Here is a 72089-nt window from a genome sequence, read left to right as displayed (position 1 = left end):
TGTGTCACGATCGCAGATTGTAGAGAAACAACAAATGTCGGTACATATATGTGTTTCATATCGGCTGAAAGCTTAAATTCTTGTTAATATAACTGCACTGTCCAATTTACAGTCGCCTATGGGCACAAACCCACCATCGCTGGACCAGACAGGACTGGCAAAAAGTGCTCTTCACTGATGAGTCGCGGTTTTGTCTCACCAGGGGTGATGGTCAGATTTGCGTTTATCGTCGAAGGTATGAGCATTACACCGAGGACTGTACTCTGGAGCGGGATCGATTTGGAGGTGGAGGGTCCGTCATTGTCTGGGGCGGTGTGTCACAGCATCATCGGACTGAGCATGTTGTCATTGCAGGCAATCTCAACGCTGTGCGTTACAGGGAAGACATCCTCCTCCCTCATGTGGTAGCCTTCCTGCAGGCTCATCCTGACATGACCCTCCAGCATGACAATGCCACCAGCCATACTGTTTGGTTTGTGTGTGATTTCCTGCAAGACAGGAATGTCAGTGTTCTGCCATGTCCAGCGAAGAGCCCGGATCTCAATCCTATTGAGCACGTCTGAGACCTGTTGGATCGGAGGGTTTGGGCTAGGGCCATTCCCCCCAGAAATGTCCGGGAACTTGCAGGTGCCTTGGTGGAAGATTGGGGTAACATCTCACAACAAGAACTGGAAAATGTGGTGCAGTCCATGTGGAGGAGATGCACTGCTGTACTTAATGCAGCTGGTGGCCACACCAGATATTGACTGTTACTTTTGATTTTGTCCCCCCTTTGTTCAGGGACACATTATTCCATTTCTGTTAGTCACATGTCTGTGGAACTTGTTCTGTTTATGTCTCAGTTGTTGAATCTAATGTTCATACAAATATTTACACATGTAAAGTTTGCTGAAAATAAACGCAGTTGACAGTGAGTGGACGTTTCTTTTTAGTTAACATTGGCTTGCGAAACTATCTCTAACTTCCTTCATATTGGACACAGAAACATAACAGTGGTATCGACAAGTTCATCTGACTGAGGAAGTAGAAAAAGGGCCTCATTGGCTGCTCGTTCAAGCTGCTTGTTCACGCTGATTGTTCCATTGGCAAGCAAATGATCCTACCATCTTTGGCCTGTGTTTTGGCTTACTGCTCCCGAGTGGCACAGTTGTCTAAGGCACTGCATCTCAGTGCAAGAGGAGTGACTACAGTCCCTGGTTCGATTCTATGCTATATCACATCTGGCCGTGATTGGGAGTCCCATAGGGCAGCGCACAGTTGGCCCAGCGTCGTCTGGGTTTGGCCATTTTTGACAGACTCAACACTAGTGAGACTCATTTCGCCTATAGTAGGCCTACAGAATATCAAAAAAATATATTTTTCAATGATGTGACTCTCCGCCAATAATTAGAGGATTTGAGGACTCTAAATTAATATCTAAGGGGCATTTTCCGTTAGATATTCTCAGATATTCTTACAGATCCTAAGGGTTTTTTATATAATTCTACATTAATTAATAATAATAATAATCGCTTTGTTTATAAGGTAACAATATTTTGGAGATTTCGTTTTCATTTAACCTAGAGTGAGCGAGAAAAAGGCAATTCTTGGACATGGGGTGAGACATTCTCACTAATTTGTAAATAAAGGCAGTTTGTTATTTAAAATGATTTATTTCTGGAGAAACCTAACTTGATTATTTAGCAGACATCACTTGCTTATATTCAGTCAACACATATCTTAAGAATATCATTGTCACGTCCTAACCAGTATAAGGGTTATTTGTTATTGTAGTTTGGTCAGGACGTGGCAGAGGGTATTTATTTTATGTGGTTTAGGGTGGTGGTTTATTTAGTAGGGCGTTTGATTGATTATTTCCGGGTTTTGGTTTATGTTCTATGTTTTGTACTTCTATGTTCTTTCTGGGTTGGTGTATTTCTATGTGTAGGTTAATGGGAGGTTGGACTCTCAATTGGAGGCAGGTGCTTTCTCGTTGCCTCTGATTGAGAGTCCTATATATGGGTAATTGTTTGGTGTAGTGTTATGGGAGATTGTTTCTTGTTTTGCATGTGTGAGCATGACAAGACTGTTTTGTTGTTCGTGAGTGCTTCGTTTTTGTTATTTTGGTGTTCACTTTATTTAAAATAAATATCAAGATGAGCATCCACATACCTGCTGCGTTTTGGTCCTCCATTCCCGACGACAACCGTTACAGAATCTCCCACCACAAAAGGACCAAGCAGCGGAGAAAGGAGCCAAGGGAATTCGGTCTGGACTATAGGAAGCAGCACGCTTGGGAGGAGATGGCATCCTGGTCGCTGGAGGTATTGGAGTCTAGGATTGACTGGACATGGGAACAATTACTGGACTGTGACAAACTGCCTGGGAGGAAGGTAGAGCACAAGAGGCACCCCCAATCATTTTTGGGGGGGGGCACACGGGTAGTTTGGCTGGGCCAAGGGTGAGCCCTAAGCCAGCTCCCTATGTTTATATGGAGAAGCGTATGGAGTGGAGGGCGCCGTGTTTTGCTGAAGTGCGCACAATCTCGCCCATACGCACGCACAGTCCGGTGCGAGTTATTCCAGCCCCTCGCAGATGCTGTGCTAGAGTGGGCATCCAGCCTGGTAGGAGGATGCCTGCGCAGCACGTCTGGTCGCCGGTACGTCTCCTAGGACCAGGCTACCCTACTGCCGCTCTACGCACGGCAACCATCAGGCCCCTGCACAGCCCAGTTCGCCCTGTACCAGCACTCCGCTCATACAGGGCTACTAGTTCCATCCAGCCAGGATGGGTTGTGCAGGAGGTGAGATCAAGACCGCCTGTGCGCCTCCATGGCCCGGTGTTTCCAGTTCCTGTCTCTCGTGCTGACCCGGAGGTGCGTGTTCCCAGGCTGATACCTCCAGTACCAGCACCACGCATCAGGCTTCGAGTGCGTCAACCCAGTCCTACTCGGCCTGTTCCCGCTCCCCGCACTAGCCCTGAGGTGCGTGTCCCCAGGTTGATACCTCCAGCACCACGCATCAGGCTTCCAGTGCGTCAACCCAGTCCGACTCGGGCCTGTTCCTGCTCCCCGCACTAGCCCTGAGGTGCGTGTCCCCAGACTGGCACATCCAGTACCAGTACCACGCATCAGGCTTCCAGTGCGTCAGCCCAGCCTCGAGTTCGGCAATAGTGTGCAGCCCAGAGTATCCGGCAATAGTGTGCAGCCCAGAGTATCCGGCAATAGTGTGCAGCCCAGAGTATCCGGCAATAGTGTGCAGCCCAGAGTATCCGGCAATAGTGTGCAGCCCAGAGTATCCGGCAATAGTGTGCAGCCCAGAGTATCCGGCAACAGTGTGCAGCCCAGAGTATCCGGCAACAGTGTGCAGCCCAGAGTATCCGGCAACGATGTGCAGCCCAGAGTATCCGGCAACGATGTGCAGCCCAGAGTATCCGGCAACGATGTGCAGCCCAGAGTATCCGGCAACGATGTGCAGCCCAGAGTATCCGGCAACGATGTGCAGCCCAGAGTATCCGGCAACGATGTGCAGCCCAGAGTATCCGGCAACGATGTGCAGCCCAGAGTATCCAGCAACGATGTGCAGTCCATCAGCGACCCGGAACCGGGTGAGTCCATCAGCGACCCGGAACTAAGTCAGTTGATGATCCGGAACTAAAATTGATTAACTATGTATTTAATGAGTCTGCCTACAGTGTGGAAAGGAAGAAGTCTGCCTACGATCCGGGACAAGGGGAGTCTGCCTACGGCCCGAAACTAATCAAGTCTGTATGGATTCTGGAGGACAGTAGGCCGGAGCCAGAACCACCTCCTGTATAGGTGGGTTGGGGAGGGGGGGTGTAGCACAAGTGGTGACGGCAGCCACCCTCCCTTCCCTCTCTTTAGTTTAGGGGGATTTTTTTTATTTTTTATTTTTTATTTATGAGGTGCATCCAGGGTCTGCACCTTTGGGGGGGGGGAGGTACTGTCACATCCTGACCAGTATAAGGGTTATTTGTTATTGTAGTTTGGTCAGGACGTGGCAGAGGGTATTTGTTTTGTGGTTCGGGGTGGTGGTTTATTTAGTAGGGCATTTGATTTATTATTTCCGGGTTTTGGTTTATGTTCTATGTTTTGTACTTCTATGTTCTTTCTGGGTTGGTGTATTTCTATGTGTAGGTTAATGGGAGGTTGGACTCTCAATTGGAGGCAGGTGCTTTCTCGTTGCCTCTGAGAGTCCTATATATGGGTAATTATTTGGTGTAGTGTTGTGGGAGATTGTTTCTTGTTTTGCATGTGTGAGCCTGACAAGACTGTTTTGTTGTTCGTGAGTTCTTAGTTTTTGTTATTTTGGTGTTCACTTTATTTAAAATAAATATCAAGATGAGCCTCCACATTCCTGCTGCTTTTTGGTCCTCCATTCCCGATGACAACCGTTACAATCATGGAATATTTGAACAAGTAATTCATTATGGATCCATAACTAAATAAACATCAGCATTTTGAAAAATACTTTATCATTATTTTATTAACGAAAGCAGAAAGATGCTGATGAAGAAATAATGTACTGTACAGTATATGCTTTTACACTGCATAATAAAGAATGTAAAGCATTTTGAAGATTTAAGCCAACTGCATTGGTTTTTAGGCTACTGTGCAGTCTGACAAGTAAATCAAATGTATTTATATAGCCCTTCTTACATCAGCTGATGTATCAAAGTCCTGTACAGAAACCCAGCCTAAAACCCCAAACAGCAAGCAATGCAGGTGTAGAAGCACGGTGGCTAGGAAAAACTCCCTAGAAAGGCAGAAACCTAGAGGAACCAGGCTGAGGGGTGGCCAGTCCTCTTCTGGCTGTGCCGGGTGGAGATTATAACAGAGCATGGTCAAATAATAGTAATCAAAGTGAACAGGTCAGGGTTCCATAGCCGCAGGCAGAACAGTTGAAACTGGAGCAGCAGCACGGCCAGGTGGACTGGGGACAACACTGGAGTCATCCTGCCAGGTAGTCCTGAGGCATGGTCCTAGGGCTCAGGTCCTCAGAGAGAGAGAAAGAGAATTAGAGGGCATACTTAAATTCACACAGGACACCGGATAAGACAGGAGAAATACTCCAGATATAACAGACTGACCCTAGCCCCCCGACACATAAACTACTGCGGCATAAATACTGGAGGCTGAGACAGGAGGGGTCAGGAGACACTGTGGCCCCATACGTGTAGGTATGCACGGCAGGACCAAATTGGAAAGATAGGTAGGAGCAAACCCATGTAATGCTTTGTAGGTTAGCAGTAAAACCTTGAAATCAGCCCTTGCCTTAACAGGAAGCCAGTGTAGGGAGGCTAGCACTAGAGTAATATGATCAAATCTTTTGGTTCTAGTCAGGATTCTAGCAGCCGTATTTAGCACTAACTGAAGTTTATTTAGTGCTTTATCCGGGTAGCCGGAAAGTAGAGCATTGCAGTAGTCTAACCTAGAGGTAACAAAAGCATGGGTCATTTTTCTGCATCAATTTTGGACAGAAAATGTCTGATTTTTGCAATGTTACATAGATGGAATAAAGCTGTCCTTGAAACAATCTTGATATGTTCGTCAAAAGAGAGATCAGGGTCCAGAGTAACGCTGAGGTCCTTCACAGTTTTATTTGAGACGACTGTACAACCATCAAGATTAATTGTCAGATTCAACAGAAGATCTCTTTGTTTCTTGGGACCTAGGACAAGCATCTCTGTTTTGTCCGAGTTTAAAAGAGATCCACAACATTTATTCCATGGGACAAAACTAGGTCCAGAGTATGACTGTGGCAGTGAGTAGGTCCGGAGACATGTTGAACAAAACCCATTGAGTCGATGATGGCTCCGAAAGCCTTTTGGAGTGGGTCTGTGGACTTTTCCATGTGAATATTAAAGTCACCAAAAATTTGAATATTATCTGCTATGACTACAAGGTCCAATAGGAATTCAGGGAACTCAGTAAGGAACGCTGTATATGGCCCAGGAGGCCTGTAAACAGTAGCTATAAAAAGTGATTGAGTAGGCTGCATAGATTTCATGACTACAAGCTCAAAAGACGAAAATGTCTGGGTTTTTTTTGTAAATTGAAATTTGCTATCATAAATGTTAGCAACACCTCCGCCTTTGCGGGATGCGCGGGGGATATGGTCACTAGTGTAACCAGGAGGTGAGGCCTCATTTAACACAGTAAATTCATCAGGCTTAAGCCATGTTTCAGTCAGGCCAATCACATCAAGATTATGATCACTGATTAGTTAATTGACTATAACTGCCTTGGAAGTGAGGGGTCTAACATTAAGTAGCCCTATTTTGAGATGTGAGGTATCACGATCTCTTTCAATAATGGCAGGAATGGAGGAGGTCTTTATACTAGTGAGATTGCTAAGGCGAACACCGCCATGTTTAGTTTTGCCCAACCTAGGTCGAGGCACAGACACGGTCTCAATGGGGATAGCTGAGCTGACTACACTGACTGTATTAGTGGCAGACTCCACTAAGCTGGCAGGCTGGCTAACAGCCTGCTGCCTGGCCTGCACCCTATTTCATTGTGGAGCTAAGGGAGTTAGAGCCCTGTCTATGTTCGTAGATAAGATGAGAGCACTACTCCTGCTAGGATGGAGTCCATCACTCTTCAGCAGGCCAGGCTTGGTCCGGTTTGTGGGTGAGTCCCAAAAAGAGGGCCAATTATCTACAAATTCAATCTTTTGGGAGGGGCAGAAAACAGTTTTCAACCAGCGATTGAGTTGTGAGACTCTGCTGTAGAGCTCATCACTCCCCCTAACTGGGAGGGGGCCAGAGACAATTACTCGATGCCGACACATCTTTCTAGCTGATTTACACGCTGAAGCTATGTTGCGCTTGGTGACCTCTGACTGTTTCATCCTAACATCGTTGGTACCGACGTGGATAACAATATCCCTATACTCTCTACACTCACCAGTTTTAGCTTTAGCCAGCACCATCTTCAGATTAGCCTTAACGTCGGTAGCCCTGCCCCATGGTAAACAGTGTATGATCGCTGGATGATTCTTTTTAAGTCTAATACTGCGGGTAATGGAGTGGCCAATGACTAGGGTTTTCAATTTGTCAGAGCTAATGGTGGGAGCCTTCAGCGTCTCAGACCCCATACCGGGAGGAGTAGAGACCAGAGAAGGCTTGGCCTCAGACTCCGACTCGCTGCTTAAAAACCTCTTACATCTAGATGTTCCGCTAGCGGAACATCGCTCCAATATCCAATGATAGGGCGTGGCGCGAATTACAAACACCTCAGAAATCCAAAAACGTCCATTTTTCAAACATATGACTATTTTACACCATTTTAAAGACAAGACTCTCCTTTATCTAACCACATTGTCCGATTTCAAAAAGGCTTTACAACAAAAGCAAAACATTAGATTATGTCAGGAGAGTACCCAGCAAGAAATAATCACACACCCATTTTTCAAGCTAACATATAATGTCACAAAAACCAAAACCACAGCTAAATGCAGCACTAACCTTTGATGATCTTTATCAGATGACACTCCTAGGACATTATGTTATACAATACATGCATGTTTTGTTCAATCAAGTTCATATTTATATCAAAAACCAGCTTTTTACATTAGCATGTGACGTTCAGAACTAGCATTCCTGTTACTCAGGCCCAGAAGCTAGGTTAAGAATATATTTGGTAGAAGTTGATAGAAAACACTCTGAAGTTTCTAAAACTGGTAAAATAATGTCTGTAAGTATAACAGAATGGATATAGCAGGCGAAAAAACCCGTGGAAAATTGATCCAGAATGTTTTTTTTAGCTCAGAATGAGTTCCAATGCAATGCTATTGAAAGATCTAATTTCCACCTCCCAGATTGCAGTTCCTATGGCTTCCACTAGATGTCAACAGTCTTTATACAAGGTTTAAGGCTTGTTTTTTTGAAAAATGAAGAAGTATTTGTAGTCGTTCGAAGTTGAGCACCAGGACAAAAGTAGTCTTTTTGCGCACGTGAACATGGGCGCGCTCTTCGTTCTTTTCCGTTGCTATTAAATATAGTAATCGATTGTCTGAAATATTATTATTTATTTAGATATTAGACAAACTGAGGATTAATAAAAAAACATTGTTTGACTCATTTGGACGAACTTTGCTGGTAACTTTTTGGAATCCTTTGTATGCATGTTGAAGGACTGGATTATTGAATTCAATGGCGTCAACTAAACAGCGTTTTTGGGACATAAAGCAGGACTTTATCGAACAAAACAACCATTCATTGTGTAGCTGGGACCCTTGGGATTGCAAACGGAGGAAGATCTTCAGAAGTAAGTGATTTATTTAATCGCTATTTTGTGATTTTGTGTCGCCTGTGCTGGTTTGAAAAGGATGTTGTTGTGGGGCGCTGTCCTCAGACAATCGAATGCTATGCTTTCGCCATAAAGCCTTTTGAAATCTGACAACGCAGTTCGATTACCATGATTCTAAGCTAAAGAATCATGTATGACACTTGTATTTTCATGAATGTTTAATATTACAATTTTGTATTTTGAATTTGGCGCACTCCGATTTCACAGGATGTTGTCGAATTTGATCCCGCTAGCTGGATCTCCTCTCTAAGAGGTTTTAAGGGTGGAGTTTTGGGCGGGGTGAACAAAGGTGTGACTTTCAGGTTACAATAGGCTATAAGTATAAGTATTGCCGATTGTCCTCACTATGATTAGTATAATCATAGCACCATGACCAGGATCTCTATTCATTTAAGTGAGCAGATTAGGGCATTCAGGAGGAACGGAAAAGCTACTGGAGACATTTAAAAAATACTGGTAGACTTGGGGATTTTGGTCACGGACAGTGCTATTCGCAAACACTATCATCAGATACCTGTTTTACGCCAAACTCGAAAGCCAAGGAAAATGAACAAGTACAGTAGGCGACAATACTTAAATGTAGGCCTAATAATGCTAAAAATAATGCTTAAATAAATTGACTGCTGGTCTTTACTGTATGCTGCACATTTTCACATTGTATTTCATTTCCAGCGAGACCATTCAAGCCATCGACTCACTGATGAATGAAGATGACGAGCGATCGGCAAAGGCAATCTGTAATCTGCTGGCATCACGGCACAACATCAACATCGCTCTAATTACAGTCAGAAGACAGTGGAAGAAACTTGCGCGGACTTATGGAAAGGCTCGGTAAGAAATGTTTTATATATATACATATTACTTAAAAAAAAATTGCAGAACATTAACCATGTGTTCGCTTGTTTTGTAGTGTTCTGTGGTTTCGACCCAATGATTTGTCTGACAAACAAAGAACTTTGCGTCCTGCAGGCCCAGATATGGGTCAAAGCTGGCTAGACATTCAATAATGTCATCTTCACAGACAAATCAACCGTGGCCCTTGATCAATTTGTTCAAAATTGCTACAGAAAAAAGGAAGAAGATCAAACAAACCAAGTCCCAAGCATCTGCTCAAACTCAATGTGTGGGGAGGGAAATTTCTTGCCATGGGCCAGGCCCATATTTGATTTTTCGATGGTACATTTTTACAAAGCAAAAGGTATATACAATTTTGTAGCCTACACCTCACAGACTGTTATGTGTTCCACAATAATTCACTCTTGCCTCCTTTTTCAGGTATCATGGCTCGAGATTACTTTGAGGAAGAAATCATCAAGAGATATGCTGGACCCTATGTCAGAGAGTTGTTTCCGGGTACACATTGTTTCTTTCAAGGTAGGATTATAGCAATATTTTATTATATATTTGGCCTATTCACATGTATATTTCTATTATTGTTCCTAATTTTGGCTGTTTGGCTAAATATCTTCTTTCTTCTCCAATTGCAGACAATGACCCAAAACACACCGGGTTTGCATTGCAAATGAGGGCATAAACTGGGTCAAGACGCCAGCAGAGCAAGTAGACCTTAATGTAGTAAAATAAAGGTTAAATAAAAATAATTAAATAAAAGACCTACAACACCTTCGGTAGGCCTACAGTATATCTAAAATTATTTTTTAAATCTCTACATGTAGGTTTCCTGATTTAAACCCGATCAAACTTGCTTGGCATCAACTGAAAACATTAATCCGTAACTCTGCCAAGCCAACAAGCAAAGATGAATTGATCAAGGCCATCAAGATGTTTTGACTAGAGAAATTAACGATACAACAATGCAACAAATACATTGATCATCTCAACAAGGTTTTACCTGTGGTCGTGGAGCTGGGTGGAAGTGTGACTAAAATGTAGTTTATATAAACATCTGCATTTGAATGTCTTTATTCTCATTATTTTATTACCTAAGCATAAAGATGTTGATGAAGAAGTACTGTACTGTTGTTTTGAGTTAGAAATGAAACACTTTAGAGGACTTAAGCATCAATGACATTGCAAGTTGAGGGATTTTCACAAAGGTAGCTGGGTTATAAAGAGTCTATTGTCCTGCAAATAGGAAACATTTGCATGATGGGCTACACCTGCTATAGTTGTGAAAAACAAGTGTTTTCAAATCTGTTTTCAAAAGGCCTCCAGTTGTCCATCACTACTGTAAATAAATACACAGCATCTTGTTTACATCTTGTTTACATTCTTTATCGTGTTAAAGATCGTTTGTATCTACCTTGCCAATTACATTTAGAGTTTGGGATTTACAAATGTGCGTTTTAATTACGAGTTACGTTGTTTAAGTTTAAACGTGCAGATATTTTTCTTTATATGATTGTTTTATGTAGGATGCTACATTTTTGACCAGCTGCAATTGTAAGTAGACATAATAAAAAGAATCCTACTTCTATTAGGCTGTTAAACCTCATAGCCTACCTCAGCCAGTTAAGTTATTTTATATAGGTCTAGGCTCAGAAGAAATCGACTCCAATTAAGCCCTTGTGTTGTTTGTAAAGTCAAATTAAAATGAAGATTGTTGAAATGAATTGCTTGACTGGTGTAGGTTCTCTCCATTTGTTGGTGTGCAACACTTGCATAACAAGTTAGCTATATTTTCAGCACCAGCCACTGTTCACCTCCTATTGATTGCGCTGTGGTTGCCGCCAGTTGTTGTTTTTTAAATGTAACCTTTATTTAACTAGGCAAATTAGGTAAGAACAAATTCTTACTTATAATGAAGGCCTACCTGGATGACGCAGAGGCAGTTGTGTGCCGACCTATGGCACTCCCAATCACGGTCGGATGTGATACAGCCTGAATTCGAACCAGGGACTGTAGTAAATGCTCTTGCACTGAGATGCAGTGCCTTAGACCGCTGCGCCACGACCAATGTATATATATATATATACACACACACTATATAGACAGTTGAAGTTGGAAGTTTACATACATTTAAACTCAGTTTTTCACAATTCCTGACATATAATCCTAGTAAAAATTCCCTGTCTTAGGTCAGTTTGGATCACCACTTTATTTTAAGAATGTGAATGTCAGAATAATAGTAGAGAATGATTTATTTCAGCTTTTATTTCATCACATTCCCAGTGTGTCAGAAGTTTACATACACTCAATTAGTATTTGGTAGCATTGCCTTTAAGTTGTTTAACTTGGGTCAAACATTTTGGGTAGCCTTCCACAAGCTTCCCACAATACATTGGGTGGAATTATAGCCCATTACTCCTAACAGAGCTGGTGTAACTGAGTCAGGTTTGTAGGCCTCCATGCTTGCACACGCTTTTTCAGTTCTGCCCGCAAATTTTCTATAGGGTTGTGGTCAGGGCTTTGTGATGGCCACTCCAATACCTTGACTTTGTTGTCCTTAAGCCATTTTGCCACAACTTTGGAAGTATTTTATTTAACCAGGTAGGCAAGTTGAGAACAAGTTCTCATTTACAATTGCGACCTGGCCAAGATAAAGCAAGCAGTTTGACACATACAACAGAGTTACACATGGAGTAAAACAAACGTACAGTCAATAATATAGTATAAAAATAAGTCTATATACAAAGTGAGCAAATGTGTAACGGCTGTCGTAGAGAGGGTACCAAGGCGCAGCGTGTTGAGTGCTCATAGTGAATATTTATTTTAACTCAGAATACTAAAGACAAAATAACAACCAAACAGCCAACAGTTCTGTCAGGTAACAGATAACTAAACAGAAAATAACTACCCACAAACGCAGGTGGAAAAAAAACCTACATAAGTATGATCTCAAATTAGAGACAACGAGAACCAGCTCTAATCTCTAATTGGAGATCATCCCAAAAAACAACAACATAGAAATAGAAAACTAAAACTAAACATAGATATAGAAAACAGAAAAACAAAACACCCTCTGTCACGCCCTGACCTACTCTACCATAGAAAATAACATCTTCCTAGGGTCAGGACGTGACAGTACCCCCCCCCCCCCCAAAGGTGCAGACTCCGAATGCTCCTAAAAAACACAAACAAAAATGGCGGCCCAAGTGCAGTCCACATAACCTTATCCTCCAGCAGAGGAGGTGGCTCCGGTTCGGGGCGTAACCCCCCCTCCACCTGCTGATCCCTCTGCTTTAGTACCACCGGACCGTGGATTGTCGTCGAAGGAACCGGACTGTAGAGCATCACTGGAGGTTCTGGGCTGCAGGCCGCCGCTGGAGGCTCCGGACTGGGGAGCGCCGCTGGAGGCTCCGGACTGGGGAACGCCGCTGGAGGCTCCGGACTGGGGAGTGCCGCTGGAGGCTCTGTGCCATGGATCATCACTACAGGTTCAGCGCCATGGATCATCACTGGAGGCTCCGGGCCATGGATCATCCCTACAGGCTCCGGGCCATGGATCATCTCTACAGGCTCCGGGCCATGGATCATCCCTACAGGCTCCGGGCCATGGAACATCCCTACAGGCTCCGGGCCATGGATCATCTCTGGAGGCTTCGTGCCATGGATCATCCCTACAGGCTCCGGGCCATGGATCATCACTGGAGGCTTCTTTTGTGGAGCTGGAACAGGTCTCACCGGACTGGGGAGCGCCACTGGAGGCTCCGGGCCATGGATCATCACTACAGGTTCAGCGCCATGGATCATCACTGGAGGCTCCGGGCCATGGATCATCCCTACAGGCTCCGGGCTATGGATAATCCCTACAGGCTCCGGGCTATGGATCATCCCTACAGGCTCCGGGCCATGGATCATCCCTACAGGCTCCGGGCCATGGATCATCCCTACAGGCTCCGGGTCATGGATCATCCCTACAGACTCCGGGCCATGGATCATCTCTGGAGGCTTCGTGCCATGGATCATCCCTACAGGCTCCGGGCCATTGATCATCACTGGAGGCTTCTTTCGTGGAGCTGGAACAGGTCTCACCAGACTGGGGAGACGCACTGGAGACCGGGTGCGCAGAGCTGGCACAAGGTATACTGGGCCGTGGAGGCGCACTGAAGGGAGAGTGCGAGGAGCAAGCACAGGACATACTGGGCTATGGAGGCGCACTGGAGGGTGAGTGCGAGGAGCAGGCACATGCTCACCACGATAAGCACGGGGAGTTGGCTCAGGTCTCACCCCTGACTCTGCCAATCTACCTGGGGGCTGCCTCTCGTGCTTCCCTGGCAGGCTTCTATAGCTGTCCAATACTTGCCCCCAAGTCCAGTCCATCCTCTCTCGCCACTCCTCCAGAGACCAGGTATCCATCTCCTCCCAGGCACGCTGCTTGATCCAGTTGTGGTGGGTAGTTCTGTAACGGCTGTCGTAGAGAGGGGACCAAGGCGCAGCGTGTTGAGTGCTCATAGTGAATATTTATTTTAACTCAGAATACTAAAGACAAAATAACAAACAAAGAGGCAACAGTTCTGTCAGGTAACAAATAACTACCCACAAACGCAGATGGAAAAAAACCCTACTTAAGTATGATCTCCAATTAGAGACAACGAGAACCAGCTGCCTCTAATTGGAGATCATCCCAAAAAACAACAATATAGAAATAGAAAACTAGAACTAAACATAGATATAGAAAACATAGAAAAACCCAAAACACCCCCTGTCACACCCTGACCTACTCTACCATAGAAAATAACATCTTCCTAGGGTCAGGACATGACAAAATGAGGTGGGATAAGGGACGTAAAGGCAAAAAAGGCCATGGTGGCGAAGTAAATACAATATTGCAAGTAAAACACTGGAATGGTAGATTTGCAGTGGAAGAAAGTGCAAAGTAGAAATATAAATAATGGGGTAGTTGTTTGGGCTAAATTATAGATGGGCTATGTACAAGTGCAGTAATCTGTGAGCTGCTCTGACAGCTAGTGCTTAAAGTTACTGAGGGAGATAAGTGTTTCCAGTTTTTGAGATTTTTGTAGTTCGTTCCAGTCATTGGCAGCAGAGAACTGGAAGGAGAGGCGGCCGAAAGAGGAATTGGCTTTGGTGGTGACCAGAGAGATGTACCTGCTGGAGAACGTGCTACAGGTGGGTGCTGCTATGGTGACCAGTGAGCTGAGATAAGGGGGAACTTTACCTAGCAGGGTCTTGTAGATGACCTGGATCCAGTGGGATTGGCGACAAGTATGAAGCGAGGGCCAGCCAACGAGAGCGTACAGGTCGCAGTAGTGGGTAGTATATGGGGCTTTGGTGATAAAACGGATGGCACTGTGATAGACTGCATCCAATTTATTGAGTAGGGTATTGGAGGCTATTTTATAAATGACATCGCCGAAGTCGAGGATCGGTAGGATGGTCAGTTTTACGAGGGTATGTTTGGCAGCATGAGTGAAAGATGCTTTGTTGCGAAATAGGAAGCCAATTCTAGATTTAACTTTGGATTGGAGATGTTTGATGTGAGTCTGGAAGGAGAGTTTACAGTCTACCCAGATACCTAGGTATTTGTAGTTGTCCACATATTCTAAGTCAGAACCGTCCAGAGTAGTGAGGCTGGACGGGCGGGCAGGTGCAGGCAGCGATCGGTTGAAGAGCATGCATTTAGTTTTACTTGTATTTAAGAGCAGTTGGAGGCCACGGAAGGAGAGTTGTATGGCATTGAAGCTCGTCTGGAGGGTTGTTAACACAGTGTCCAAAGAAGGGCCAGAAGTATAAAGAATGGTATCGTCTGCGTAGAGGTGGATCAGAGACTCACCAGCAGCAAGAGCGACATCATTGATGTATACAGAGAAAAGAGTCGGCCCAATAATTGAACCCTGTGGCACCCCCATAGAGACTGCCAGAGGCCCGGACAACAGGCCCTCCGATTTGACACACTGAACTCTATCAGAGAAGTAGTTGGTGAAGCAGGCGAGGCAATCATTTGAGAAACCAAGGCTGTTGAGTCTGCAGATGAGGATGTGGTGATTGACAGAGTCGAAAGCCTTGGCCAGGTCAAGGAATACGGCTGCACAGTATAATTTCTTATCAATGGCGGTTAAGATATCGTTTAGGACCTTGAGCGTGGCTGAGGTGCACCCATGACCAGCTCTGAAAGCAGATTGCATAGCGGAGAAGGTGCGGTGGGATTCGAAATGGTCGGTAATCTGTTTGTTGACTTGGCTTTCGAAGACTTTAGAGAGGCAGGGTAGAATAGATATAGGGCTGTAGCAGTTTGGGTCAAGAGTGTCCCCCCCTTTGAAGAGTGTGATGACCACAGCTGCTTTCCAATCTTTGGGAATCTCAGACGACACGAAAGAGAGCTTGAACAGGCTAGTAATAGGGGTTGCAACAATTTCGGCAGATAATTTTAGAAAGAAAGGGTCCAGATTGTCTAGCCCGTCTGATTTGTAGGGGTCCAGATTTTGCAGCTCTTTCAGAACATCAGCTGACTGGATTTGGGAGAAGGAGAAATGGGGAAGGCTTGGGCGAGTTGCTGTGGGGGGTGCAGTGCTGTTGACCGGAGTAGGGGTAGCCAGGTGGAAGCTTATTGAAATTCTCAATTATAGTGGATTTATCGGTGGTGACAGAGTTTCCTATCCTCAGTGCAGTTGGCAGCTGGGAGGAGGTGCTCTTATTCTCCAAGGACTTTACAGTGTCCCAGAACTTTTTTGAGTTTGTGTTGCAGGAAGCAAATTTCTGCTTGAAAAATCTAGCCTTGGCATTTCTAAACTGCCTGTGTATATTGGTTTCTAACTTCCCTCAAAAGTTGCATATCACGGGGGCTGTTCGATGCTAATGCAGAACGCCACAGGATGTTCTTGTGTTGGTTAAGGGCAGTCAGGTCTGGAGAGAATCAAGGGCTATATCTGTTCCTGGTTCAACATTTCTTGAATGGGGCATGCTTATTTAAGATGGAGAGGAAGGCATTTAAAAAAAATAACCAGGCATCCTCTACTGAAGGGATGAGGTCAATATCCTTCCAGGATACCCGGGCCAGGTTGATTAGAAAGGCCTGCTAAGGAAAGCTAAGGTAACTGAGCTAAATGACTACCGCCCTGTAGCACTCACTTCCGTCATCATGAAGTGCTTTGAGAGACTAGTCAAAGACCATATCACCTCCACCCTACCTGACACCCTAGTCCCACTCCAATTTGCTTACCGCCACAATAGGTCCACAGACGACGCAATCGCCATCACACTGTACACTGCCCTAACCCATCTGGACAAGAGGAATACCTATGTAAGAATGCTGTTCATCGATTACAGCTCAGCATTTAACACCATAGTACCCTGGGTCTCAACCCCGCACTGTGCAACTGGGTCCTGGACTTCCTGACGGGCCGCCCCAGGTGGTGAGGGTAGGTAACAACATCTCCACCCCGCTGATCCTCAACACTGGGTCCCCACAAGGGTGCGTTTTCAGCCCTCTACTGTACTCCCTGTTCACCATGACTGCGTGGCCATGCACTTCCTCCAACTCAATCATCAAGTTTGCAGATGACACTACAGTGGTAGCCTTGATTACCAACAACGACGAGACGGCCTACAGGGAGGAGGTGAGGGCCCTCGGAGTGTGGTGTCAGGAAAATAACCTCACACTCAATGTCAACAAAACAAAGGAGATGATCGTGGACTTCAGGAAACAGCAGAGGGAGCAGCCCCCTATCTACATCGACGGGACAGTAGTGGAGAGGGTGGAGAGTTTTAAGTTCCTCGGCGTACACATCACGGACAAACTGAAATGGTCCACCCACACAGATAGCGTGGTGAAGAAGGTGCAGCAGCGCCTCTTCAATCTTAGGAGGCTGAAGAAATTCGGCTTGTCACCAAAAACACTCACAAACTTTTACAGATGCACAATCGAGAGCATTTTGTCGGGCTGTATCACCGCCTGGTACGGCAGCTGCTCCGCCCATAACCGGAAGGCTCTCCAGAGCGTAGTGAGGTCTGCACAACGCATCACCAGGTGCAAACTACCTGCCCTCCAGGACACCTACACCACCCGATGTCACAGAAAGGCCAAAAAGATCATCAAGGACAACACCACCCGAGCCACTGCCTGTTCACCCTGCTATCATCCAGAAGGCGAGGTCAGTACAGGTGCATCAAAGCGGGGACCGAGATACTGAAAACAGCTTTTATCTCAAGGCCATCAGACTGTTGAACAGCCATCACAAACATTGAGTGGCTGCTGCCAACATACTGACTCAACTCCACCTACTTTAATAATGGAAAAATTGATGTAATCAATTTATCACTAGCCACTTTATATTATATAATGTTTACTTACCCTACATTACTCATCTCTTATGTATATACTGTACGCTATACTGCATCTTGCCATCTGATGTAATTAAATGTATCACTAGCCACTTTAAACGATGCCACTTTATATAATGTTCTCATACCCTACATTACTCATCTCATATGTATATACTGTACGCTATACCATCTACTGCATCTTGCCAGCTTGATGTAATGTATCACTAGCCACTTTAAACAATGTCACTTCATATAATGTTTTCATTCCCTGCATTACTCATCTCATATGTATATACTGTACTCTATACCATCTACTGCATCTTGCCTATGCCGTTCGGCCATCACTCATTTATATATTTTTATGTACATATTCGTATTCATTCCTTTACACTTGTGTGTATAAGGTAGTTGTTGTGAAATTGTTAGGTTATATTACTTGTTAGATATTACTGCATGGTCGGAACTAGACGCACAAGTATTTCACTACACTTGCATTAACACCTGCTAACCATGTGTATGTGACAAATACATTTGATTTGATTTTGAAGTGTTTCAGGGAGCGTTTGACAGTGATGAGTGAAGGTCGTTTGACCGCTGACCCATTACGGATGCAGGCTATGAGGCAGTGATCGCTGAGATCTTGGTTGAAAACAGCAGAGGTGTATTTGTTGGTTGTTGGTTAGGATAATATCTATGAGGGTGCCCATGTTTACGGCTTTGGGGTGGTACCTGGTAGGTTCATTGATAATTTGTGTGAGATTGAGGGCATCAAGCTTAAAATGTAGGATGGCTGGGGTGTTAAGCATGTCCCAGTTTAGGTCACCTAGCAGCACGAGCTCTGAAGATAGATGGGGGGCAATCAGTTCACATATGGTGTCCAGAGCACAGCTGTGGGCAGAGGGTGGTCTATAGCAGGCGGCAACGGTGAGAGACTTGTTTTTAGAGAGGTGGATTTTTAAAAGAAGAAGTTTAAATTGTTTGGGTACAGACCTATGCAATGGGGTCATTTTCCATTTGGAAGACCCATTTGCAACCAAGCTTTAACTTCCTGACTGGACTGTCTTGAGATGTTGCTTCAATATATCCACATAATTTTCCTGCCTCATGATGCCATCTATTTTGTGAAGTGCACCAGTCCCTCCTGTAGCAAAGCACACCCACAACATGATGCTGCCACCCCCGTGCTTCACGGTTGGGATGGTGTTCTTCGGCTTGCAAGCCTTCCCCCTTTTTCCTCCAAACATAACGATGGTCATTATGGCCAAACAGTTCAATTTTTGTTTCATCAGACCAGAGGACATTTCTCAAAAAGTACAATATTTGTCCCCATGTGCAGTTGCAAACTTTAGTCTGTTTTTTTTATGGCGGTTTTGGAGCAGTGGCTTCCTCCTTGCTGAGCGGCCTTTAAGTTTATGTCGATATAGGACTCGTTTTACTGTGGATATAGATACTTTTGTACATGTTTCCTCCAGCATCTTCACAAAGTACTTTGGCTGTTGTTCTGGGATTGATTTGCGCTTTTCGCACCAAGTACGTTCATCTCTAGGAGACAGAACATGTCTCCTTCCAGAGCGGTATGACGGCTGCGTGGTCCCATGGTGTTTATACTTGCGTACTTTTGTTTGTACAGATGAACGTGGTACCTTCAGGAATTTGGAAATTGCTCTCAAGGATGAACCAGACTTGTGGAGGTCTACAATTTTTTTTCTGAGATCTTGTCTGATTTCTTTTGATTTTGCCATGATGTCAAGCAAAGAGGCACTGACTTTGAAGGTAGGCCTTGAAATACATCCACAGGTAAACCTCCAATTGTCTAGAATGATGTCAATTAGCCTATCAGAAGTTTTTAAAGCCATGACAACATTTTCTGGAATTTTCCAAGCTGTCACAGTCAACTTAGTTTATGTAAACCTCTGACCCACTGGAATTGTGATACAGTAAATTATAAGTGAAATAATCTGTCTGTAAACAATTGTTGGAAAAATTACTTGTGTCATGCACAAAGTAGATGTCCTAACCGACTTGCCAAAACTATAGTTTGTTAACAAGAAATTTGTGGAGTGGTTGAAAAACGAGTTTTAATGACTGTATGTAAACTTCCGACTTCAACTGTAGGTCTAGAATGGGACGTAAATTCCCATTCCTTTTCATAACCAGGAATACCGTCTGTACCAGCAGTCCTGGATCTTCAACATAGGAACCACTTGGACTGCCTGCTTCTGGAGATGGGAGTATTTATTCAACTGTATATATTGTCCAACTTCAACTGTATATTGTTTTTTCAGAACATTAACTGTGTGTAGGTTGATACGTGTGTAGCTAGATGTGGAAAGATAGATACAAATTATTTTTTGCAAGTTTGGGGGGGATCAAACCTATCTCAAGTTGGGGCTTGGGGTCAAGTTGGGGCTTCACACCTAGCTCGGCTATTAGACAATTCTTTAGTCAAGGTTGAATAGTCTACTGTTCAGCTAATAGCCCATCCTGCTATGCTTGTGAAAAACCAATACTAATACTTTTTCCCCTTTCCACATGTTAAAGATTCCAAATGATAAAGTGTTTTTAGCCACAATCAGCCCCAACCCCAATTAATACATTTGGGCACAGTCGATAATGTGCTGGACTTTGGGCTAAAATGTTGAGGGTTCAAAACCTGCTCCTTTCATTACATTATTTTGCCAGTCTCAGAGCAAATAATCCTGGATTGTTACTCCCATCTCGTTCCTCGCTCTCATCCACGCGTCATTCTCCGCCTGAGTTGCTCGCTTGTGGGCGTGCTGGCAGGATGTAATGTTTTTTATTCTGTAATCAAGTTAGGTTTCTCCAGAAATAAATAATTCTAAATAACAAACCGGATTTATTTACAAATTAGTTAGAATGTCTCCCCCATGTTCAAGAATTGCCTTTTTCTCACTCACTCTAAGTTAAATGGAAACAAAATCTCCAAAATATCGTTACTTTCAGTGAAACTGGAGGTTGCGCAATTCAAATAAATAATCATAAAAATGATGGCTGTTAAACATTTAGGTACATACATAAGTGTCTTATATCCGTTGAAGCTTAAATTCTTGTTAATCTAACTGCACTGTCTGATTTACAGTAGCTACGGCGCCCAACATCCAAATATTTTTCCACCGGCACAGGTTTCATAAATTCACAAGTAGCGATTAAATATTCACTTACTTTTTGAAAATGTTCCTCTGATTTGTCATACAAAGGGTCCCAGCTATAACATGTAGTGCCGTTTTTTATTTAAAATCCTTCTTTATATCCCAAATAGTCTGTTTAGTTGGCGCCATCAATTTGAGTAATCCACTCGTTCAACTGGCAAGAAAGGAATCTGAAAATCTACCGCTAATCTTTGTTTCAACAAGTCAAAATACATTTATATTTACTCCTCAGATACCCTAAAATGTAATAAACTATACTTTTTGTTATGGGAAGAAGTATGCTCAATAGGAAACCGATTTTAGCAGGTGTGTCTTGTCTTCATTGCCTCGCCCAAACACAAATTTCCAAGACTGTGTCCCTGTACTAAAACTAATATTTCTTATTTGTTTTGGAGTTACAAGCCTGAACCCTTGAACATAGACTGCTGACACCCTGTGGAAGCCATAGGAATTGCATCCTGGCAGCTACAATTCAGTATGCCCCTTTCCATTGTAAAAGCATGGTCTCTCTCAAAATAAATTCTGGTTGGTTTTTCTTTGGATTTTCTCCTACCATATCTATTGTTTTATAGTCTCCTACATTATTTTAACATTTCTACAAACTTCAAAGTGTTTTCTTTCCAATTGTACCAAGTATATGCATATCCTGGCTTCAGGGCCTGAGCAACAGGCAGTTTACTTTGGGCACGTCAGTCAGGCGGAAATTGAGTAAAAAGGGACTAGCCCTAAGAAGTTTTAAACAAAGCAATATTAATAATAATTATTAATGAATTTAGAATTATATAAAAGCCCCTTAGATATTGTCAGATATTCTCACTGATCCTAACAGAGAATGCCCCTTAGATATTAATTTAGAGTTCTCCAATCCTCTAAATGTAATTATTGGCGAAGAGTCACTTCATTGAAAACAATATTTGTAGATATACTGTAGATCCTACCGTAGGCAAAATGAGTCTCACTAGTGTTGAGTAATGTGCTGTTAAAAAATAATGTAGGTTTTATTCATTTAAAGAGCATATTGAAGTTAGTGGCAAAAGCCTACAACTATTTTACCACCGTTTCGCACTGCTCTGAGGCAAGCATGGGGACTAGTCTTGATAAATTAATTCGATTTTTATTTTCACTTAGTCTCCGTTTGGGTATTGGTTAGACAAGAATTAGAAAATTAGGGTGCAGAAATGTTATGCTCTTAGTGTAACCTTTATTTAACTAGGCAAGTCAATTAACAAATTCTTATTTACAAGGACAGCCTACTCCTTCCTCCTGAAGTACAGCGCCATATTTTCCATTCCCATCCTAACGGAAACCCTGATGGTTTTGTTTTTCTCTGAATAGAAACACCATAATATTAATCAAATGTATTATGCCAAATTTCTTAAAATCAATCCCATATACTATGGTATTTTAAATTATCTGGTAATGCCAATACGGAAAACTATCAAATGCTACTCAAAGATGCCCTCTGGTGGTGAAATTAGCAATAATCTGCATTAACAGAAAAAATAGCTGACAAATAGATAACGTGCCACAGAATGCTGCAGCAGCCAGGAAGGTCTGCCGCCATATGACGCAACTTTTAAAGGAGGAACCACTGTATGTCTGTATTATTTTTGTATCACTTGCTATGGTCACGCCACCAATAAAATCTATGCCTTGGAGTATGTGTCAATTAGAGGAGGGGAAACTAAGTAAAGATGGGTGAAGACAAACTAGTTCTAAGACTAGGAAACAATAGTGGCAGAATGCCAAAAGGTGTTGGTTATTTACATAAAGAGAAGTGACTATGTATGATGTGTCAAATTTAAACTGTATATAGATCTCAGAGTCTGGGACCAGCAGTTGCTCCATGGACCAACTCGGCTTGTTACTTTGTAATAAAGTCTATTTTGAATTCACAAGCTCCTGCGCCTAAGAGATATTTTTAAGAAGTATTTCCACTCAAGTTGCACCGCATTATTTCTGCCTCATACACAAATTCATGTTGTTACTCCTATGAACAGAGAAAGTGAAATATTCTTTGATATTAAAAAATAAAAGAAAATAATAACAACAACGCAAGCCTTTACATTTACATTTACATTTAAGTCATTTAGCAGACGCTCTTATCCAGAGCGACTTACAAATTGGTGCATTCACCTTATGATATCCAGTGGAACAACCACTTTACAATAGTGCTTCTAAATCTTTTAGGGGGGGGGTTAGAAGGATTACTTTATCCTATCCTAGGTATTCCTTAAAGAGGTGGGGTTTCAGGTGTCTCCAGAAGGTGGTGATTGACTCCGCTGTCCTGGCGTCGTGAGGGAGCTTGTTCCACCATTCGGGTGCCAGAGCAGCGAACAGTTTTGACTAGGCTGAGCGGGAACTGTGCTTCCTCAGAGGTAGGGGGGCCAGCAGGCCAGAGGTGGATGAACGCAGTGCCCTTGTTTGGGTGTAGGGCCTGATCAGAGCCTGAAGGTATGGAGGTGCTGTTCCCTTCACAGCTCCGTAGGCAATCACCATGGTCTTGTAGCGGATGCGAGCTTCAACTGGAAGCCAGTGGAGAGAGCGGAGGAGCGGGGTGACGTGAGAGAACTTGGGAAGGTTGAACACCAGACGGGCTGCGGCGTTCTGGATGAGTTGTAGGGGTTTAATGGCACAGGCAGGGAGCCCAGCCAACAGCGAGTTGCAGTAATCCAGACGGGAGATGACAAGTGCCTGGATTAGGACCTGCGCTGCTTCCTGTGTGAGGCAGGGTTGTACTCTGCGAATGTTGTAGAGCATGAACCTACAGGATCGGGTCACCGCCTTGATGTTAGTGGAGAACGACAGGGTGTTGTCCAGGATCACGCCAAGGTTCTTAGCACTCTGGGAGGAGGACACAAGGGAGTTGTCAACCGTGATGGCGAGATCATGGAACGGGCAGTCCTTCCCCGGGAGGAAGAGCAGCTCCGTCTTGCCGAGGTTCAGCTTGAGCTGGTGATCCGTCATCCACACTGATATGTCTGCCAGACATGCAGAGATGCGATTCGCCGCCTGGTTATCAGAAGGGGGAAAGGAGAAGATTAATTGTGTGTCGTCTGCATAGCAATGATAGGAGAGACCATGTGAGGATATGACAGAGCCAAGTGACTTGGTGTATAGCGAGAATAGGAGAGGGCCTAGAACAGAGCCCTGGGGGACACCAGTGGTGAGAGCGCATGGTGCGGAGACAGATTCTTGCCACGCCACCTGGTAGGAGCGACCTGTCAGGTAGGACGCAATCCAAGCGTGGGCCGCGCCGGAGATGCCCAACTCGGAGAGGGTGGAGAGGAGGATCTGATGGTTCACAGTATCAAAGGCAGCAGATAGATCTAGAAGGATGAGAGCAGAGGAGAGAGAGTTAGCTTTAGCAGTGCGGAGAGCCTCTGTGACACAGAGAAGAGCAGTCTCAGTTGAATGCCCAGTCTTGAAACCTGACTGATTAGGATCAAGAAGGTCATTCTGAGAGAGATAGCAGGAGAGCTGGCCAAGGACGGCACGTTCAAGAGTTTTGGAGAGAAAAGAAAGAAGGGATACTGGTCTGTAGTTGTTGACATCGGAGGGATCGAGTGTAGGTTTTTTTCAGAAGGGGTGCAACTCTCGCTCTCTTGAAGACGGAAGGGACGTAGCCAGCGGTCAAGGATGAGTTGATGAGCGAGGTGAGGAAGGGGAGAAGGTCTCCGGAAATGGTCTGGAGAAGAGAGGAGGGGATAGGGTCAAGTGGGCAGGTTGTTGGACGGCCGGCCGTCACAAGACGCGAGATTTCATCTGGAGAGAGAGGGGAGAAAGAGGTCAAAGCACAGGGTAGGGCAGTGTGAGCAGGACCAGCGGTGTCGTTTGACTTAGCAAACGAGGATCGGATATCGTCAACCTTCTTTTCAAAATGGTTGACGAAGTCATCCGCAGAGAGGGAGGAGGGGGGGGAGGGGGAGGAGGATTCAGGAGGGAGGAGAAGGTAGCAAAGAGCTTCCTAGGGTTAGAGGCAGATGCTTGGAATTTAGAGTGGTAGAAAGTGGCTTTAGCAGCAGAGACAGAAGAGGAGAATGTAGAGAGGAGGGAGTGAAAGGATGCCAGGTCCGCAGGGAGGCGAGTTTTCCTCCATTTCCGCTCGGCTGCCCGGAGCCCTGTTCTGTGAGCTCGTATCTCTTTAGACACACTTTCCTACTTATTCATTACAGCTGCAGTGCTTGCTGTAGCGCTGAGTAGAAATAGGAAAAACAAGCATTTTATGGGTTATAAAAGTGTTGAATACAGTGTTGACAGCGCTGAGTAAGAACTTAAACATTAACTCATTAATAAAAACAGCATCTCTTTACTGTATTCATTGACAGTCTCTCTCTAGTCATGGTTTTAAACGTTTTGAAATGTCATATCAACTTTCCCGTAGCTTTCTTTTATGCCCGTTACTTAACTGCAGACACGGTCATCTAAGCCATCCGATTAGTGGAAGGCAGGGGAAGGCAGAGTTTGTACCCTCTGACACATGAAATGGTTCAAAATGTCAACAGTTTGCCTACCCAGCGCGCAGGGCTGCTGAACCTACTGCCAACAGCCCGAGACGAATAAAATAAAATAGGAAAAGAAGGCTTTATCATTGTTTTCTTTTACAGAAATGTTTGGAGATCAACTAGGACTGCCTTGGATATCGACCAGTTGGTCGCGATCGACCGGTTTGTATTTATTATGGATCCCCATTAGCTGCTGCATTTGTGTAAGGGCTGTGTTTGTTGAATGGCCTTCCCTATAAGCATGCTAAAAGTCTGTTGTCAATTTGTTTGATGTAAAATAGCATTGTATCTGGTCAAACACAATTTTCCCCAAAGTTTACTAAGGGTTGGTACCAGGCTGATTGGTCGGCTATTTGAGCCAGTAAAGGGGGCTTTACCATTCTTATGGAGCGGAATGACTTTGGCTTCCCTCCATGCCGGAGGGCACACACTTTCTTGTAGGCTTAAATTAAAGATATGGCAAATAGGAGTGGCAACATCGTCCGCAATTATCCTCAGTAATTTTCCATCCAAGTTGTCAGACCCCACACTTACTTTACATAATTCAAAATTACAATTCTTGTCTTTCGTAATTTGGTCAGATATACTTGGATGTGTAGTGTCAGCATTTGTTGCTGGCATGTCATGCCTAAGTGTGCTAGACTTAAAGTAGTTGGCAATATCAGTGGGTTTTGGGATGAATGAGCCATCTGATTCAATGAATGATGGGGTTGAAAATGTCATTTTAAGGTGCTCCAAAGCTTTTTACTATAATTCTTTAAATAATTAATTTTTGTTTCATAGTATAGTTTATTATTTTTATTCTGTTTAGTCACATGACTTCTCAATTTGTAGTACTTTTGCCAATCAGTTTGCCAGACCTATTTACCATACCTTTTGCCTCATCCCTCTCAACCATACACTTTTTCAATTCCTCATCAATCCAAGGGGATGTATCAGTTTTTACAGTCATTTTCTTAATAGATGCATGCTTATTAGTAACTGGAATAAGCAATTTCATAAATCTGTCAAGTGCAGCGTCTGGTTGCTACTCATTACACACCAATATTCTTTACATCATCAACATAAGAATCACTACAAAACTTCTTCCATGACCTCTTATACACTATATTTGGCACAGCCTTAGGAACTTTGGTTTTCCTATTGATGGCTACTATATCGTGATCAATACATCCAATGGATTTGGAGAAAGCTTTAAAGGAAATTTCTGCAGCATTATTAAAGATGTGATCAATACATGTGGATGATTTCATTCCTGTGCTGTTTGTATCTACCAACGTAGGTTGACTGATAACCTGAACCAGGTTGCAGGCACTGGTTACAGTTTGAAGTTTTTTCTTGGGTGGGCAGCCTGATGAAAGCCAGTCAATGATGAAATCACCCGGTTGGTGACCACTGCTTGAGAAAGTTAAGTGAAGTTCACTCAACCGCCGCCTGTGTCTGCCTCTGTCAAGCACCGTTTGCCTCTCTTCCCAGACTTATTGATGAAGGGTCCAGTCCCAACTCGGTTATCCGGTCCTAAGTCGATTTTCGAGAACGAGCGCTGCATAGCTTGCTAGCCATTTCAGCTAACTTGCCGAGGCAAGCTAGCCATTACTAGCTATTCCTGCCTCTCCACATTGGAGTTGCTGGGGTAGCTCTCTTGTTTAGTATACGTAGCATTAAGTCACTTGGTTATTTTAAACGGACCGTACTGCAGTCAAAGAGGCTAGCTAGTTTAGCTTATGCAATAACGCCTCCAGGCCAACATCGGCTAGCATGCGTAACTTCCGGTGAGTGAAGCTTACTACCTTTCCCATGACGTTATGGCAGCCCCATTCCTATTTTAGGTTCTTGAAATTGGAGGGAGTAAAGGAAACACGGTTTGCTTGCACCTCTGATGAAGAAGCAGCCCCCCGAGCACTTGGCTGGAGCGAGGGGCCTTGGCACGGATCTGAGTGACCACTGCGCCCCTCTGCAAAAATATTACTGTGACAACATTTCCCCCACGTTTGGCAAACGGAGTACTACATCAGCCATTGCCAGAGCCCCCGCTTGTAAAGGGGCCGGGCTTCAGGCAGATTATACAGTCTCACGGAAGCACAACATATGTTGGAAGCTAGTCCATGTTTAATGCTGTCCCCTCTGTTACCACAGGGTTCACAGGGTATACCCCATAGGTGACTCATTACTGGGATCTATTGCTGAATCCTGCCTGTAGCTCACTAGTCCCTATGAGGTGTTTAGGTTATGGGCTCTATAGGCAATTAGTTGTTGGTAGCGGAGTTGGGGGAACAGGCAGGGTTGGACACGGCCATGCTATTATCCCACACACAGTCTCTGTGGTTCATATTCCCGGCTAAGTTACAAGGCAATTTGTCACCGACCTATGACTGGTCAGTAGAGTAATCTACATGATAACGTTTTATTTCCCTTGGTCTATTTTTAATGTGTGTGGCCCAGCCAGTGCTGGGTGCCAGCCGTTTACCGGAACGCATCTTACCACCTAAACCGAGTGAGGCTTGTTATGACAACAGTACCCTCATGTGGCACGGCCAATCGGGGTATGTCACTGATCGCCCTAGCCCATGTACCCAGAGTGGGCTGGGCTTTAGGAAAACCTTGGCACATAAACACAGTTTTTCACATATGCGAGTTAGATGAAAAGTGTTCCTTCTCCATGTTCAGACACACGGTTGTCAAGAATGTCCCGCCCCTTCAGATAGCACTTCACCGGAGTCTTACTGTCAGCGGCAGGTAGCCTAGCGGTGAAGAGCGTTGGGCCAGTAACCGAAAGGTCGCTGGTTTGTATCCCTGAGCTGACTAGGTGAAAAATGTGGTCGATGTGCCTTTGAGCAAGGCACTTAAACCTAATTGCTCTTGTAAGCCGCTCTGGATAAGAGCATCTTCTAAATGGCTAAGGTCCATGACTAAGGTCTGCTCCAACCAATGCTGCGGATCCGCAGTGTTGCCCTGGATCATGCGAACACTGACGTCAGGGTACAAGCTACAAATTGTTGAGCGCCCCCCCATGCTTCTACAGCGTCATCATGTTGACGGTTCCTGAGGCCTCAGTGCCCGTTTTGAGGGTGGAAAAATCCTCCCATCTCCAGAAGCAGGCAGTCCAAGTGTTGAAGATCCAGGACTGCTGGTACAGACGGTATTCCTGGTTATGAAAAGGAATGGAAATTTACGTCCCATTTACGTCCCAGTCCCAGACCTACAGTTGAAGTCGGAAGTTTACATACACTTAGGTTGGAGTCATTAAAACTCATTTTTCAACCACTCCACAAATTTCTTGTGAACAAACATAGTATTGTTTAGTTTTGGCAAGTTGGTTAGGAGATCTACTTTGTGCATGACACAAGTCATTTTTCCAACAATTGTTTACAGACAGATTATTTCACTTATAATTCATTATATCACAATTCCAGTGGGTCAGAGGTTTACATACACTAAGATGACTGTGCCTTTAAACAGCTTGGAAAATCCCCCCAAAATGATGTCATGGCTTTAGAAGCTTCTGATAGGTTAATTGACATAATTTGAGTCAATTGGAGGGGTACCTGCGGATGTATTTCAAGGCCCACCTCCAAACTCAGTGCCTCTTTGCTTGACATCATGGGAAAATCAAAAGAAATCAGCCAAGACCCCAGAAAAAAAATTGTAGACCTCCACAAGTCTGGTTCATCCTTGAGAGCAATTTCCAAACGGCTGAAGGTACCACGTTCATCTGTACAAACAATAGGACGTAAGTATAAACACCATGGTACCACGCAGCCGTCATACCACTCAGGAAGGAGACGCAAACTGAAATATTTTTGGGGTTCCGTTCCAGTACTGTTCCAACCAGCAAAATAAAGTTCTGAACCAGTTTGAACCAAAACAAGTAACAGTTTATATCGTTTCTTTCTGTTACTTTTTGAACCGCTGAAATCGTTATATATATATATTTTTAACATTTAACGCCACATTAAATTACTTCACCAATCAATGTGGATAGAGCAGCTTGCTATGGAGCGGGCCAGATATAGTTGTTTACATGCATTGGACAGAGATGTGTAGGGCGCGAAATGTGACTGAAATTTTGCAGCTGGGGAGAGAGCGAGAGAGGGTGGAGGAGGAGGCTTGGCTTGAAGCGCTGGACATCTTGCATTATCTGAATTAAAAAGGAACATATGAATAAATATGTAGTGGGGGATTGCACAAGACTTCTGGAAGATCTGATGAGGGAGAAGATGGCGGTCAAGAAAAAGGGGAATATGTTTTTTGTGAACATGGAATGGAGGATAACACAGTGCGTTTGGAAGAGCTAAAGAGGGAAATGGAACGTGACGAGAGTGAGGATGAATTAAATGTGGTGGCAGGTGCAATGATGACCGCCGAGAAGGAGCTGAGTGTAGAGGGAAGTGGTGTGGTGAGGAAGGTTGGTGTCAAATGCAAAAAGAGGGATAAGTGCTCCAGTAGTTCAGAGATTGAACGTGACAAGAGTGAGGATGAAGTACCTGCGGTGAGGATTGCCGAGTTTGAGCCTCGTCCCAATGATGACAAGGATGATACTGGCCCAGCGGGAGTTATATTTGTGGAGAGAATGGATCCTTGTATTCTGTCTAACCCATATGTGGTGTCAGGTTGGGTGGAGATGAGGTTGGGGACTGTTGAGTAGGTGAAAGTAACTCAAAGTGGACTCGTGATGATTTATTGTGTTCCTTCCGTCCAGAGGAAGTGTGCGCTTTGGACCACGCGACTATGGACAAGAACTGTGACTTGCTTTGTTCTGCGAAGCAGGGCGCCGTTGAAAGGATTTATAACGGGGGTGGCATTAAGTGTTGAGGAGGATTAGCTGAAAGTGAAGATTCCTGGTGTCTGTTATGCCCTCTGTTTGGTGCGACGCAGACCCAGTGGAGAACATGGTGAAACGGAGAAGACATTGTCCTGATGAGTTTTGCCCGACAAGGTCAAGTTAGGATGTGGCAGTTATCCCATGAGAGATTTTGTTCCAAAAATACTATGGTGTTTTAGGTGCCAAGCTTATGGTCATGTTGCAGCAGTGTGTATTATGGAGATTCCTATATGTGAGAAGTGTGCAGGAGGACATTAGAGGAAGGAATATAAAGTATGGGTGGAGAAAGTTGTGTGTGTTACCTGTGGGGGTGCCATGGGACTGAAGATCGGAGGTGTCCAGTGAGAGAAAGGCAGGCTGAGGTTGTTAGAGTAGTACAGAAAGTGTTGTATGCTGAAGCAGTGAAGAGAGTGGTAGAGGAAGATGGGTACAGGGTTAGGGATCCTATGAGGATTTCTGCAAGTAGGCAGAGGCCAATAGAGAGGGATGGGAATAATATGTACTTCAGTAAGGTGGGTTTCTTAGCATTCATAGCCATGGTTGTCAACTGCAGAAATGGAACGTAAGTCACAGAAAATAGCTGTTGTGGTGGCAGCTGCAGTACTTGGGATTGGTAGTACTTGGGATTGGTGGTAGTTTTCTGTCTTCTCAGACCGTTGGCCTGTAGTAGGATTAGATAGTGGAATGGGGTGGTGTTTTTTTACTTTGTAAGGGCTAATAGTTGGCATGGTATGAAGGAACTTTCAATGTCTGAACTTCTGAGAGCTGGCCTAACGTTGGACCAGAGCTACAAGCTTGTGTGTGCCAGTAGCGGTTAGGGTGACCACATGTCCCAGATTGTGCGGGATAGTCATGCATTTTGACTCTTTGTCCTGCAACAAAACAATCATGTCACATTTGATCAACAAATTCAAGCAACACTAATTTAGAAAAAAGGTTAATTTGTCTCTTATTTTAGTCACACATTACAATTTGTCTCTTGCAGTCACATTGCAGTCACAAAATCATAAGGATGTGGTAGCCTAAGCCTACTGGTAATGTTAAACACTTCTCCAATCATTGTTGAGATTTGATATTCTGCGCAAGACGAGAAGTAGGCCAATGTCATAGATAGGCCTATTGTCAACCAATCATATTTCTTAAATCCTTTCGGCTTAAATTCCAGTTAAACTTGAAGAGGACAGTAGGCCTAACTGCCAAATGTTTTTATTAATGTAGGCTAAAATGTCCAGGGAATGTCCCGCAACATCATCCGGTTGTCCTGCATTTGGGTATTTTAAATGTGGTCACCCTAGTAGTGGTGCGTGAGTAAAATCACTGGGGAAGCCAAGCCCCCCCAAAAATGTATTGCGTTGTTTGCTCTATAACCTGTTAGTTCATATACGCATTGACACCGTGATATATAGGCCTAAGGCCAAGACAATAAGATGACACAGTGGCAAAATAAATTCAACCACACAATTGTTTCATTACAAAACCAGAGAGCAACATCTGTCCGGTGAAGTCCACAAAACATATTGCATGTAACAAACAGTTACATGACCTACAGCAAGGTCAAGCAAGGTAATGTTTCCGACATTTTGGGACTACAAAACAACTGTAAATTTAGAACCACAGAGAGTTACCGCAAGTCATAAAGAAAACAGGAGCTTCCTCCACTATTCCAGCACCATTTCAACTTCAACATCATCTAATCACCTATGCTTAGTCTAATACAGTGACAACTAAAAGATACCAAAAACGATTTAGTCCAATCAACTTAAACTAAATATGGTGTGGCTGTCCATGGTTCTGATTTCTGTGTGTGTGAGTATGTGTGTGTTTGCAAGCAGAAAAAACATGTTGACTCACCCTACTCGTAGAAACACCAATGACGTCCTTTTCTTTCATGTTGCCTAAACAGTCTATGACTCTCTCATACAGTACACAGTTTTAGTTTTTGTTGTCCTAAGCTACCAGGCTAAAATGCTTGCTCGCTAGCCTAACTTCATTTCAGGAGCAACAATGCGCCAGGCCAGCTAGTCAACATTAGCATACTACATCTAGCTACATGTTGAACTTCCATCCTCTCAGGTCAGGGGCACAATGTATGAATTTATGGTTGGATCAGAATCGCCGTTATAATCATTGGGCAGTACGGAGAATTAAGTAAAACCAAGTCCAAATCCCTATCTCCATGACGTTTGGTTTCTGATGTGATTGCTCTGAAGCCAAATCCAAACTGGCTTCCTTTGACACTTTTTTTTGGCGCACTATGACCATTCACAGCTGAGATCACTCAGTTTAGCTCAACGCTGGTTGGCTATTATTTAATAAAGGGAGGCCAAATGCTTGCAACAATGTAATACTCTATTTTGACCAGACAGCATCAAATAGATAACTGTTTCGTTCACTCAGATGCTTTCTCCGGTGAGATAGATTCAGCTTGTTGAATAACACTTATGAAACACAGAGAGACAAAAGATAATGGATTATTATTTTACTTTTTACAAATTATTTTTTGTTGTAAATTCTTTGGGGAATCCTGGCTTCCCTTGGCATCCATGAATACACACCACTGGTGTGTGCGCAGAGTGCCACCAGAATTTAAATGAAAACACTAATTAGCTTTTTGTAGTTAATGAATCCAATGTAAAATGTGATAACTATAGTATCCTTAACTAGCATTGAAAAAGGGAATTAATTCTTCTCTAATTAAAAAATCGGCGCAGATTCGAGTCCCTTGTGAGAATTTGTCTGCCAGTGGGTAACCCGCCTCTACCATTTGTTCTATTAATCAACGTGCAATCACTGGAGAATAAACTAGATGAGCTCAGTTCGAGACTATCTTACCAACAGAACATCTTATAAACTGTAATATATTGTTTCACCAAGTCGTGGCTGAACGACGACACTGGGTTTTCCGTGCATCGGCAAGACAGAACAGCTACCTCTGGTAAGACGAGGGGTGGTGGTGTGTATCTATTTGTCAATAACAGCTGGTGTGCAATGTCTAATATTAAGGAAGTCTCGAGATATTGCTCCTTTGAGGTACAGTACCTCATGATCAGTGGTGAAAAAAGTACCCAATTATCATACTTGAGTAAAACTAGAAATACATTAAAAGAAAATGACTCAAGTAAAAGTCTAAAAGTATTTAGTTTTAAATATACTTAAGTATCAAAAGTAAATTTCATTGCTAAAATATACTTAAGAATCAGAAGTATAAATTATTTCAAATTCCTTATATTAAGCAAACCAGACAGCATAATTTTTATTTACGGATAGCCAGGGGCACGCTCCAACACTCAGACATCATTTACAAATGAAGCATGTGTTTAGTGAGTCAGCCAGATCAAAGGCAGTAGGGATGACCAGGGATGTTCTCTTGATAAGGTTGTGAATTAGACCATTTTCCTGTCCTGCTAAGTTTTACGAGGGTATGTTTGGCAGCATGAGTGAAAGATGCTTTGTTGCGAAATAGGAAGCCAATTCTACATTTAACTTTGGATTGGAGATGTTTGATGTGAGTCTGGAAGGAGAGTTTACAGTCTAACCAGACACCTAGGTACTGTTCAGAACGAAACAATTGAATAATGATTTGGATTCCAACCCTTGGTGTAAACGGAAGAAGGACGCAAAACATTTCTTAAATGGAAGCAAACGGAACGAATTGGGGAGGGACCTATCTGAATTTGTCCAATACAAACTCTAGTTTTAGTAGCAACTGTTTGGCTATGATTACACCTTTTGTTGTCACTGAAATATACTGTCTTCTGCAACTATACTGCTCAAAAAAATAAAGGGAACACTTAAACACAATGTAACTCCAAGTCATTCACACTTCTGTGAAATCAAACTGTCCACTTAGGAAGCAACACTGATTGACAATACATTTCACATGCTGTTGTGCAAATGGAATAGACAACAGGTGGAAATTATAGGCAATTAGCAAGACACCCCCAATAAAGGAGTGGTTCTGCAGGTGGTGACCACAGACCACTTCTCAGTTCCTATGCTTCCTGGCTGATGTTTTGGTCACTTTTGAATGCTGGCGGTGCTTTCACTCTAGTGGTAGCATGAGACGGAGTCTACAACCCACACAAGTGGCTCAGATAGTGCAGCTCATCCAGGATGGCACATCAATGCGAGCTGTGGCAAGAAGGTTTGCTGTGTCTGTCAGCGTAGTGTCCAGAGCATGGAGGCGCTACCAGGAGACAGGCCAGTACATCAGGAGACGTGGAGGAGGCCGTAGGAGGGCAACAACCCAGCAGCAGGACCGCTACCTCCGCCTTTGTGCAAGGAGGAATAGAGAGGAGCACTGACAGAGCCCAGCAAAATGAGCTCCAGCAGGCCACAAAGGTGCATGTGTCTGCTCAAACGGTCAGAAACAGACTCCAGGAGGGTGGTATGAGGGCCCGACGTCCACAGGTGGGGGTTGTGCTTACAGCCCAACACCGTGCAGGACGCTTGGCATTTGCCAGAGAACACCAAGATTGGCAAATTCGCCACTGGCGCCCTGTGCTCTTCACAGATGAAAGCAGGTTCACACTGAGCACATGTGACAGACGTGACAGAGTCTGGAGACGCCGTGGAGAACGTTCTGCTGCCTGCAACATCCTCCAGCATGACCGGTTTGGCGGTGGGTCAGTCATGGTGTGGGGTGGCAATTCTTTGGGGGGCCGCACAGCCCTCCATGTGCCCCCCAGAGGTAGCCTGACTGCCATTAGGTACCGAGATGAGATCCTCAGACCCCTTGTGAGACCATATGCTGGTGCGGTTGGCCCTAGGTTCCTCATAATGCAAGACAATGCTAGACCTCATGTGGCTGGAGTGTGTCAGCAGTTCCTGCAAGAGGAAGGCATTGATGCTATGGACTGGCCCGCCCGTTCCCCAGACCTGAATCCAATTGAGCACATCTGGGACATTACATTTACATTACATTTAAGTCATTTAGCAGACGCTCTTATCCAGAGCAAATTGGTGGATTCAACTTATGATATCCAGTGGAACAACCACTTTACAATAGTGCATCTAAATCTTTTAAGGGGGGGGTTAGAAGGATTACTTTATCCTATCCTAGGTATTCCTTAAAGAGGTGGGGTTTCAGGTGTCTCCGGGAAGGTGGTGATTGACTCCGCTGTCCTGGCGTCGTGAGGGAGCTTGTTCCACCATTGGGGTGCCAGAGCAGCGAACAGTTTTGACTGGGCTGAGCGGGAACTGTGCTTCCTCAGAGGTAGGGAGGCGAGCAGGCCAGAGGTGGATGAACGCAGTGCCCTAGTTTGGGTGTAGGGCCTGATCAGAGCCTGAAGGTACGGAGGTGCCGTTCCCCTCACAGCTCCGTAGGCAAGCACCATGGTCTTGTAGCGGATGCAAGCTTCAACAGGAAGCCAGTGGAGAGAGAGGAGGAGCGGAGTGACATGAGAGAACTTGGGAAGGTTGAACACCAGACGGGCTGCGGCGTTCTCGATGAGTTGTAGGGGTTTAATGACACAGGCAGGGAGCCCAGCCAACAGCGAGTTGCAGTATTCCAGACGGGAGATGACAAGTGCCTGGATTAGGACCTGCGCCGCTTCCTGTGTGAGGCAGGGTCGTACTCTGCGAATGTTGTAGAGCATGAACCTACAGGATCGGGTCACCGCCTTGATGTTAGTAGAGAACGACAGGGTGTTGTCCAGGGTCACGCCAAGGTTCTTAGCACTCTGGGAGGAGGACACAATGGAGTTGTCAACCGTGATGGCGAGATCATGGAACGGGCAGTCCTTCCCCGGGAGGAAGAGCAGCTCCGTCTTGCCGAGGTTCAGCTTGAGGTGGTGATCCGTCATCCACACTGATATGTCTGCCAGACATGCAGAGATGCCATTCGCCACCTGGTTATCAGAAGGGGGAAAGGAGAAGATTAATTGTGTGTCGTCTGCATAGCAATGATAGGAGAGACCATGTGAGGATATGACAGAGCCAAGTGACTTGGTGTATAGCGAGAATAGGAGAGGGCCTAGAACAGAGCCCTGGGGGACACCAGTGGTGAGAGCACGTGGCGAGACATCATGTCTCGCTCCATCCACCAAAGCCACGTTGCACCACAGACTGTCCAGGAGTTGGCGGATGCTTTAGTCCAGGTCTGGGAGGAGATCCCTCAGGAGACCATCCGCCACCTCATCAGGAGCATGCCCAGGCATTGTAGGGAGGTCATACAGGCACGTGGAGGCCACACACACTACTGAGCCTCATTTTGACTTGGTTTAAGGACATTACATCAAAGTTCGATCAGCCTGTAGTGTGGTTTTCCACTTAAATTTTGACCGTGACTCCAAATCCAGACCTCCATGGGTTGATAAATTGGATTTCCATTGATTATTTTTGTGTGATTTTGTTGTCAGCACATTCAACTATGTAAACAAAAAAGTATTTAATAAGATTATTTCATTCATTCAGATCTAGGATGTGTTATTTTAGTGTTCCCTTTATTTTTTTGAGCAGTGTATATATATTGCGGCCACTTGGGCCCCCCACGGGCCTGGGCACAGGGGCTTCAGGCCCGGTAAGGCCCTGCATTAATCCGGCTCTGGACACTGGGAGACAAATTCACCAAGAGTTTCTTATCAAAACGACATTGAATGTTCCTGAGTGGCCTAGTTACAGTTTTTACTTAAATCGGCTTGAAAATGACTGTCTAACAATGATCAGCAACCAATTTGACAGAGCTTGAAAAATTGAAAAGAATAATGTGCAACTATTGTACAATCCAGGTTTGCAAAGCTCTTAGACTTACCCAGAAAGAATCACAGCTGTAATCAAGTGCCAAACACTGGCAGCGGATTCTGCATGATTGATTGTCTAAAGCCCAAACTATGCAAAACATTCTTCAAGCTCTGTCAAGTTGATTGTTGATCATTGCTAGACAGACGTTTGTCAAATCTTGCCATAGATTTTCTTGCTGATTTAAGTCACAACTGTAACTAGGCCACTCAGGAACATTCAATGTTGTCTTGGTAAGCAACTCCAGTGTATATTTGGCCTTGTTTTAGGTTATTGTCCTGCTGAAAGGTGAATTTGTCTCCCAGTTTCTGTTGGAAAGCAGACTGAGCCAGGTTTTCCTCTAGGATTTTGCCTGTGCTTTGCTCTATTCCATTTCTTTCTATCCTAAAAAAATTCCCTAGTCCTTGCAGATGACAAGTATGCCCATAACATGATTCAGCCACCACCATGATAGAAAATATGAAGAGTGGTACTCAGTGATGCATTGGATTTGCCCAAACATAATGCTTTGTATTCATAATTTCTTTGCCACATTTCTTTCAGTTTTACTTTAGTGCCTTTTTGCAAACAGGATGCATGTTTTGGAATATTTTATTCTGTACAGGCTTCCTTCTTTTCAATCCGTCAGGTTCGTGTTTTAGAGTAACTGCAATGTTGTTGATCTATCCTCACTTTTCTCCTAACACAGCCATTAAACTCTAAATGTTTTAAAGTCACCACTCGCCTCTCCAGCAACTGGGTTAGGAAGGACGCCTGTATCTTTTTAGTGACTGGGTGTATTTGTACACCATCCAAAGTGTACCGTAAATTCCAGACTATAAGCCGCAACTTTTTTCCCAGGCTTTGAACCTCGCGGCTTAAACAATGACGCGGCTAATATATGGATTTTACCCGCTTTCAAAAAAAAATTCTCAAAAAAAACACATTCTGTGATGTGCTCAGTTTTTTGGGCGGCATGAAGCTTTCATTAGACCAATGAAATTGCCGGACGGGTTAAGGTCAAACAACTTTTTTGTTTACTGTTTAGATTAAATCGAGCGCTCTCAAACTTCCCATCATTCTGATTACGGTAGTCATTTTGTCACCCTCATCATGGCAAAGACACGGAGAAATGCATATGATGCAGCTTTCAAGTTGAAGGCGATTGATCTGGCTGTTGGAAAAGGAAATAGAGCTGCTGCACGGGAGCTTGGTCTTAATGAGTCGATGATAAGACGTTGGAAACAGCAGCGTGAGTAATTGACTCAGTGCAAAAAGACAACTAAAGCTTACTGCTCATTTTTAATTTTTTGTTACAAGCCGTGTTTCGTTAAAGCCTATTTATTTTTGTTACAAGCCGTGTTTCGTTAAAGCCTGTGTAAAGTTAATTTGTTTCAATGTACCGGTAGGCACCTGCGGCTTATAGACATGTGCGGCTTATTTATGTTCAAAATAATATTTTTTTTTTAATTCGGTGGGTGCGGCTTATATTCAGGTGCGCTTAATAGTCCGGAAATTACAGTAATTAATAGCTTCACCAAGCTCACAGGGATATTCAAAGTCAGCTTTTTTATTTTTACCCATCTACCAATGGATGCCTTTCTTTGCGAGGAATTGTAAAACCTCCCTGGTCTTTGTTGTTGAATCTGTGTTTGAAATTCACTGCTCGACTGAGGGACCTTACAATTTAATTGTATGTGTGGTGTACAGAGTTGAGGTAGTCATTCAAAAATCATATTTGTGAGAGCAAAATTACAAGATTATGTTATAAATACTGTTATTGCATCAAATGGTTGTTTTATGCAATAGAATAGGGGGTTCTTAGAATTATATTGTCTGTGTGAACTGAGATTGGGCCTCTGGGGGCTTAATGCTGACAGAAGATTTACGATTCCTTAGGTGATAAACCTAACAAGACTGCATGCCATAGCATGAGTTGTTGAGTTGTTTGTGTGCTGGGAGGTACCAGGATGGAGATGGCTCCGGTATGGATAACGATAAGAGGAACTTTGTTTTGGGGGCCAGACCTGGTTTCTACACAATGAGAAGTCTTTACAGCAGACACGGTCTGCTGTGAATTATTAGTATCTTCCACACATCTGTTGTGTGTCATGTAGACTAAGGGGTTGTATCTTTGCTGTGTGTTTGTATCCTTTGTGTCGGGGCTCTCAACGAATCATCTAAGAGGGATTCGTCGACCAGCCATTGTTATCGCAGAGCACTCAATCGATTCACTATGTGTGTGTTGTATTGACCTGCTCTCTAAGTGGATACATATTTAGTTTAAGTATAACTCTAACTTGTGTGATAAGTCTCTCCTTATTTGATCATAAAGAAATTAACCACATGTTAAACACCATTGCACAGTCCATGCAACTTATCTGACTTAAGCACAATTTTACTCATCTTTGTAGTGTCTTAAGGCCTGGGTAAGGCCTAAATGTCACAAATTCCCCAACTTATTAGTTCTCAATAAACATTTTGCAAACGTCAAAGGTATGCCAAACATCCTTCCCATGAATTTCATGTCAGTAAGAACCAAAACATAATAAATATCTTTGGGACAATCTTGTATGGAATTGCCCACTATGGCGCTGCCTGCAAAGCACTGCAGTCTACCCTGGAGTAATATGAAGTAGAAGCACCCTTTGTCTTGTTTCAATAGTCTACCATGAATTGATTGAGAACATGTTTTTTATTTCATAAAAAAAAAATATATATACACATTATTTGGCATGCCATGTACATATTAATAGAAACAGGCATTTGCAAAGATTTGGTATGCCGAAAACCTGACATACAAATTAAGCTCCAACACAAAATACATTTTTTTATTTACTTCATGGCTGAACATAACACAGGCTTAAAAGAAGATATGTGGAACTGCTTCTTGGCCATAATAAATAATATCTCAATTCATTCTATTCTCACTGTATAAACAAAAGTTTTGCCCGACTAGGCTTACGATTGAATACGTTTCAATATTTCCAGAACTGCTGTAAATAAATTTAAAACATGTCTTAACTATTTATTGTGTAGCCTAAAGAATTACACAATCAGAGCAAATCTTGAAAGACAGACCGGAGCAGTGCATTTGGCAAATGTATCTTTTCAAAAGAGAAAGTGGATTTGGCAAGTCAGTAATTTTGATCATCAAAGTCAATGTAAGAAATGCTCACACCTGCCAAGTTATGGTTTAAGTGAGAAAAAGTGGTCAATTCTAGATTATTATTTCTAGATTATTATTTCACTTCCAAAGAATATTGTGCATTACAAGCATCTTATGTAAATCCAGGAGCTGGGTACCACATGATTTTTAAACAAACACTACACCATGTCAGCTGATATACATAGAGGGGAGGGTGGGAATTCAATGTTTTCTACTCTGTTTCCAATTGGGGGACTTCTTGCTTTTCTCCTGGTCTCTCAGGCTCCTCTTCTGTGTGTACCGTCTCTGCGGCCTCTGGGTTCTCTACGTTGGGGTCTGGGGTCTCCTCTGTAGACTGGGCCTTTTCAACTTGAGGCTCCACTTCATCAGAAGGGGCCTCCAGCTCCTTCTCATCTGCAACCAGAAGACAGACATTTATAAAGCTTACATTAACCATACATATCTACCACTTGTTTGTTTCAGATAACAGGACTCTCTCTCTCTCTGCCTCTGAGCCACTATGTACAAACCACACATTCATAAGCCATTATAATATATTTACTGTAAAGTATTACTGTCAAACTGTCAGAGCAGCCCATTATCAAACATTCACAAAAATATCAGAAAGAGAGGGGGGGGGGTGTGAGTGACAGGGTTAAATAATTTTAACAGTCAAACCATTAAATCACTAACTTTGTGTAATTACACTACAATAATAATTTGCAGCATGCCCAGCCTGTTAATATTATATACAATGACTTGATCTGCAAACACAGAAAGCTTTACATTACTCCAGAATTAAGTTAATTATCAACAACTCTCAGGGTCAAAAGAGTGGGATCAGTACAATGGTCATTTGATGGTCCAACATGAAATAATGCATCAACATCATTGTGTGATGCCATGCAATAGCTTGTGTAGCTGTAATATCAGACAGAAGGGTAAAACTGGAATTTCATTTCAATTCCTGAATTAAAAATAAATTGACCCCAAATCTGATTGTTAGTTGCTTGATCATTTTAAGATCGTGATATGATTATGGGGCCAGATGCCACAAGAAGTCAATTTAAATAGCCTTTAATCAGGGTAAGTGATTGGTGGGACTAAAATCTGCAAAGCACCAGGCTGTGGTAGGATGGGACCTTTGTGGTGATGGTGGACAATGGCGAAACTGTGCACTGCACTCCATGAAGCAGTTGCTAAAGATACAGTGGGCGCCCTGGTAGCCACATGACTGGGACCACTGTCTTCACTTTGATCAGCTATTCAAAGACAAAGTATAAAGCAATGGTAAATATTAGGATAAAACAAACATGCACAAAAAGACGACAATGTTAAATTGATCATTGAGTTTGTTATAGCAACAAACACTATGCTACATTTACCATGTGGTTTTAATGACCTGAAGATTAAGAATTCATGACTAACCAAGTTGATCACTCTGTCATTTAGGTTAGTATTGTGGAGTAACTAGAATGTTGTTGACCCATCCTCAGTTTTCTTCCATCACAGCCATTCAACTCTGTAACTGTTTTAAAATCACCACTGGACTCATGGTAAAATCCCTGAGCAGTTTCTTTCCTCCCTGGCAAATGAGTTTAGGAAGGATGCCTTTATCTTTGTAGTAACTGGGTGTATTGATATTCCACAAATTACTAATTTCAGTGACAGGTATTTATATCAACAGGGTTACATGAGTTTCTAGGGCACAAAATGTGCTTCAGAAGTAGCTAGAATTCATATAGGATATATCTCAATCGATTGAAAAAAAAAAAACATTTTCTGGTTGCTCTTAAATTTAAACCATTTTTAAAGTTGGGAGCACCAGTGCTGTTAATTTACAACCTGTTCATTTAGAGCCCTGAATAAAATAAACAACTTGTTTTACTTTAATGTCAACGCTGATACATTTGGGTCCACTTAACTCCTCTGATCATTTGGCCAAGTGCTACATATATGATTAGTTCATTTCCAAAGGTAACTCTAGTTACTATACCTCCAGAGGGGGGTGCGCTCTCATCAGTGGCCTCTGATGCCGCAGATTTTTCTGGGGTGGGTGATTCCGAGCGCATTCTCCGCTCAAAGCTAAATTCTGGGAGTCTTGGAGCTTGAGGTCGGGTCTTCCTTGCATGGTTCAGGACATAACAGTACGCACACCTGAAAGCTAAACGGTCATAATGTAAGTAACATTATTTCAAAGGCAAGGTGCCATGTGCTTCACCAATTGCCCCACTTTTTTTGTTGAAGATGCATAACTGCATCTGCTCAATGGATTACCTTATTTCGATGTCATAGCTTGAGCTACTTTGGTTACAAAAAGTTGGTTGCACCAGCATATTACAAAAAAAAAATATGCCAAGGACATTCAACAAGCACAGCACTTTCACAAATTACTGATGATTGGCTGAGAGAAATTATAAAAAAGATTGTGGGGGCTATTTTATTAGACTTCAGTGCAGCTTTTGACATTATTGATCACAGTCTACTGCTGGAAAAACATGTGTTATGGCTTTACATCCCTGCTATATTGTGGATAAAGAGTTACCAGTCTAACAGAACACAGAGGGTGTTCTTTAATGGAAGCCTCTCCAACATAATCCAGGTAGAATCAGGAATTCCACAGGGCAGCTGTCTAGACCCATTTTTTCAATCTTTACTAACGACATGCCACTGGTTTTGCGTCTATGTATGCGGATGACTCAACACTATACATGTCAGCTACTACCGCGACTGAAACACCTAACATGGGTGGCAAGGAATAAGTTAGTCCTAAATATTTCAAACTAAAAGCATTGTATTTGGGACAAATCATTCACTCAAGCCTAATCCTCAACTAAATCTTGTAATAAGTAATGTGGAACCTGAGCAAGTTGAGATGACAAAGCTGCAATCCAGTAACTGTGGTTTGTAAACTGTCATGGTCAAAACATATTGATACAACTGTAGCTAGGATAGGAAGAAGTCTGTCCATAAAAAAAGCCCAAGCCTTGTTAACAGCACTAACAACAAGGCAGGTCCTACAGGCTCTAGTTAATCGCACCTGGACTACTGTTCACTCGTGTGGTCAGGTGCCACAAAGAGGGACTTTGCAATTGGCTCAGAACAGGGCAGCACGGCTGGCCCTTGGATGTACACAGAGAGCTAAAATTAATAATATGCATTTCAATCTCTCCTGGCTTAAAGTGTAGGAGATATGGACTTGTTTTTGTGAGAGGTATTGATATGTTGAAAGCACCGAGCTGTCTGTTTAAACTAGCAAACAGCTCAGACACCCACAAGACATGCCACCAGAGGTCTCTTCACAGTCCAAGTCCAGAACAGACTATGGGAGGCGCACAGTACTACATAGAGCCATGACTACATGGAACTCTATTCCACATCAGGTAACTGATGCAAGCAGTAGAATCAGATTTTTTGAAATGATAAAACTACACCTTATGGAACAGCGGGGACTGTGAAGCAACACAAACATAGGCGTAGACACATGCATACACACACAAGATAACAAAACGCACTATACACACACGTACACATGGATCTTGTGTTGTAGATATGTGGTAGTGGAGTAGAGGCCTGAGGGCACAAAGTGTGTTGTGAAACATGTTATGAATGTATTGTAATGTTTTTTTAATTGTATAACTGCCTCAATTTTGCCAGACCCCAGGAAGAGTACCTGCTGCCTTGTCTGCAGCTAATGGAGATCCATAATAAATACAAAATACAAAGATGGCAGCCAAGCACCGAAGGGCAAAGTTAATGCAGTGTTTGAAGGGTAGTGACAGGAAGCAGTATTTCTCCAAATCTTACCAATATATTCAAATTCCTCTTTTAATGCCATGCCATTATGGGAGAAGCACTGCTGGCATATAAGGGCATATCTGGGGATAAAAGAGCATACATAACAGTGAGAAGAGATCAACCTTGAAGTTGCCTAGATGCAAAACTTTTAAAAGGAGAACTCCAGTAAAGGTCTACCATTTAAAGCTGTATGTTAGAGTGACCGTCACAACTGACGAGCACAAAATAGTGAGGCCACACACAGAGAATACGATCCTCTGCTCACTGTAGGCATAGTACTCTACGAAGCACATCAGTAATGAGGTCATTGGAAATGCTTTGGACGGAAGTACAGACCTGTTCTGAGGGCCATCTCCCACAAGGTATTCGATGACTCTGTCCACGGCACCTCGGTCTCGAGGTAAGACGGGTCTAGCCAGGGGTGGGCCTGGGGGGTGCATACCTAACATTATAGCACATCATAGGAACACAGTGACAATTAGTGCTTAGTTTAGTTTCTACACATTTTAATACTACAGCCTTAAAAAAAAACTACACGGGCTGGTTTTTAACAGGTCCTCTTGAAAGGTAAGAATGTAAATCACCCTTGTTTAGTGCATAATATGGCATTTAGATTTGGGATACATAAAAGTATAGGCTATAGAAAATAAGCTCAAGTGTTTTAATAATCTACACAGGAATCCATTAACAACCTATAAGCAGCTTGGAGGGCTACATACAGTGCTAAGTGAAAGTCTACACACCTCTTGCAGTTTTCACATTTTGCTGCCTTCAAATAAAAACATTTAAAGAAGGATTACATTTGTCAGCTGTAAATCATTTTGAATAAGATTCTGCCAAGTTTGCACAACTCTTAATGTAACAAAACCATTATTTTTATCAATTGCTAAAACGGGTTTGGTTGGGAACCATTGATGGAGAGCGATATTCAAACCTTGTCTCTGATTATCAAGCAGATTTAAGTCAAGACAGACTGGACCACTCATGGACCCTCAACACCTCTTGGAAAGCCATTCTGGTGTGTCTGTGGCATTACAATCCCACTGAAAGATAAAACTCTATCCTATTAGAGCTTTACTCACCCATTCCTGGGATAGGGGTGCAGGGTGTCATAGGGGGTCTCCTCATTATGGTCTGCTGGCCAACCGCGGCAGACAGGCCCCTATCGGGGGGTCCTCCTGGGGGCCCACCTGGGGCTGAGTGAGGAAGGGGACCCGTAGGGGTGGTTCCAGCGCCCATGACAGGGGGCCTCAAGGCTATGTTGCGTTGACGGAGTTCTGAAGAAGAGGGACATGTAGAAAAGGTATTCTTTCTCAAAATGGGGACACTACACAAATGGTTCTCAGAGTTAAGGCATTCTGTTTAATTTGCATATCTACGGCAATGTGGGTTGAAGTACAGGGACATTTTCTTGCCATGCTCAAGGGCACAACGGCAGGAGATGGCATCTAGGATTTGACACCAGCAACCCTCGGTTGCCGGCTCACATTATGCCAGATTTTTCCTGTCTGATTAGGGATTCAAAACGGCAACATTCCAGTTGCTGGCCCACATCTCTAACGGCACATTTCCATGCAAGATTTACCCCAGTGTTTTACCCAGAAAGTTCATGCTTTTCTGTTTCCATCTACGCGGGCCGGCACCCGTGTCTCACTGGGCTATGGCTCCTGCGGACCTGCTCTCACTTGGGGCCAAAACAGGGCCACTGGTACTTTTCAGCCTGCATTTGCATATCAATGTCTAACTAAACGTTTCCACCTTCTCACAAAGAAACTGTTTTGATTATGCAGAGGTGGTTGATTCTTCACAAGTCCTCACTGTCAGCTCTAGCTATGGAAATACAATTTCCCATTATAACATAAGGGTGTATACACTAGTGCGGGGTGGGCAGACTTTTTGGCTCGAGGGCCACATCAGGATTTTGAAATTCAACAGAGACGAACAATATGTTTTTGACCGATTTGTTTGTCAAAATCTATTTCTGTGCCAGAAAAAGTGCAGTTATTTAACCTTTTATTTTACATTGGTCCATTATCATTTCTACATACTTTCTATTAAGTTTTAGACATCCAAGAGAGGCCTGGACATATATTAATAATAAAAACAATTATGCCCCCTCCACCCTGAAAATAAAACGGGGTTGGGCTCGTAGTTTGCCCGACCTTGCAGCATAACATCAAGACTACCATTGATTGAATTGAAGTCCTCAAGGGGCATTGAATAAACAACAATTCCCACAAGCACTCACTCAATTATGGTCAACTTATTTGTTCATTGACTAAAACGTAGAGAAAGAGAAGTGTGTGACTGCTCTCCTGAATGTAATCAATTATACAGGACTGACAGCTCAGGCTCAAACCGTGAGCACATGAACAGATCAATTCTATGTAACCAAGTCAACCACAGGAATTATGTGGTAGCAATCAAAAGGTGAGTAAGGCATTTATAGTTTCACAATCTTTGGTTTTATGCTTGAATACAGAAACACAACTAATGTAGAGAGGACGCCTTCACCTTGGTCCGGTCTAGGAGTCATCTGACCTGGCCTGATTGGCGTGAATTCCATTTCCTTTCAAAATAAAATAAGAATCTCAGATCAATTCATAATTTAAATAAATAGCAGATTAAGTCATTGGTTCGTTTAAAAAAAAAAAACAGATACTGTACTTGCCACTTTCTTATTTGCTTCAGGATCAAACCTCTCAAGAATTAACTTGGCATTTTTGTAGGTTTCAGTCTCCATCACCTCTTCCAACTGTAGAAAAAAGGTTTTAAAAATAAAATCAGTTAAGGAACTCTATCTGCACAACATAAGGTTACAAAGGGAGGGTATATTACCAGTAAACAAACTTTTGATAGCTTTCAAGTTAAAATACATATAAACTGAAAAAATATATGAATGCAACATTTAAAGTGTTGGTCCCATGTTTCATGAGCTGAAATAAAAGATCCCATAAATGTTCCATACACAAAAAAAGCTTTTCTCTCCAATGTTGTGCACAAATTATTTTATATTCCTGTTGGGGAGCATTTCTCCTTTGCCAAGATAATCCATCCACTTGACAGGTGTGGCATATCAAGAAGCTGATTAAACAGCATGATCATTACACAAGTGCACCTTGTGCAGGGGACAATAAAAGGCTACTCAAAAATGTGCAGTTTGAGGTAGCGTGCAATTGGCATGCTGAATGCAGAAATTTCCACCACAGCTGTTGCCAGAGAATTTAATGTTCATTTCTCTACAATAAGCCACATCCAACGTCATTTTAGAGAATTTGGTAGTACGTCCAACCGGCCTCACAACCGCAGACCACATGTAACCACGCCAGCCAGGATCTCATCTAGCTTCTTCACCTGCGGGATTGTCTGAGACCAGCCACCTGGACAGCTGATGAAACTGTCGGTTTGCAAAACCGAAGAATTTCTGCAACAATTGTCAGAAACCTTCTAAGGGAAGTTCATCTGCGTGCTCATCGTCCTCACCAGGGTCTTGACCTGACTGAAGTTCAGCATTGTAACTGACTTCATAGGGCAAATGCTCACCTTTGATGGCCACTGGCACCCTGGAGAAGTCTGCTCTTCACGGATGAATCCTGGTTTCAACTGTACTGGGCATACTGTGGGCGAGCGGTTTGCTGATGTCAACGTTGTGAACAGAGTGCCCCATGGTGGCGATGGGGTTATGGTATGGGCAGGCATAAGTTACGGACAACGTATACAACTGCATTTTATCGATGGCAAATTGAATGCACAGAGATACTCTTTCTACCGCACCTGCTGTCTCTAACTCTGAATGATCGGCAGTGAAAAGCCAACTGACATTTACTCCTAAGGTGCTGACCTGTTGCACCCTCTACAACCACTGTGATTATTATTATCTGACCATGCTGGTCATCTATGAACGTTTGAACATCTTGGCCATGTTCTGTTATAATCTCCACCTGGCACAGCCAGAAGAGGACTGGCCACCCCTCAGAGCCTGGTTCCTCTCTAGGTTTCTTCCTAGGTTCCGGCCTTTCTAGGGAGTTTTTCCTAGCCACCGTGCTTCTACACCTGCATTGCTTGCTGTTTGGGGTTTTAGGCTGGGTTTCTGTACAGCACTTTGTGACTTTGGCTGAGGTAAAAGGGCTTCATGAATAAATTGGAATGATTGATTGAGATACCGTGACGAGATCCTGAGGCCCATTGTCGAGCCATTCATCCGCCGCCATCACCTCGTTTCAGCATGATAACGCACAGCACCATGTCACAAGGATCTGTACACAACTCCTGAAAGCTGATGTCCCAGTTGTTCCATGGGATACTCACCAGACATGTCACCTATTGCACATGTTTGGGATGCTCTGGATCGACGTGTACAACAGCGTGTTCCAGTTCCCGCCAATATCCATTAACTTCGCACAGCCATTGAAGAAGAGTGGAACAACATTCCACAATCAACACTGATCAACTCCATTGCAAAGTTGATGTCACGCTGCATGAGATAAATGGTGGTCACATCAGATACTGACTGGTTTTCTGATCCACACCCCTATCTGACCAACAGATGCATATCTGTATTCCCAGTCATGTGAAAAACATAGATTAGGGCATTATGAATATATTTCAATTGACTGATTTCCTTATTAACTTTAACACAGTAAAATCTTTGAAATTGTTGCATGTTGCACTTATATTTTTGTTAAGTGCATATATCAGAAAACATCTAGTGGCTTTTTGGGGTACTTCAGATTATCACAGGTGTCTAATTATCTCTGGCCCTCTGTGCGGCCTTATCACATGTAAAATAATCAAATAATTGAATGACAAAGCTGTAAAGCGTTAACCTAAAAATAAATCATCAACTAAGTGAATACCATTTGTGTTTACTATGAGGGTTTCAGCATGAAATATCCTTCATATATTTGTTAACATACTGTTATTTTATGTCTTTGTTGTAAATGTTGTGAGAAAAAAACAATAGTTGGAAGAGTTAGAGTTAATTGAAAATAATGTCATTGTAGATGCTTTTTTCATTAATTAAGCTATTCTCTCTTGAACCATATGTCTGTCCTCTAGAAACCCAAGGACAATATGGACATAGATATACAAAAATAAATACAAGTATAAATGACCAAAGTTACCACTGGTAAATTACTGGTAGCTTTGCAACCCTAGCACAGCAAATCTTTTGCAACCCTAGCACAGCAAATCTTTTGATGACCTTCTTAAATACACAAAAGCCATATCTAGGAAAACCAAAGTTCCAAAGCCTTGGCCTAATATAGTGTATAAGAGGTTATAAAAGAAGTTGAGGTGATTCATATGTTGATGATCTAAAAAATATTTGCTGGTCTGTGGTGTGTAATGAGGAGCAACCAGACGCTGCACTTGACGCATTTATGAAACGACTTATTCCAGTTATTAATAAACACGCACCCATTAAGAAAATGGACTGTAAAACCGGTTACCGTAAATTCCGGACTATAAGCCACAACTTTTTTCCCAGGCTTTGAACCTCGCGGCTTAAACAATGACGCGGCTAATATATGGATTTTTCCCGCTTTCTATTTTTTTCCCCCAAAAAAAACACATTCTGTGACGTGCTCAGTTTTTTGGCGGCATGAAGCTTTCATTAGACCAATGAAATTGCCGGACGGGTTAAGGTCAGACAACTTTTTTGTTTACGGTTTAGATTAAATCGAGCGCTCTCAAACTTCCCATCATTCTGTTTACAGTAGTCATTTTGTCACCCTCATCATGGCAAAGACACAGAGAAATGCATATGATGCAGCTTTCAAGTTGAAGGCAATTGATATGGCTGTTGGAAAAGGAAATAGAGCTGCTGCACGGGAGCTTGGTCTTAATGAGTCGATGATAAGACGTTGGAAACAGCAGCGTGAGGAATTGACTCAGTGCAAAAAGACAACTAAAGCTTACTGCAAATGTTTTATTTTTTTGTTACAAGCCGTGTTTCGTTAAAGCCCGTGTAAAGGTCATTTGTTTCAATGTACCGGTAGGCACCTGCGGCTTATAGTCATGTGCGGCTTATTTATGTTCAAAATAATATCTTTTTTAAATTCAGTGGGTGCGGCTTATATTCAGGTGCGCTTAATAGTCCAGAAATTACGGTAAATCCCCTTGGATTGATGAGGAATTGAAAAATTGTATGGTTGAGAGGGGTGAGGCAAAAGGTATGGCAATTTTGTCTGGCAGCCTAACTGATTGGCAAACGTACTGCAAATTAAGAAATCACGTGACTAAACTAAATGAAAAGAAAATATACTATGAAGCAAAGATAGACTATATAAAGAATGACAGTAAAAAGCTTTGGGGCACTTTAAATTAAATTTTGGGAAAAAAGCCAACTCTGCTCCTTCATTTATTATCACAAAGCCCACTGATATTGCAAACAACTTTAATTAGTTTTTCATTGGCAAGATAAGCAAACTTAGGGATGGGATGACATGCCAGCAACAAACGCTGACACTACACATCCAAGTATATCGGACCAAATTATGAAAGATAAGAATTGTACTTTTGAATTCCATAAATTCAGTGTGGAAGAGGTGAAAAAAATTGTCTATCAACAATGACAAGCCGCCAGGGTCTGACAATCTAGATGGAAAATTACTGCGGATAATAGCAGACGATATTGCCACTCCTACTTGCCACATCTTCAATTTAAGCCTACTAGAGAGTGTGTGCCCTCAGGCCTGGAGGGAAGCTAAAGTCATTCCGCCACCCAAGAATAGTAAAGCCACCTTTACTGGCTCAAATAGCTGACCAATCAGCCTGTTACCAACCCTTACTAAACTTCTGGAAAAAATGGTGTTTGCCCAGATACAATGGTATTTTACAGTAAACAACTTGACAACAGAATTTCAGCATGCTTACAGGGAAGGACACTCAATAAGCACATCACTGACACCATGACTGATGATTGGCTGAGAGAAATTGATGATAAAATGACTGCCACATGACTGCACCTGTACATAGCCCATCTGTAAATAGCCCATCCAACTACCTCATCCCCATAATGTATTTATTTATCTTGCTCTTTTGCACCCCAGTATCTCTACTTGCACATTCATCTTCTGCACATCTAAAATTCCAGTGTTTAATTGTTATATTGTAATTACTTCGCCTATTTATTGCCTTACCTCCCTTATCCTACCTCATTTGCACACACTGTATATTGACTTTTTCTACTGTATTATTGACTGTGTTTGTTTATTCCATGTGTAACCCTGTGCTGTTGTATGTGTCGAACTGCTTTGCTTTATCTTGGCCAGGTCGCAGTTGTAAACGAGAACTTATTCTCAACTAGCCTACCTGGTTAAATAAAGGTGAAATAAATAAATGAATAAAAATTGTGGGGGCACAAGTCTTGTTAGACTTCAGTGCAGCATTTGACATCATTGATCATAGTCTGCTGCTGGAAAAACTTGTGTTATGGCTTTACGCCCCCTACTATGATGTGGATAAAGAGTTACTTGTCTAACAGAACACAGAGGGTGTTCTTTAATGGAAGCCTATCAAATATAATCCAGTTACAATCAGAAATTCCCCAGGGTAGCTGTTTAGGCCCCTTGCTTTTTTCAATTTTTACTAACGACATGCCACTGACTTTGAGTAAAGCCAGAGTTTCTATGTATGCGGATGACTCAACACTATACACGTCAGCTACTACAGCGACTGAAATGACTGCAACAATCAAAGAGCTGCAGTTAGTTTCAGAGTGGTTGGCAAGGAATAAATTAGCCCTAAATATTTCTAACACTAAAAGCATTGTATTTGGAACAAAACACTCACTAAACCCTAAATCTCAACTAAATCTTGTAATAAATAATGTGAAAATTGAACAAGTTGAGTTGACTAAACGGCTTGGAGTAACACCAGATTGTAAACGGTCATGGTCAAAACATATTGATGCAGTAGTAGCTAAGACAGGGAGAAGTCTGTCTATAATAAAGCGATGCTATGCCTTCTTAACAACACTATCAACAAGGCAGGTCCTACACGACCTAGTTTTGTCGCACCTTGACTACTGTTCAGTCGTCTAGTCAGGTGCCACAAAAAAAGGACTTAGGAAAATTGCAATTGGCTCAGAACAGGGCAGCACGGCTGGCCCTTGGCGGTACACAGAGAGCTAATATTAATAATATGTATGTCAATCTCTCCTGGCTGAAAGTGGAGGAGAGATTGACTTCATCACTACTTTTATTTATGAGAGGTATTGACATATTGAATGCACCGAGTTGTCTGTCTAAACTACTGACACACAGCTCGGACACCCATGCATACCCCACAAGACATGCCACAAGAGATCTCTTCAGAGTCTCAAGTCCAGAACAGACTATGGGAGGCACACAGTACTACATAGAGCCATGACTACATGGAACTCTATTCCACATCAAGTAACTGACGCAAGCAGTGAAATTAGATTTTTTAAAACATATTAAAAAAAACACCTTATGGAACAGCGGGGACTGTGAAGCAACACAAACATTGGCACAGACACACGATAGCATACGCACTATACATACACATGGATTTAGTACTGTAGATATGTGGTAGTGGTGGAGTAGGGGCCTGAAGGCACACAGTGTGTTGTGAAATCTGTGAATGTATTGTAATGTTTTAAAACTGTATAAACTGCCTTAATTTTGCTGGACCCCAGGAAGAGTAGCTGCTGCTTTGGCATCAGCTAATGGGATCAATAATAAATACAAATACAATAGCATGATAAACACTAATAGTAAATACCCTACAACAGGATTTTAAAATAATTTTACGCTTATAACATTATCCTAGTGGTTTCATTTGTTGTAACCGAAAATGTGTACTCAGTGGCAGAAGGGGACCCGTAGGTGTGAACACAAAAACTGCTAAGTAAGGAAATTCTGATTTTGCAATCCAGCAATATGGTTTGCAATTCAACTTTGCATCAGGAAAACACCAAACATTGTTAATTGTTAGCTAGTAGAAGATAAATAATAACATGCACCAAAATCGGTAATGGGGTGTGAAAATCCATCAGCCGCAATTATTGGAAGTTATTAGACATGACAGAAAATGACATCCTCTCCATGCTTACTGCTATAAATTTACAGAGAATCGCTAAGGGAGCGCTTTATGGAACACAGTCTCTCTGCCAATTAGCCTGCATTGATTTTAGATTATTTCTTAGCACTGGCAATTAGCTCACTGCAAAGTGCTCTAAGAGCTCAATAAAGGCTTCCTAAAAAGGCAGGAGACTTCCATTGTAAGCTTGAGGCACCTGTACTCAATGTCTGCCTGCTGTAGCAAAGAGCCTCCCTCTACTAAGGGAATGGGGTAGGAGATGGGGGGGGGCAAAATTCTAAAAAGGTGTGTAATATGCATAGATCAGCACAAATTACATCAATGCGTTTCAAAGGTTAGAGCGCATGCGAGTTGTGCAAGGGGCTCCTGATACGATTAAACACTTAGGGCTATTAAAAGGGAAATCAGGGAAAGAGTCATTGTGTCATTAAGATATCAGCTCTGGATCAATGACACACTTACTTCAAAACACTAAGGGCTGGTTTCTCCATTGAGCATGCTTTTTAGGCCAGGACTAGGATTCATTTGTGTCCAGGAAACCAGCCCTGCCCTGAAAGATCTATAATTATTGGAATAAATTAGATATAAAAATCTACACTTACGATTTTTCTTTTTTCAACTTTTAAATCTTCTAGTTTGTCATCTGAAACAAAAGTGACAAGGAATGCATTGAGTATTTGTCATGAAACACACATGCATTTTCAAACATCTGCATTTTAAGAGACATTTATATTGATAAATAGTTGTAGTATTATCATAATTTTTTTTACAATTGGACAGACTTGCAATTCAAAACAAGATAAGATAAACTTAATGTAAAGAAGAGAATCCTATGTGTGTAAAAACAAAAATGTAGAACAAAGTTACTTTTGTCCTCCAAAGAGGGGGAGGCCCATTTTGTTGATGGGCCAACAAAAATTGAATAAAAATAAGAGAAGCCTTACTGTTTCTTTCTGTTCGCTTTGAGAAAAGGAATAACAGCAGCTTCCTCATAAACCACACTCTGAAAAGCAATCAGGAATATTAGAATGCAGCAGAAACAGTCTTCCCATTGTTGAATAGTCACTAAGAAAAGCAGATCAGAGAGAGCATCACTTTCTGTGGTAAAGCATTTTGTGATGAATGGAACAAAACAGAAGATTCTTCACTTTGAAGATTATGTGGTGGAAATTTTACATGGCAGGACATTTTGATGACCTGAAAGAGTAGTATAGGCCTACATATTGAAAAGTAACTTTGGAATTAGATGCACAAAACCAGAACAGTTGTGGAATAAGAAAAACTATTGATTTAAACAAATATAAAACATCTATGTCTGTGCTTAGAAGATTTCATGTGAATGAAAAATGTGGATGCTCGGCATCGTCTCTGATTTATGTGCCCAGGGTACTTTTGAACCGCCAGCAAACATCTTTACAAAGTAGGCTGCAGGCACATAATAGTATACATACTTAAAGGGGTAATCAGGGATTGGTGCATACATTTTGTTGTACTTTTAAATAAAGGATATATATATAGCAATTGATTCTTGAAGAATACAACTTTTTTATCAGAAACCAAAATATAAGCTTGTTATACACCAATGTTTGTAAATAATGTAATTTCAAACAAACACAGTATAGCTATAAAACATGAATTTGAGAGTGAGTACATTCCTCCTCCATGCCTCAGTTGTTTACCAAAAAAAAAAAAAAAAAAAGAGCACCACTTCATTGTTGTTTGAATCACAGATTGCCCCTTTAAGGTTATGTGTGGCAGTGGACAGAGTAGGCTGTACTTACAATATAGGAAATATAAATAAGGGCAAAGTCATCACGATGCGTCCTGTCCATTGTTCGGGGAGATAGCAGAAGTAAACACTTATGCAAGTAATAAGATAAAGCACAGATGAATACAGAAGCAGTCTTCCCACCCACAACTTCTCCAATCTCTGATTCTTCGCTCTAAATTCCTCAAGGTCCTTAATATCCTGAAAAGACAACAAAATGCCATGACAAGTATTTTTTAAAAGATAACAGGTAATAGTTGGATTATAAGAATTATGGAATGCTTGGGTAATGCCAGAGTATTTCCCAGCCTTATGATACATTTAAAAAGGGTTTATTGTAGCATTCTAATTCTTCTCTAAAAAGTATAACCTCTTTTCTAATATCTGACGGCCAATGTGCTGCCCAATTTCAGAGTTGTGGACATCTGCACCTGTCACTAAAAGATCAAAACAGATCACTGCCTGACTGATAATTACAGACGAATACAAGATGAAGCTCATGGACAGGACTGCGGGAGAAGCTTGGTGCTGTGAACACTTTTTTGAATACTAGTAGCCTATATAATGTTGAAAAGTAGGGCTTATAGCAACATTTAACCTAATACTTACCTTGTCAATGCCTTCTAGAAGTTCCACCGTCGTTGGTTTAGCCTGTTTGAAGATTAGATACAATTTACTTCTGAATCACTCAAAACAAATGGCTACGACCAGATGTGTGTGCTGAATGCAATGCTTTTTCTCTCTGAATGATAAAAAAGGTAATTAATTGATATTATAAACATTAACTTCAACACATCATGCATGCCCTCAAACGCCAAAAACATTGGCTCAATTCCATTCTGACACTAGCCAGACAGTACAGTTCAGTTGACTAGTCAGTGATGTAGGCTACTTGATTACGTTAAACTGAAACCTTGAAATGCTAAAGGAGCATTGGGTTGGTAGCTAGCTAGTTAGACAGTGGAGTAGTCGTATTCTCCAGATTTATTCAACCCTGTTTTATAAGTGCAGTGATCGACTCTACCACTTGAGCATGCTTTTGTAGCACAATCAATGGCGTGCTGGGCTTCGGGCAAGAAGGTTGATGGCTCGAGACGCACTTCCTGCCTGTTTCATTACATTGGTGTCAGAAGTGGGATCGGAGCTTGCATCCACTACAGTGTGTGTGCTTGACTGGTGAGCGTGTTCCTGTAAGACGGCGTCCTATGAGGTCTAACGCAAGGACACGCTCTTTGAGAGGGAGTTGTGTAGGGACCCTGGTTTATAAGCTTGGATATCGACTGTGCCACTTAAGCATGCTTTTGTGGCACAGTCGATGGACCGCTGGGCTTCGGGCAACAAGATTTGGGGTTCCCGCTTCTGGAACCAATGTAATGAAACAGGCAGGGAGTGCAGCTATAACCCTCAACCTAATGGCAAAAAAGCATACCCAAGTGGCAGAGTCGATATCTGCGTTTATAAACCAGGGTTGCTAGAATACTTTGGATTATTATAGCTAAACTAGCTTACGCTACTGTTACGGACTGGTTTAACGTGCATATAGTTACCTTCCACCGGGAAACAACAGCGCCCATCTCTGTAGAATGTATTGGTGTGTCCCGCTACTCGTCTTTGTCCACTCTTTCCTTTACGTTAGCTAGCTGCCTAAAAGTGTTGAAAAGTAAAGGTAAGACATAGCTTGCTACCTAAACAATAGCTCAGACGGCTAGCTAGGTAAGGTTACAGAATGGAAAGTGCAAACGACAGCTAGCCCATGGTTGTTACTGGCTATAAAGTAAAACTTCATGAAGGAAAAAAATGTGCTCTTTGGTCTTAATTTATGGTTAGGCATACGGTTAGCAGTGTGGTTAAGGTTTAAACTCTGATTTTAAGAAGATGCATTTTAGAAATAGTCAGTGTACACTTTAGCCATAATTATGACTTTGTGGCTGTGGTAACTAGTGAAAACCCCCATTCAGAGACAAAAAGTCGAAGCTAACGCTAAACAACCCTGACATGTTCCATTGAAGCACCTGAAGGAAAATGCTCATTGTTGGGCACGACTGTGACACGGTTTTGTAATCCTGAGTCACTCAACATAATTGTATAGACTAACGTAACACTGTAGATTGATGCTTGTGACAGCTCGCTAGCTGACATATAAACTGGCTAACTAGCTAGCAGAATATTACTAGCAGCATACGCTAGCACGTAACGTTAGCCTAACGTTAGTGTTAAACAGACAGGCCTAATCAGTTTCATTCTTAGGCCTAATTGAAATACGTCAAAGTCTGCTACTTACGGTTGCTTGATAGCTATTTCACGTTAGATAGGTTCGTGTCATGCAAGAAAGAGTCAATAACAATACGGGGGGTCGGGTTCTTCCTCGTCTTTTTCTCCCTCTCCTTCTATGGTAGAATGGCGGTCCGTGAACAAACGTTTAGGGTGCATGCCGCCACCTACTGTGCTGGAGTGTGTGGTAATCATGGTTTACTACACTACATACAGTAGTAGCTCTAGCTACATCAGTATAAAAGAAAATAAACACAAAAAACCTAAACCCTCCTACCTAATTATGTTCCCGAGTAACGCAGGGCTAGAGTGCTAGAGGCGTCACTACAGATCCTGGTTCAATCCCGGGCTGTATCACAACCGACCGTGATCTGGAGTCCCATAGGGCGGCGCACAATTGGCCCAGCGTCGTCTCGGTTAGGGGAGGAATTGGCTCAAATGCATTAAGAAGCGAATAAATTCCACAAATGAACTTTTACAAAGGAACACCTGTAAATTGAAATGCATTCCAGGTGACTACCTCATGAAGTTGGTTGAGAGAATGCCAAGTGTGTGCAAAGCTGTCATCAAGCCAAAGAATAGCTACTTTGAAGAATCTAAAATATATTGTTTAACACTTCTTTGGTTACTACATGATTCCATGTGTTATTTCATAGTTGACGTCTTCACTATTATTCTACCATGTAGAAAATAGTACAAATAAAGAAAAACCCTTGAATGGTGTGTCCCAACTTTTGACTGGTACTGTATATAATATATACTCTATTCTCTTTATTTATTTTTGTTCGAATTCTATTTATACTTGTTTTATTTTGCTGGCGCTTGGGCCCCCCACGGGCATGGGCCCAGGGGCTTCAACTCCGGTAATGTCACACCCTTATCTGTTTCACCTGTCTTTGTGATTGTCTCCACCCCCCTCCAGGTGTCGCCCATCTTCCCAATTATCCCCTGTGTATTTATACTTGTGTTCTCTGTTTGTCTGTTGCCAGTTCGTCTTGTTTGTTCAAGTCAACCAGCGGTGTGTGTCTCAGCGCCTGCTGTTGACCCTTGCCTGTCCACTCTGCCTGTCCACTCTGCCTGTCCACTCTGCCTGTCCACTCTGCCTGTCCACTCTGCCTGTCCACTCTGCCTGTCCACTCTGCCTGACCCTGAGCCTGCTTGCCACCCGGTACCGTTGCCCCACCTCTGGTTTTCTGACCCCTGCCTGCCTTGACCTGTCGATTGCCTGCCCCTGTTGGAATATTAAACTATTGTTTATTCGATGCGGTCTGCATCTGGGTCTTACCTTCATACCTGATAGATAAGCCCCTGCATTAATCCAGCCCTGGTGTTATGAGTTACTCATATTATTCTCCCACCTTTGATTTACATTAGGGTTTGTGCAGTTGTCTAATATTTGTGGGGCAATTACGACTTCCTCAGTCTCCGCTTACAATGTGAATAATACATTCTAGACTTTTTAATGTATAATGGAAAAAAGATATGTAACATAAAACGTAAAGGTCACTGTTTCTTTTTTTAAAATGTATTATTATTTCACCTTTATTTAACCAGGTAGGCCAGTTGAGAACAAGTTCTCATTTACAACTGCGACCTGGCCAAGATAAAGCAAAGTAGTGTGACAAAAACAACAACACAGTGTAGATGTGCAGATGATGATGTCCATGTAGAGATTCTGGGGTGCAAAGGAGCAAGAGGGTAAGTAATAATATGGGGATGAGGTAGTTGGGTGTGCTATTTACAGATTGGCTGTGTACAGGTACAGTGACCGGTAAGCTGCTCTGACAGCTGATGCTTAAAGTTAGAGAGGGAGATATAAGACTCCAGCTTCAGAGATTTTTGCAATTCGTTCCAGTCATTGGCAGCAGAGAACTGGAAGGAAAGGCGGCCAAAGGAAGTGTTGGCTTTGGGGATTGACCAGTGCAATATACCTGCTGGAGCACGTGCTACAGGTGGGTGTTTCTATGGTGACCAGTGAGCTGAGATAAGGCGGGGCTTTAACTAGCAAAGACTATTAACACAGACTAAGGGCCATTTAGTGTCACAAATACTGGATTCATTGCAATCATCAGTTTCATACACAAATGTGATAAAAAGCATTATCTTCTGATAATGTTCTTCCTTATTAATCCTAGGGTTTAGGATAAATTATGCTATCTGTGTTCCTCTAAATCTACTCCATTAGAACAAGTGGTCAGGAAGGGGATTTAATTTAAATAGCCTACAGCTGTTATATTGTCCACAAGTAGGCTCACAAGGGGAAAAAAAATCCCAGAATAATTGCCAAAATGTTTTAATGCATCCATAGAACTGATCTCTTCCAGGAGAATGAATTTATGGGCATAGCCTTGGTATCCTAATTGATTGAGTGGCCGACCCTAATCTAAATGTAATTTTTCACCACTAGACTAAGAGTTTTTTCATGGATTGAAAGCGTATGGTTTATCATCATTAGGAGTGGATAGATGACAACCACTTAATTACTTTTTAATGAACGATTTATTGTTGAATTCATGTCAAATAATAAAGTAGCATTTAAATGGGAGCAGTCATTTAAGATATTTAGTTGATATAAGGTTTATATCTCTTTAACCTGTTCATTTCTAAGTGGGATAAGCTACATTTTCAGCGTTAAATTAATGTTAAGGTTGCTCATGAGTTCAGGCCTTCTTATGGCATGTATAGGCCCATTTCTGTCTCGAAGTTGTGACATATGAAAAACATACAATGCCTTCAGAAAGTATTCACACCCATTTTCCCACATTTTGCTGTGTTACAAAGTGGGATTCAACTGTTTTAAAATCACTAATGGCCTCATGATGAAATCCCTGAGTTAGAAGGACCCCTGTATCTTTGTAGTGATTGATACATATAATACTTTTTTAAGGCACTGTAGGCCTTGCCTATCATTTTGTTTTAATTTCTTAATTTGGTAATTAGAAATGGGAGATCACGTTTTTGTACCATGAAGAGATTATTTTCGTTGTGTTACATGTTCAATAAGTCACTGACTTTAGAAATTACACTTACTCCAGCCATTGTTTTAATGTTTGTAACTGGAACTTAAATCGTGTAACTTTAGCAAATAAAACGGGTCACCACTTAGCCTATCTTTTGGAAGGAAAATCGATTATTTAAATAACATTTTGGATCACTCTAGAAATACAGTACAATTTGAATATACCATAACCTTGATATTAGACTGTCATAAAATCAAAATCTTAATTATTTTATTTTCTCACTCTCAGACATACGCAAAACGTAATTCAGCTGAGAAGGGCATTGTTTTTACTCTTCAAAGTTACCTTGTTTGGTCCCTCTTCACTGTTAATGAGGATTTAAGTCAAACATTATTCCAAACATGCATCGTAATCAACTCGGTAATAAGGTAGTCAATCAAAATGGAATGACTGTTCTGGCCTAGCAGCCAGAACAGTAGAGCTACATAACGAAGAACAAGATGGGTGATCAAAATATCATATATGCGATAGGCCTATATTATGTAGTGTAGTCTAACCCAATCATTTTCAAACCTATTTTCCTCTATAATTCTGTATTCGATTGAGAAACTGGATCCATTCGCCTGATACGATAGCCAATTCAATCCGATTTCTAGCTAGGCTACTGTGGATGAATTTAATTCCTTTTTTATTTCCCGAAATGACCGGTAAACTTTATCCCACAATTAATTTAAAGCATGCAAAAATGCATTTTACAGTCGAAAGCAATTTTTGACCAGACAGCTTCTATCCATCTTGGTCCAGCTAATACTACTAGCCTGTTCAACCTCTTTTGTATCATCTGAGATCCCTAAAGATTGGAAAGCTGCCGCGGTCATCCCCCTCTTCAAAGGGGGAGACACTCTAGACCCAAACTGTTACAGACCTATATCTATCCTACCCTGCCTTTCTAAAGTCTTCGAAAGCCAAGTTAACAAACAGATCACTTACCATTTTGAATCCCACTGTACCTTCTCCACTATGCTATCTGGTTTCTGAGCTGGTGCACCTCAGCCACGCTCAAGGTCCTAAACGATATCATAACCACCATCGATAAAAGACAGTACTGTGCAGCTGTCTTCATCGACCTGGCCAAGGCTATCAAATCAAATCAAATCAAATCAAATTTATTTATATAGCACTTCGTACATCAGCTGATATCTCAAAGTGCTGTACAGAAACCCAGCCTAAAACCCCAAACAGCAAGCAATGCATGTGAAAGAAGCACGGTGGCTAGGAAAAACTCCCTAGGAAAAACTCCCTAGAAAGGCCAAAAACCTAGGAAGAAACCTAGAGAGGAACCAGGCTATGAGGGGTGGCCAGTCCTCTTCTGGCTATGCAGGGTGGATATTATAACAGAACATGGTCAAGATGTTCAAATGTTCATAAATGACCAGCATGGTCAAATAATAATAATCATAGTAGTTGTCGAGGGTGCAACAAGCACGTCCGGTGAACAGGTCAGGGTTCCATAGCCGCAGGCAGAACAGTTGAAACTGGAGCAGCAGCACGGCCAGGTGGACTGGGGACAGCAAGGAGTCATCATACCAGGTAGTCCTGAGGCATGGTCCTAGGGCTCAGGTCCTCCGAGAGAAAGACAGAAAGAGAGAATTAGAGAGAGCATATTTAAATTCACACAGGACACCGGATAAGACAAGAGAAATACTCCAGATGTAACAGACTGACCCTAGCCCCCCGACACATAAACTACTGCAGCATAAATACTGGAGGCTGAGACAGGAGGGATCAGAAGACACTGTGGCCCCATCCGATGATACCCCCGGACAGGGCCAAACAGGCAGGATATAACCCCACCCACTTTGCCAAAGCACAGCCCCCACACCACTAGAGGGATGTCTCCAACCACCAACTTACCATCCTAAGACAAGGCAGAGTATAGCCCACAACGATCTCCGCCATGGCACAACCCAAGGGGGGGCGCCAACCCAGACAGGAAGACCACGTCAGTAACTCAACCCACTCAAGTGACGCACCCCACCCATGGACGGCATGGAAGAACACTAGTAAACCAGTGACTCAGCCCCTGTAAAAGGGTTAGAGGCAGAGAATCCCAGTGGAAAGAGGGGAACCGGCAAGGCAGAGACAGCAAGGGCGGTTCGTTGCTCCAGCCTTTCCGTTCACCTTCACACTCCTGGGCCAGACTATACTTAATCATAGGACCTACTGAAGAGATAAGTCTTCAGTAGAGACTTAAAGGTTGAGACTGAGTCTGCGTCTCTCACATTGGTAGGCAGACCATTCCATAAAAATGGAGCTCTATAGGAGAAAGCCCTACCTCCAGCCGTTTGCTTAGAAATTCTAGGGACAATTAGGAGGCCTGCGTCTTGTGACCGTAGCGTATGTGTAGGTATGTACGGCAGGACCAAATCGGAAAGATAGGTAGGAGCAAGCCCATGTAATGCTTTGTAGGTTAGCAGTAAAACCTTGAAATCAGCCCTTGCCTTAACAGGAAGCTAGTGTAGGGAGGCTAGCACTAGAGTAATATGATCAAATCTTTTGGTTCTAGTCAGGATTCTAGCAGCCGTATTTAGCACTAACTGAAGTTTGTTTAGTGCTTTATCCGGGTAGCCGGAAAGTAGAGCATTGCAGTAGTCCAGCCTAGAAGTAACAAAAGCATGGATACATTTTTCTGCGTCATTTTTGGACAGAAAGTTTCTGATTTTTGCAATGTTACGTAGATGGAAAAAAGCTGTCCTTGAAACAGTCTTGATATGTTCTTCAAAAGAGAGATCAGGGTCCAGAGTAACGCCGAGGTCCTTCACAGTTTTATTTGAGATGACTGTACAACCATCCAGATTAATTGTCAGATTCAACAGAAGATCTCTTTGTTTCTTGGGACCTAGAACAAGCATCTCTGTTTTGTCCGAGTTTAAAAGTAGAAAGTTTGCAGCCATCCACTTCTTTATGTCTGAAACACAGGCTTCTAGCGAGGGCAATTTTGGGGCTTCACCATGTTTCATTGAAATGTACAGCTGTGTGTCGTCCGCATAGCAGTGAAATTTAACATTATGTTTTCGAATGACATCCCCAAGAGGTAAAATATATAGTGAAAACAATAGTGGTCCTAAAACGGAACCTTGAGGAACACCGAAATTTACAATTGATTTGTCAGAGGACAAACCATTCACAGAGACAAACTGATATCTTTCCGACAGATAAGATCTAAACCAGGCCAGAACTTGTCCATGAATTCAGGGAACTCAGTGAGGAACACTGCATATGGCCCAGGAGGCCTGTAAACAGTAGCTATAAAAAGTGCATAGATTTCATGACTAGAAGCTCAAAAGACGAAAACGTCATAGTTTTTTTTTTTTGTAAATTGAAATTTGCTATCGTAAATGTTAGCAACACCTCCGCCTTTGCCGGATGCACGGGGGGTATGGTCACTAGTGTAACCAGGGGGTGAGGCCTCATTTAACACAGTAAATTCATCAGGCTTAAGCCATGTTTCAGTCAGGCCAATCACATCAAGATTATGATCGGTGATTAGTTCATTGACTATAACTGCCTTGGAAGTGAGGGATCTAACATTAAGTAACCCAATTTTGAGATGTGAGGTATCACAATCTCTTTCAATAATGGCAGGAATGGAGGAGGTCTTTATACTAGTGAGATTGCTAAAGCGAACACCGCCATTTTTAATTTTGCCCAACCAAGATCGAGGCACAGACACGGTCTCAATGGGGAAAGCTGAGCTGACTACGCTGACTGTGCTAGTGGCAGACTCCACTAAGCTGGCAGGCTGGCTAACAGCCTGCTGCCTGGCCTGCACCCTATTTCATTGTGGAGCTAGAGGAGTTAGAGCCCTGTCTATGTTCGTAGATAAGATGAGAGCACCCCTCCAGCTAGGATGGAGTCCGTCACTCCTCAACAGGCCAGGCTTGGTCCTGTTTGTGGGTGAGTTCCAGAAAGAGGGCCAATTATCTACAAATTCTATCTTTTGGGAGGGGCAGAAAACAGTTTTCAACCAGCGATTGAGTTGTGAGACTCTGCTGTAGAGCTCATCACTCCCCCTAACTGGGAGGGGGCCAGAGACAATTAATCGATGCCGACACATCTTTCTAGCTGATTTACACGCTGAAGCTATGTTGCGCTTGGTGACCTCTGACTGTTTCATCCTAACATCGTTGGTGCCGACGTGGATAACAATATCTCTATACTCTCTACACTCGCCAGTTTTAGCTTTAGCCAGCACCGTCTTTAGATTAGCCTTAACGTCGGTAGCCCTTCCCCCTGGTAAACAGTGTATGATCGCTGGATGATTAGTTTTAAGTCTAATATTGCGGGTAATGGAGTCGCCAATGACTAGGGTTTTCAATTTGTCAGAGCTAATGGTGGGAGCCGTCGGCGTCTCAGACCCTACAACGGGAGGAGTAGAGACCAGAGAAGTCTCTGCCTCCGACTCCGACTCGCTTAATGGGGAGAACCGGTTGAAAGTTTCTGTCGGCTGAATTGAACCGGTTGAACATTCCTACAGCGTTTCCCTCCACAAGCCATGAGAAAGTTGTCCGGCTGCGGGCACCGTGCGAGGGGGTTTATACTAACGTTACTATCTGTACTTACTGGTGGCACAGACGCTGTTTCATCCTTTCCTACACTGAAATTGCCCTTGCCTAACGATTGCGTCTGAAGCTGGGCTTGCAGCACAGCTATCCTTGACGTAAGGCGATCGTTCTCCTGTAAATTATAAGTACAACGACTGCAATTAGAAGGCATCATGTTAATGTTACTTAGCTTCGGCTGTTTGAAGTCCTGACGAACCATGTCCAGATAAAACCTCCGGGGTGAAAAAGTTGAATGAAAAAAGTTGAGGGAAAAAGTAAAAATATACGGTAATGAAAAAGTAAAAACCGTCAGGTAGCAAAGTAAGATTGGCAACAAAACGCACAGCAGCGTAAACAAGTCTGCAAGTTGTGACTCTGTCAATCACCGCAATCTTATCGGCAGACTCGATAACCTTGGCTTCTCAAATGACTGCCTCGCCTGGTTCACCAACTACTACGACACCATTCTGTATACATCTGGCCCTTCTTTGGACATGTGCTAACAAACCTCCAAACGAGCTTCAATGCCAAACAACACTCCTTCCGAGGCCTCCAACTGTTTTCAAATGCAAGTAAAACTAAGTGCATGCCGATTGCTGCCCGCATCCTCCCGCATGGCTAGCATCACTACTCTGGACGGTTCTGACTTAGAATATGTGGACAACAACAAATACCTAGGTGTCTGGTTACACTGTAAAATCTCCTTCCAGACTCACATTAAGCATCTCCAATCCAAAATTACATCTAGAATCGGCTTCCTATTTCGCAACAAAGCACCCTTCACTCATACTGCCAAACATACCCTCATAAAACTGACTATCCTACCGATCCTTGACTTCGGTGATGTCATTTACAAAATATCCTCCAAACTCTACTCAGCAAACTGGATGTAGCCTATCACAGTGCCATTCATTTTGTCACCAAAGCCCTATATACTACCCACCTCTGCAACCTGTATGCTCTTGTTGGCTGGCCCTCACTACATATTCATCGCCAAACCCACTGGCTCCAGGGCATCTATAAGTCTACGCTAGGTAAAGCCCCGCCTTACCTCAGCTCACTGGTCACCATAGCAACACCCACCCGTAGCACACGCTCCAGCAGGTATATTGCACTGGTCACCCCCAAATCCATTACTTACTTTGGCCCCGTTTCCTTCCAGTTCAATGTGTCAAATTGGATGGCCTGTTGTCCAGGACTCTGGTAGTCTCTATGGGGGTGCCACAGGGTTCAATTCTTGGGCCAACTCTTTTCTCTGTATACATCAACGATGTCGCTCTTGCTGCTGGTGAGTCTCTGATCCACCTCTACGCAGACGACACCATTCTGTATACTTCTGGCCCTTCTTTGGACACTGTGTTAACAACCCTCCAGACGAGCTTCAATGCCATACAACTCTCCTTCCGTGGCCTCCAACTGCTCTTAAATACAAGTAAAACTAAATGCATGCTCTTCAACCGATCACTGCCCGCACCTGCCCGCCCGTCCAGCATCACTACTCTGGACGGTTCTTACTTAGAATATGTGGACAACTACAAATACCTTGGTGTCTGGTTAGACTGTAAGCTCTCCTTCCAGACTCACATCAAACATCTCCAATCCAAAGTTAAATCTAGAATTGGCTTCCTATTTCGCAACAAAGCATCCTTCACTCATGCTGCCAAACATACCCTCGTAAAACTGACCATTCTACCGATCCTCGACTTCGGCGATGTCATTTACAAAATAGCCTCCAATACCCTACTCAATAAACTGGATGCAGTCTATCACAGTGCCATCTGTTTTTTCACCAAAGCCCCATATACTACCCACCACGTGACCTGTACGCTCTCTTTGGCTGGCCCTCGCTTCATACTCGTCGCCAAACCCACTGGCTCCAGGTCATCTACAAGACCCTGCTAGGTAAAGTTCCCCCTTATCTCAGCTCACTGGTCACCGTAGCAGCACCCAACTGTAGCACGCATCCAGCAGGTATATCTCTCTGGTCACCCCCAAAGCCAATTCCTCCTTTGGCCGTCTCTCCTTCCAGTTCTCTGCTGCCAATGACTGGAACGAACTACAAAAATCTCTGAAACTGGAAACACTTATCTCCCTCACTAGCTTTAAGCACCAACTGTCAGAGCAGCTCACAGATCACTGCACCTCTACATAGCCCATCTATAATTTAGCCCAAACAACTCCCTCTTCCCCTACTGTATTTATTTATTTTGCACCCCATTATTTCTATTTCTACTTTGCACTTTCTTCCACTACAAATCTACCATTCCAGTGTTTTACTTGCTATATTGTATTTACTTTGCCACCATGGACTTTTTTACCTTTACCTCCCTTATCCTGTTAGGGCTAGGGGGCAGTATTGACACGGCTGGATAAAAAACATACCCGATTTAATCTGGTTACCACTCCTACCCAGTAACTAGAATATGCATATACTTATTACATATGGATAGAAAACACCCTAAAGTTTCTAAAACTGTTTGAATGGTGTCTGTGAGTATAACAGAACTCAAATGGCAGGTCAAAACCTGAGAGATTCCTTTACAGGAAGTGGCCTGTCTGACCATTTCTTGAACTTCTTTTCCATCTCTATCTTTTACTAAGGATCTCTGCTCTAACGTGACACTTCCCACGTCTTCCATAGGCTCTCAGAGCCCGGGAAAAAACAGAATGTCGTCATTCCAGCCCCAGGCTGAAACACATTATCGCCTTTCTCAAGTGGCCGATCAAGGGACTCTGGGCTTATGCGCGTGACCCGACCGCCCCGCCTTTGTGATTTTTTCCTCTGTTTGCCGAAAAGGAGATTCCCTGTTGGAATATTATGGCTTTTCTACGAGAAAAATGGCGTAAAAATTGATTTTAAACAGCGGTTGACATGCTTCGAAGTACGGTAATGGAATATTTAGAATTTTATTGTCACGAATTGCGCCATGCGCGCGACACTTCTTTACCATTTCGGATAGTGTCTGGAACGCACGAACAAAACGCCGCTATTCGGATATAACGATTGATTATTTTTGACCAAACCAACATTTGTTATTGAAGTAGCAGTCCTGGGAGTGCATTCTGACGAAGACAACAAAAGGTAATCAAACTTTTATAATAGTAAATATGATTATGGTGAGTGCTAAACTTGCCGGGTGTCTAAATAAGCGAGCCCGTGATGCCTGGGCTATGTACTTAGAATATTGCAAAATGTGCTTTCACCAAAAAGCTATTTTAAAATCGGACATATCGAGTGCATAGAGGAGGTCTGTATCTATAATTCTTAAAATAATTGTTATGCTTTTTGTGAATGTTTATCGTGAGTAATTTAGTAAAATGTTAGCGAATTCCCCGGAAGTTTGCGGGGGTATGCTAGTTCTGAACGTCACATGCTAATGTAAAAAGCTGGTTTTTGATATAAATATGAACTTGATTGAACAAAACATGCATGTATTGTATAACATAATGTCCTAGGGTTGTCATCTGATGAAGATCATCAAAGGTGAGTGCTGCATTTAGCTGTCTTCTGGGTTTTGGTGACATTATATGCTGGCTTGAAAAATGGGTGTCTGATTATTTCTGGCTTGGTACTCTGCTGACATAATCTAATGTTTTGCTTTCGTTGTAAAGCCTTTTTGAAATCGGACAGTGTGGTTAGATTAACGAGAGTCTTGTCTTTAAATAGCTGTAAAATAGTCATATGTTTGAGAAATTGAAGTAATAGGATTTTTAAGGTTTTGAAAATCGCGCCACAGGCTTAAAGTGGCTGTTGAGTAGGTGGGACGCAAGCGTCCCACCTAGCCCATAGAGGTTAACTCACCTCATTTGCTCACATTGTATATAGACTTATTTTTCTACTGTATTATTGACTGTATGTTTGTTTTACTCCATGTGTAACTCTGTGTTGTTGTATATGTCGTACTGCTTTGCTTTATCTTGGCCAGGTCGCAATTGTAAATGAGAACTTGTTCTCAACTTGCCTATCTGGTTAAACAAAGGTGAAATAAAATAAATAAAAAAATGTCAGAATGCTGTTCATTGACTATAGCTCAGCCTTAAACACCTTAGTACCCTTCAAACTCATCATTAAGCTTGGGGCCCTGGGTCTGAACCCTGCCTTGTGCAACTGGGTCCTGGACTTCCTGACGGGCCGCCCCCAGGTGGTGAAGGTAGGAAACAACACCTCCACTTCGCTGATCCTCAACACAGGGGCCCCACAAGGGTGTGTGCTCAGCCCCCTCCTGTACTCTCTATTCACCCATGACTGCATGGCCACACTTGCCTCTAACTCAATCATCAAGTTTGCAGACGACACAACATTAGTAGGCCTGATTACCAACAATGACGAGACAGACTACAGGGAGGAAGTGAGGGCCCAGGCAGAGTGGGACCCTGATAAAAACCTCTCTCTCAACATCAACAAAATGAAGGAGCACCCTCCTATCCACATCGACGGGACCACAGTTGAGAAGGTGGAAAGCTTCAAGTTCCTTGGCATACACATCACTGACAATCTGAAATGGTCCACCCACACAGACAATGTGGTGAAGAAGGCGCAGCAGTGCCTCCAACCTCAGGAGGCTGAAGAAATTTGGCTTGGCCCCTAAGACCCTCAACCTACCACCCGGCTACTCAACCCAGCACCTCAGAGGCTACTGCCCTATACATAGACATGGAAGCACTGGCCACTTTAATAATGAAGCACTAGTCACTTGAATAACGTTTACATACTGCTTTACTGATCTCATGTGTATATAATGTAATCTTTTCTACTGTATTTAGTCAATGCCACTCTGACATTGCTCATCTTAATATTTATACATTTCTTAATTCCATTCTTTACTTTTAGATGTGTGTATTGTTGTGAATTGTTAGATACTACTGAACGGTTGGAGCTAGGACCACAAGCATTTCGCTACACTCGCAATAACATCTGCTAAATACGTGTATGTGACCAATGAAATGTATTTACTGTACATCTGATAACATTGATGTTAAATCTCTTCATAGAAAGTCCTTCCTGTTCATTTTCTGGTGATAAAGTGGTTATTGGATGCATCTATCGGCCACCCGATTTTAGTTTAATTAATATAATTGCATCAACCTTGGATTTGAATATTAATGAAGATAAAATGTGTTTTCTATTGGGTGATTACAAAACGCATTTAAAAGTGAGAACCACTCACTGACAACTGACTTTTTGAATACTTTATACTTCTGCTATCTGTATTCTTTGAATAATGTGGCTAACACAGGTGTACTTTTAACTGACAATTCTGACCATTTTCCACTTCTCTTTGGCAGCTGGAATGATTAGTAGCATTAAGTATAGAATAGTTAATACAAGTAATTGTGAGCGCTTTAAGATGTTGTTTGTTGATATTTCATGGAACCTTTTTTATAATTAGACCGATGTACACCTGTCATTACAAATTGTCATTTACAGATTGTTTTACAAATCATCTTATTTGATTATTTTATATATTGTACACATGATAAGTCCACACAGTCTGTGATCATCTGAAGTACCCAAAAAGGCCACTAGATGTCATCTGATGAAATGAAATAAAACTTAAGTTACAAAACTTTGAAAGTTTCCAGTAATATACCCTCCTTTTGCAACTCTATTCATGATACATTCATGATTATTCATTATCATAGGAGCATTGACAATGTAGAAGTGTTCAGAAACACTTCTACACATCCTGTAGAAGCCCGGACTGGATATCGACATCCTCTATAACTACTGCCCCATCTCCAACCTCCCCTTCCTGGCCAAGACCCTTAAACGTACTGTTGCCTGATATCATGATTCTCCTTGACCTGAGTGCTGCCTTTTATGCTGCTCACCAGGCTGGAGGGCTTGGATGCTGAGGGCACCACACTCTCCTGGCTACAAGCCCACCTTACCAACCAGACGCACTACATCTCCCTCAATGGCCATAACACATAACACATATGGAATCATGTAGTAACCAAAAAAGTGTTAAACACAATAAAATATATTTTACATTGGAGATTCTTCAAAGTAGCCACCCTTTGCACACTCTTGGCATTCTCTCAACTAGCTTCAAGTGGAATGCTTTTCCAACAGTCTTGAAGGAGTTACCCACATATGCTCAGCAGTTGTTGGATGCTTTTCCTTCACTCTGCGGTCCGACTCATCCCAAACAATCTCAATTGGGTTGAGATCGGGTGATTGTGGAGGCCAGGTCATCTGATGCAGCACTCCATCACTCTCCTTCTTGGTCAAATAGCCCTTACACAACCTGGAGGTGTGTTAGGTCATTGTTCTGTTGAAAAACAAATGATAGTCCCACCTACCGCAAGCTAGGTGGTGTATCGCTGCAGAATACTGTGATAGGCATGTTAAGGGTGGCCTTGAATTCTAGTTGGCATGCTGACTGCAGGAATGTCCACAAGATGTGTTGCCAGATAATTTAATGATAATTTCTCTACCATAAGCCACCTCCAATGTCATTTTATGTCACCCGGACAGCTGATGAAACTGAGGAGCATTTCTGTCTGTAATAAAGTGCTTTTGTGGGGAAAAACTCATTCATATTGGTTGTGCCTGGCTCCCCAGTGGGTAGGCCTGGCTCCCAAGGTGTTGTGCCTATGACCTACCTGGCCCACCCATGGCTGCTCCCCTGCCCAGTCATGTGAAATCCATAGACTAGGTTCTAATTAACTTATTTAAATTGATTGATTTCCTTATATGAACTGTAACTCAATAAAATCATTGAAATTGTTGCATGTTATGTTTAAAAGTTTTGTTCAGTACACACATACTCCGGACTCTGACATTGCTCGTCCTAATATTTATATATTTATTAATTCCATTCTTTTACGTCTAGATTTGTATGTATTTTGTGAATTGTTAGATATTACTGCAGTGTTGGCGCTAGGAACACAAGCATTTCACTACACCCACGATAACATCTGCTAATTATGTGTGACCAATAAAATCTAATTAGATTTTGGGTGCAATAAGTAACAGATTTGAATAGTTTAGGGGGAAAAAGTGTTATTTTATGTTTTAGTAGCATAAGATTAATTAGAGCATCCTAGGAAATATGATAATGATGGTCATGGTTTTGTTTTTTACACCCCTGAGTGTTAATTTAACTCTTTATACTGTTAATTATACTGTTAATTTAACGTCCGAATCAACACGAAATGTTACAATGAAAAATCAACACTAGTTAACACTGGCCAATTTGCTGTGTGCTATGAAAGGGACACATATTCAAGCTTCTATACATTTCAAGAACCTTCGAGAATTCTGAAGAACCGTAGAAGCCATGTCAAAAGAACCCCAAACTTTACTCAAAGTTTGTTTATTGGGCAAAAGTTCTCCAAGGAACCTTAAAGGAAAGGTTCACTCCATTTTGAACGTTATACTGTTTTTGTGTATCTTACAGGGAAGGACATTCAACAAGCACAGAACTTACACAAATGATTGATGATTGGATGAGAGAAATTGATTATAAAAATATTGTGGAGGCGTTTAGTTAGACTTCAGTGTGGCATTTGACATTATCGATCATAGTCTGTTGCTGGAAAAACTTGTGTTATGGCTTTACAACCACTGCTATATTGTGGATAAAGAGTTACCTGTCTAACAGAACACAGAGCCAGGTAGAATCAGGAAGTCCCCAGGGCAGCTGTTTAGGCCCCTTTATTCAATCTTTACTAACGACATGCGACTGGCCGTGTCTATGTATGCGGATGACTCAACACTATACACGTCAGCTACTACAGCGACTGAAATGACTGCAACA

At 42.6% G+C, this 72089-nt stretch overlaps 1 protein-coding gene across 1 annotated transcript; it reads right to left on the bottom strand.

Moving 5' to 3' along the window:
* Positions 1-39384: 39384 nt before the first annotated feature.
* On the bottom strand, positions 39385-56847 carry lnpk (lunapark, ER junction formation factor; the record flags this gene model as incomplete). Its single annotated transcript, NM_001139815.1, is given in 13 exon segments — positions 39385-40270; positions 41853-42020; positions 43664-43734; positions 43991-44081; positions 44737-44931; positions 46169-46223; positions 46326-46409; positions 53323-53363; positions 53665-53723; positions 54502-54689; positions 55098-55139; positions 56036-56132; positions 56770-56847. Coding segments are annotated over 12 exon segments (1203 nt in total). The 3' UTR covers positions 39385-40088.
* Between the last annotated feature and the right edge of the window lie 15242 nt (positions 56848-72089).

The sequence above is a fragment of the Salmo salar genome, chromosome ssa17, assembly GCF_905237065.1.
Source record: "Salmo salar chromosome ssa17, Ssal_v3.1, whole genome shotgun sequence".
NCBI classification, from domain to species: Eukaryota; Metazoa; Chordata; class Actinopteri; order Salmoniformes; family Salmonidae; genus Salmo; species Salmo salar.
Note: the sequence above shows the minus strand (reverse complement) of the source record. Positions and strands in the feature narration are given on the sequence as shown.